This window comes from Lycium barbarum, chromosome 10 (assembly GCF_019175385.1).
Source record: "Lycium barbarum isolate Lr01 chromosome 10, ASM1917538v2, whole genome shotgun sequence".
In the NCBI taxonomy this organism is placed as follows: domain Eukaryota; kingdom Viridiplantae; phylum Streptophyta; class Magnoliopsida; order Solanales; family Solanaceae; genus Lycium; species Lycium barbarum.
This window is the reverse complement of record NC_083346.1, coordinates 15,402,069-15,474,157: the sequence shown is the minus strand read 5'-3', so window position 1 is coordinate 15,474,157 and position 72,089 is coordinate 15,402,069. Positions and strand designations below refer to the sequence as shown.

At 37.5% G+C, this 72,089-nt stretch overlaps 2 protein-coding genes across 4 annotated transcripts; one reads left to right on the top strand and one right to left on the bottom strand.

Moving 5' to 3' along the window:
- The first annotated feature begins 6,756 nt into the window (after positions 1-6,756).
- Positions 6,757-12,198, top strand: LOC132614972 (probable Histone-lysine N-methyltransferase ATXR5). 2 transcript variants are annotated; one of them, XM_060329528.1, is made up of 6 exons: positions 6,757-7,549; positions 7,836-7,916; positions 10,201-10,427; positions 10,515-10,615; positions 11,152-11,364; positions 11,564-12,198. In XM_060329528.1, exons 1-6 carry the CDS (start codon positions 7,153-7,155, stop codon positions 11,721-11,723), a joined length of 1,179 nt encoding a protein of 392 aa, XP_060185511.1. In that variant the 5' UTR covers positions 6,757-7,152; the 3' UTR covers positions 11,724-12,198. The 2 variants fall into 2 exon arrangements, with proteins under 2 accessions (XP_060185511.1, XP_060185512.1); XM_060329529.1 differs by having other exon boundaries at positions 6,759-7,549; positions 10,204-10,427.
- A 25,437-nt stretch (positions 12,199-37,635) lies between these two features.
- Positions 37,636-44,260, bottom strand: LOC132615926 (PHD finger-containing protein 1-like). Of its 2 annotated transcripts, none has more exons than XM_060330522.1 (6): positions 44,096-44,260; positions 40,876-40,961; positions 39,074-39,751; positions 38,626-38,844; positions 38,421-38,545; positions 37,636-38,320 (listed from the first exon to the last, which is right to left on the bottom strand). In XM_060330522.1, the coding sequence occupies exons 1-6, from the start codon at positions 44,129-44,131 to the stop codon at positions 38,208-38,210; spliced, it is 1,257 nt and encodes a 418-aa protein (XP_060186505.1). In that variant the 5' UTR covers positions 44,132-44,260; the 3' UTR covers positions 37,636-38,207. The 2 variants fall into 2 exon arrangements, 1 of the variants encoding a protein (XP_060186505.1); XR_009572892.1 differs by having other exon boundaries at positions 38,296-38,320; positions 38,421-38,513.
- Positions 44,261-72,089: the final 27,829 nt, after the last annotated feature.

The window sequence follows — 72,089 nt, the reverse complement described above, 5'->3', positions numbered from 1 at the left end:
TACAAAAAAATACCCTTCAAAATACAAGCAAAAAAATATATAAAGAAACACTGTATTTTACACTAAAAAATTAACGAATACACTCAAATATTAAATACAAGAAATAAAATACACCCCAAATACTGGATTGTACGCTAAAAAATTAACGAATACACTCAAATGTACACCTTCATCTCAGATACAAGAAAATAAAATACACTTCGATTTGAAATATAAAAAAATAAAAAGCTCAGATCTAAGGCGGTACGCGCGGAAAACGACCGAATCTGGAGAGTGCCAACAGTCGTTACAGTAGAAGATCTGGAGCTTCGGCGACGAAGGGAGGCATGGCGTCGCTACTAGATCTGGATAATAAAGTGTACCACCGGAGATTAGAGAGAGAGAGAGAAGGCAACGGCAGCGGAACTCGCCGAAGATTAGAGAGCGAGACCAGATGTTACAATTGAATACAGAGAGAGTTTCTCCAGTGTTTAGGGTGTTCGACGGCGGCAGAACTCGTCGGAGATTAGAAAGAGAGACGGCGACGGCGGAAGAACACAAGAGATCTTTGTGGTGACCGGTGGCGGCGGAGAGAAGAAGCATCTCAAAGCTAACCCTAAAATTCTTAGTCAAAATAAAAATAATAAAAACAGACTATTCTACTTTAAATATATAGTGTAGCTATGATAGGTAATTCAAATACAACTTTTAGTTATGAGAAGTAATTAATGCAAACTATAGCTACTAAATATAATTGCTTACTACAGTTTGTCACACCATGTAGATTTCCCTATCATTTATCATAACTAACGAATTTGCATGTACTTTTTCGTACATATGGGAGATGTAAGTCGATATTAATGAGATTCATTGTGATTGTCTTCTATTAGATGTTAATCTAGTTAAGATTGGACTGAGCAAACCCGCGTAACAATATATATAAGCAATATTTTAATATGTTAAATTCAATGAATCTTAAACATATAGAAACATGAAGCAACTAATTATTTGCCCTAGTTTAGTACTCCCTCAGTCCATTTTTATTTGTCCACTATCTTATAAATGGGTGAAAATTATTTTCACCCCCAACTTTGTTTTAAAAATCAAACTCCCCCTCAACTATGAACAATAAACATTCTCCTCCCTTTATCCTATGCAATGTCTATTTTACCCTTGAGATTTTTAATTCCTCATCTAAGTAATACCTTTTTACATTATGTACAGTAATATGTTTTTTTTTTTTTACCTAAATATCAATCATAAAAAGTAATATTAGATTTTGTTATAAATTCTAAAAGGATTGGTCTACTTATAATATGAGCTTAAATAAAACTTTATTTATGATTGATATTTAATATATTTATCATTGAGTATATAACTTAATATCGTTCTATAACAAAAAGAATTAAATCCATAAAATATACACACACACATATACATAAGTTTCACTGATATCGTATTCTTTACTGTCAATATATAAACGAGTTTTGGTTGTCATTAATGGAAGAATTTTTAAATAATAATTTAAAATTTATTTAATTATAAATAGATAACCTTTTAGGAATTTCTTATAGAATATACCTCTGTTTTAATTAATTAATTTGTATTACCTGCATTGAAACATATTTAAAGTTATTATTACCTGTTATTTTTACTTGTATAAATACAAATATTAGAGTTTTGATTATTATTAATAAAAAAAAAATCTTATTGTTCTCATTTATTTCATTATAGAACGATATTAAGTTATATACTCAATTAGAATTTCTTACTTTTCTTTTTTCGGCTTGAAAATAATATATATTTTCTTATAGGAAAATTGTTACATAGTTTAAGAAGATAAAAAATATCATCATGATTTAAAAAAAAAAAAAGACAAGTTGATAATATAAGGTTAAAATAGAAATTTAAACAAGTTAATTAGGATAAGGGGGAATAATGACTATTGTTCAAAGTTGAGGGGTGAAAATCATTTTCAACCTATTATAAATAGTTGTCCAATTTAGGAAATCAAGAGATAATTTATTATTATTATTATTTTTCTATTTTATCCTTAGTATTAATAAGTCAAATTTTCCAATTCCTTTTTCCCAACACTTTGAAATTACACTAGTCAAACTTGGATTTTTCCTGATACTTTTTCCCAAAACTATCTTTTTATGGAGAATATGTGAATTCTTGGAACTCATTACTTAATTAGTTGGTTGCACATTTTTTTTTTGTAAGCTTTAATTGATTTCAATCATTAGCTAACTAGCAATAATTATGGGTTATATGGTAAACTTACCATTCTGTTTTTGGCTCTTTAATAGGCGTGCTAAATCAATATGTCACAAGTAAAACCGGATGGAAGGAGTATGACACATTAAAATTATTTGGATAAAGTTTTCATACTGAACCTAAAGTATTGTTACAACATTTGAATAATCTAACAATGTATATGTACGACGGATTGAGTCATAATTCAATTGCATTCCTTACGGTAATTTCCATGTGATGTAAGATGTGGTTATAGTTCCTTTCTGGCTCTCCTCATTTTCTCCATATCTTCGGTCAATATTGTCATATGAAATAGGCAATTAATCAAAAACGAAAGTTCAAACACAATATACCTCTTGACCTATAATATAAAATGAAATTAGAAAATGCGACACAATTTAAACGTGAACAAGATTTCTTTTCTTCCATATTGACAAATATGAGAAAAGTAAAATTTAGATATGCTATGGGTTGTTGGTGGTTTACCAAGACCTATTTGCAGCTCAATTTTTCTAACAACTTGCACAAATACAATATATGAAGTTACTCAAATTACATCCCCCTCCAAAAAAAAAAAAAAGGTCAATATTATCACTCTTACCCCGTTTATCAGCTAAATTGTGTGTGTGAGCGCACATTGTTTAGCTTAAAATTCGTTCTAAGAAGTAGATTTTTTCCCCAAAATTAACATAAGTTAATATTGTTGTCTAAGAAGGAGGATATTAAAATATTGCGGCCATACTTATAATAACTTCTCATCACATCAATTAAATATTGGGAGGGTACAACATTTTCATTTTATTTTATTTAAAATTAATCAATTTAGAATCTTAAATTTATTTCTATACAAGGACGAAATGAAAAACAAATTTGTTACAAAAGAATAATATTACTAAATCTGAAATCAAATTTCCTTCTGCACCAAGTATATTCAAAATTCCTCCTGGATTAGGCTAATTTAACACATTGAAATTATTTGAATTAACTTAGATTAGACCAAAGCATTACATATTAAATTTCGTTATCTAACAACGTACATGTAAGGCGGATTGAGTCAAGATTCATTTGTGGCCCTTAATTACAGTAAATTAGATGTGGTTATATCTCTGCCTTGCTCCCCTCCTTTCCTCCATGTTCAGTCAATGTTATTGTACGAATTAGATCATCAACTTAAAATGAATGTTTAAAACTTAATATATTCCGACCTATAACCAAAAAAAAAAAAAATATAACATAATTTAATCTTAAGCAAAAGTATCTTTTCGTCCATACCAACAAAGGAAATTTTAGATATGAGATAAGTAAAGTTTAGATGCGTTACTGCTTGTTCTTGGTTTATCAAATTGGACCTAGTTTCAGTTCGATTTTTCTACGAACATTTAACACAAATACCCATATAAGAAGTTACTTAAATTACGTTCAGCTCCCCTAAAAATGTCAAAACTATCACTCTTACCCCGTTCTTTCCTCTAAAGCCTAAAGCTCCGTTTAACGGCTAAATAGTGTAAAACAGAAACACGCAACACTGCGCACATTGAATTCTGTGCGCTCAACGGTGCACATTAGCCTTTACTTGAAGTTATTTCTAAACAAGGATGAAATGAAAAACAAATTTGTTATCATTTGTTATCAAAAGAATAATATTACTAAATCTGAAATCAAATTTCCTGTTGCACTAAATACTCAAAAATCCTTCGGGGTTAGGTTAATTTAGCGCATTGAAATTATTTGGATTAACTTTATATTAAACCTAAAGCATTACATAATAAATTATAGCTAATATTTAAAATAATCCAACAACGTACATATAAGGTAGATTGAGTCAGTATTCATTTGCGGCCCTTAATTAGTGTAAACTTTATATATCTCTGCCTTGCTCCCCTCCTTTCCTCCATGTTCGCTCAATGTTATCGTACAAATTAGAAGATCAACTAAAATGAATGTTCAATACTTAATAAGCAAAAGTCATAGACACTCCCCTAAACTTTATCACATTTTCCTCATGACCACTTAAACCTAAGCTTGCTCCAATTGGATACCTAAACTAGTACACATTTGAACCACTTGGATACTTTTTGCTGAGGTGGCCAAAAACGCGTTCTTCCCCCTCTTGAAGCGCGTGAAAATAATATTTTTTTCCCCATCTTATACACCTAATAATAGCCAACATAACCTAAATAATTAAAAAAAAAAAAATTAAAAGATAAAGAGAGGAAGACAGTTCTCCTCAATCCTTCCCATCATCTTTCTCTCTCCCTCCAATTCTTTTCCACTTCTCTCTCCAATTATACTTTTAAACTCAACCCATTTCCCTTGTTTTCTCTCCAAGTAAAAGAAACATTAAATTTGGGTAATATAATTTTCCCTAGTAAAATTTCATTTTTTCCGGCGTGACTCCATCTTCTACTGGGTTGCAAAAGGACTTTTTAAGCAAAGTTCAGCTGGCAATGCTCAATGCAAATGTCATTTCTGATTCGTAATTATTACCCATCAAGTGCCCAAGCTAAGTTTGGCATTCAGAATTATTTGCAATGCAATGTTAGACATCTGTTTTAAGCCATCATCAATCTGGATAACCACTTGATATTTAATCTGCTTGAGAAAGACCAAAAAAAAAAAATGGAAGGAGGAAGGTTGGTTCCTACAGTGGGATTGCTACGGCTGATGGTAAAGGGAGAGGGAGGGGTTTGGGTGGGGTGGGTTTGATGGAATAGTAAGGGAAGCGTTTGGGTGGGTGGCGGCCACTGTGGCTGGTTAGGTTAGAATAAGGTATTTAATTTTTTATTTTTATTTTTTATCTCCATTATTTTTTTAATAATTTTTTGGAGTAATCTGCCACATGTCATCATTTAATTGGTCATTTAGCCATGTCATCACGAGTGTAGTACAAACATATTATATTTTTTGCTGATTGTAAAAAAGGTGTCTATGTGGTACAAATTCGGAGTAGTTTAGGTATCAAATTGGAACAAGCTTAGGTTTAGGTAGCCATGAGGAAAATGTGGTAAAGTTTAGGGAGCTATCTATGACTTTTGCCTACTTAATATATTTCCGACATATTCCGACCTATAACAAAAAAAATGAAATTAGAAACAAACAACAACAAGAACAAGCTCAGTGTAATTTCACAAGTGGGGTCTAGGAGGATAGGATCTACGCATACCTTATCCTTACTTTTATGGAATAGAGAGATTGTTTTCGATAGATTATCGGCTCAAAGAAAAAGAAGCATTCGAAGCAGGGTTGCAAGAAAATAAGACGTCAAAATAACAGGATATAAAGCAAATGAAACAATAAATATTAATAAACACAAAAGCAAAGAAAGCCCCTTGACTAATAAACAATACTACGAATAAGGAGAAACGTAGAGGAGGCTAGCCCTTGTCTCTCCCATATGAAGCGCGACAACACTCGCTACCTACTAACGTTCTACCCTAATCCTCGACCTTGATACCTTTCTATTCATGTCCTTAGTAAGTTGAACCTGTGCCATGACCTGTCGAATCACCTCCCCCAGTTCTTCTTTGGCTTACCTCTACCTCTCCTAACTCCTGTTATAGCTAACCTCTCACACTTCCTTACCGGTGCATCCACGCACCTCCTCTTCACATGCCCGAACCATCTCAGCAATGCTTCCTTCATCTTGTCCGTTATAGAAGCCACTCCCACCTTGCCCCGTATAACTTCGTTCCTAATCATATCTCTCCTAATATGTCCACACATCCATCCAAGCATTCTCATCTCTATTACATTCATCTTCTGAATGTGGATATTCTTGACTGACTAGCACTCGGCCCCATACAACAATGTTGGCTGAACCACCACACTGTAGAGTTTTCCTGAAAGCCTAGGAGACACATTCTTATCACACAGTACCACAGATGCAAGCCTTCATTTCTCCCACCCCGATGCCATACAGTGTGTGACATCCTCATCAATTTCTCGTCACCTCGGATTATGAACTCGAGATACTTGAAACTTCCCCTCTAGGATATGACTTGTATAACGATCTTCACTTCCACATCTGACTCATGCGTTACGTCACTGAACTTGCGCTTACTCTGTCTTTGTCTTTCTGAACCTGAAATGTTTAGACTCTAAGGCCTGTCTCCAAACTTCTAGCCTATTATTAACTCCATCGCGCGTTTCGTCAATCAATATTATATCATCTACAAATAATATATACCATGACCACGACCCCTCTTGAATATGTCGTATGAATTCATCCATTACTAAGGCAAATAGAAATGGATAAAATTAGTAAATATAACATAGTTTAAAAGTGAGCAAAAATCTATTTTCTTCCGTATCAACAAAGGAAACTTTAGATATGAGATAAGTAATGTCTAGATGAGCTTTATTGGTATGTTGCTAGTTTATCAAATTGGACCTATTTGCAACCCAAGAACTTGCTCAAATATCCATATAAAACGTTACTCGAACTACATTAAGCTCCCCTAAAAATGTCAAAACTATCACTCTTACCCCGTTCTTTTCTCTAAAGCCTAAAGCAGCCTAAAACCCCGTTGAACGGCTAGATAATGTGTAGAAACTAGAAACACCCAACAGTGCACACATTAAATTCCGTGCACTCAAACGGTGCACATTAGCCTTTAGCAATCATCTCTCTCCACGTCATCTAACGTAACACCTACTTTCCCGCTACCCCTAGAGGGGTTGCAGGGTAGGGTGGTTTACGTGGGTGGGTGGGTATCATCTCTTTGGGGACTTCTTTTCCGTTTTCGGGTTCTTCTTTTGTTCCAACACTCTCTGCAACAAAATATAAAAAACAAAAAAAAAAGCCTAACAGTATAGTAGTAGTACATTAAATTAAACAGAGAAGTAATAATTTATTCCCAATTCAACCTCAAAGCAACAATTTATTTCCAATTCTTGTCCTCACCACATTTCACAATGGCTCCGTCCAGCTCAGCATCATCGCCGTCGCCGGCGCAATTATCGAGGCCGGTAGCTCACCGGAAGCTCAGCTGCTGCCGCCGTCCACGGCCGGTGTCTCCGCCGCAGAAGAAATTCAGGTCTATGATTGAGATCATGAAGGTAGCGAAGCGCGTCGAGTTGTCGCCGGACAGCGACGGCGATGACGGCGGAGATGACGTCAGCGGAGGGGAGGATTACGGCGTGGTTGTGTGTGAGCAATGTGGGTCAGGTGAAAGGGCGGAGGAGTTGTTACTGTGTGATGAATGTAACAAAGGGTTTCATATGTTGTGTTTAAGGCCTATAGTAGTTCGTGTACCTATTGGAACCTGGCATTGTCCTCATTGCTCTGCTGATCAACATCGTACTATCAAAAGTATGAACAAATTAATTAAAAAAAACAAATTAATAAAAAATTTAATGTGAATTATGAAAATATAATGCATGATTGTGTTTTTTGAGGTATTTTGTATAGTGCAACTATGTGCTATGTTTGCTCGGACTCTTCAAAAATGCTGAGGGGTGCGTGTCGGATATCTAAAAATAGTGCATTTTTGAATGATCCGACATGGGTGTTTGCAACATAGACAGTGTGATCATGCAAGTGATAAAAAGGGTACTTTATTGATTATGTTTTTTTTTTTTTTTTTGTGGGTTTTTAGGTTTTTCGCAAAAGAAGATTGTTGATTTCTTTCGGATTCAGAAAGAGAGTCAAATGGTGGTAAAATGTACATCTGCACAAGGTATTTGATCAAAAGACGTGATCTTTATAGCGGATAGGTTATGTAAACACAATCAAATGTTGGTGTTTTGGTTGACGTCTATGTACTTTTTGTTATACTTCTAAATTTTGTTTCGAGTGGATTCGTTGATGTCTATGTATTTTTGTAATTCTAAGTTTTGTTTAGAGCGGAATGGAGACAGAAGGTTCTCACAACAGATCAAACTAGTTTAGTTATCTAAGCCCTCCGAACTTAAATGTTAGTTGCGGTTAATCTATTACCAAAAAGAAGCCAGCTCAAAAAGGATTGTAGGAGGAAAGCTTTCCAATATATTCCTTCAGAGTTTCAAATGGAAATATTCTCACTTGAAATAGCGCTATTCTAAGATGCCGCTGTACTTTCTTACTGGCAAGTTAAGGATGAGGGCGGAAACTGCAATCAATTCTTCCGGTGACCTACTGGCTATTAGCCTTAGACCTTTTTATATTACTATTCCATTATGGGTCGATCTATCCCTACTTAGCCCTAAGAAATCTCTATTTCCAATAAAGTAATAATATCCCTATTCTTTTGAAAGCACCTATTCCTCTCATCGACTGCCCTCACTAGGGTCAAGATTCATGCTTTTATAATGCAATTCCATTAGCTTCCTTTGATGGAAGAGGGGGTTGCTTTCGTCTCTTTCCTTCAGGCCTAGGAATGGAAGTTGTCGTTAAGCTTCTTTGATCAATCAATAGTGTACTTATGTCTCTACTTCGCTTGATTCAACTACCAGTGGACTCGTCGCTCAGCTTTAGGCGTTATTAGCTTGAAAGAAGCACAAAATCATCTCTTTATCTTGTTCAATTTATGTTTTGGTTGCCAGAGATTGCTTCCTGCTTGCTCTTTTGATATGGTTTAATGTTTTCCGATTCTTATCTTTTGTTTCTATTTTTAATTTCAAGTTTGGTGGATCGATGAGCTTAGTGTGCGACGTATAACTTCAACATTGATTATCTCAAAATTTGATGCGGAAACAGCATTCTACAATTATTTTATCATTCTGATCAAGTGAATTTTGCTAATAATTTGTCTTTCTGTCTTTTTGTCTGATGTCATTTTATAATCCAAAGTAATTTGCAAAATAAGTAACAAAAGAGTAATCACTGAATTATCTTGATGAACCATAAGCTACCGTTATCTTTGGAATTGGATAACCCATAGGTTAACAGATTACTCCATCATAACACTACTTGCCTTTTTTGAAGTCGTTTGGTTGGACATTAAGGTTGGTCAATTTTATCTTACTTAGTCATTATGTTACTTTATGAGTAAACCTGATTTTGAACACAAAAGGTTTCTGCTTTCAGAAAAAAATTCATGCAAAGTAAGGTTTAATTGACAAAAGAAAACCTTCTTGGATGTTTTAATGTCTAAAATGCGACTGTTGCCATTTTGATAGAGTTATACTTTTGCATATATTAAAAGACACTTAACAATTAATATGCTTGTCTTTAGAGTATAAATACAATATATGCTTGTCTCTAGAGCATTCTGGTTTTTCCACATCCGGCAACTAGTTTGGATTGAGGCTTAATTGGTGTTGATTAATATATGCTTTGACCAAACCACTAAGTATTATGCTTGGTGGAAGCATTCGTGCAACTACCTTACCAAATCTATCAAGGATGATATATCCTTGTTAACAAGAGGATGATTTGCATATTTCAGTTAATAATATAGTGTGATAGCACTGGTCAGCTCACAAATTGTTTGGTATAATATGAACTTATGCTTGTCAATCACTGATATGATTTTGTTGCTACACTTCAGTAAAGAGCTACTTGTCAGTGGTGCATTTTTATCTTTTTACTTAGTTGTCTTATTGCTATGTAGTGTATCCAATTATATATAAATCCTACACTAGACCATTTTCACAAACATTAGATTAGCAAATAATGTCTAAATTGCTCTTATATCACTTATCTAGGGAGGTCTATGTACCAATATTCCATTCAAAACTAAGATGAGTTACACTTGTTACTCCTTTTTTTTTTTTTTTTTTTTTCTCTTTTCCTGATACCGTGTTATAATGCTGCAATTTTCGTCATTCTGTTTCGAAGAATGTAAATTTATGACTTCTATTGAAGATATTATACAATTTATTGTGAGTAGATTCGTTTTCTAATCTCAGAGGTTTCCCTAGATATAATTTGCTAAGAGATACTTGTAATCTATTGCAAGCTAGCAAATTTTTTTCCTTTAACTTTTAAAAGAAGGTATTGTTAAGTTGTTATTTTCCATCCTTCCCTGTCGACATTGTCAGTAGATATCAGAAAACGTCGGAAGCGACCACTAGTTTTCCACAAGAGACGCAGAAGGCTAGTGCCATTTACTCCGACAGAAGATCCTCACCGGAGGCTAGTTCAAATGGCATCTCTTGCTTCTGCACTGACAGCTCTCAATATGGAATTCAGTGATGAGCTAACTTACATGCCTGGCATGGCTCCTAAATCTGCTAACAGGGCCAAGTTTGAAAGCGGTGGAATGCAGGTTTGCTCCTGGTCTATTCTATAGGTCTTTGAATGTTATAAGGTGTTAGCTCATACTTCACCATGCAGCTTTTTCCTTTTTTATCAGGTTCTCACAAAAGAAGATACTGAAACTCTGGAGCAGTGTAGAGCTATGTATAAAAGAGGGGAATGCCCTCCTCTCATGGTAGTTTTTGATTCTCGTGAAGGGTATGGCTAGTTACCTCCATTTGCTTGTGCATTTCTTGTCCAGGGGTGGCTCAAGCACATTAGTGGCCTAAAGCCAAAATTTAATAGGAGGCCTTAAACTTTTTTTTTTTTTGAAAAACAGAACTAATATATTTTTTATTTGAAGTATATTCTTCTAGGTTTTTTGAGATGCAAAGTTGTTAATAATTTCTTATAATCTTTTCTTCTAATAATTCTCTTTCAATTACCAATCCATTTAATATTTCTTGAGACGTTATTGATCTTTGATAAGATTTTATCAATTTTAATTTTGAAAAAATTATTTCTACTGAGGCCCCTCAAATATTAAGCAAGTCAAATATTACTTTATTCCCAATCTAAAAAGGTTTTCCTTTTATATGAAAAACACTGTAATCCTATTATTGCTAAAAAAATAGGGGCCCTCAAATTTTAGCGCCTAAGGTATCTGCCTTATTTTCTACCCTTTAGAGCTGGTCCTGTTCTTGTCTGTTTGAATTGTATTTGCACATGAAATTTAATGCATCTTATTAATGCAGCTATACTGTAGAAGCTGATGGGCCTATAAAGGACTTGACAATAATAGCAGAATACACAGGCGATGTTGATTATATCAGGAATCGGCAGGAGGATGATTGTGATAGCATGATGACCCTTCTTTTAGCTAGAGATCCATTAAGAAGTCTTGTTATCTGCCCTGATAAGCGTGGAAACATTTCTCGGTTTATTAATGGCATAAATAACCATTCACCGTAAGCCAGCAGCCTCATTCTTACCTTCTAAAACTATCATTATCCATCTTTTCTCCTCCATAAATCTTGGATTTTTGTGATATGCTCGACCAACTGTAGACAATCAATTTCAGAATCTCTTTCCTTTCATATCAAGAAATCTTATAGAAATTGAAAAATAACCAACCTACTGTTCTTGAGACTATTCCAATTTTTGCAGGGAGGGTAAGAAGAAGCAGAACCTGAAATGTGTGAGATACAGTGTAAATGGTGCATGTCGCGTTCTTTTGGTTGCGCTTCGTGATATAGCTAAGGGAGAGCGGCTGTACTATGATTATAATGGATATGAGCATGAATATCCAACACATCATTTTGTTTAAAATTTGTCTTATGTAGCTTTCCTAGTGAACCTAGGATCAGGAGATCTTTCTTCTTCATAACAACACAACTAGTTCAGGTTGAAGCCTTTTTTCCCTTCTTTAATTTATCAAAGTGTCGAGGTGTATGGTGGCCATTTATATGGAGATAGATACACCACAGCAGAGAAAATTCTCGGTCAAAGTCCGAAAAGTTTTGGAGATTTAAGTTTCTAGGTAACATTGTCATTTTCATTTATACATTGACATATGTAGGCCTTAATCCATCCTATGTAATTGCTTCGAGCAAAAAAATTGCATCAGTTTTATAGAGTCTAAGAGGTGACTATTATAGAATGCTTCTTTTATTGTCCATTCTTGACCATTTTTGGTTAATGTAAAGCCATCTTTGGCTGGTTACCTTTTGAATGCTGCTGATTCTACAGGCAAAGATATTATTTTGATTGACAAGTTATACAGGATTAGACTTCCTTCTGAAAATCTTAGATCAGCGAAGTCCATTGATGTGTCAAAATCATTTATATTGTGCATTTGCACCAGAAAATCAAAGTTTGTAAGCATCTATAGTTTACACTATGTTCAGTATCAGATGTTCCTTCAAAAGATTGTACTAAGTTATTTCTTTCAGTCGGTCCATGGAATGCATGAGGGTACCGTGAGTGGTGACCATATTGATTCTGGTGATTTCCTTATTCTCTGTCTCTGTCAACTTCCAGGGAACACTTAACATTCTTAGGCGTCGGCGTTGCACACCAAAAAAAGTTCAAGACCAGACACCAAAATGAACAGCTGAATGGCAATGCAGAAACTGATATCTACAGTTCATCACAGCTTCAGCTGATATAACATCTACCGCAATATTAAAATCCCTTTCTCTAAGTTGTCTTGAGTGAGGCATGCCTCTATGCAGATATCCAACTAAACCAGGTCATAATTCCTAGTCTTGTAATTCCATATTTACTCTCTACAATTGGTACATCCTAACAAGTTGCAAGACCATGATGTTGAAGTGTCTTTAATATGAGCAGGGTCCAACCAGCTATCTTCCTAAAACTTGATCTTTTTGCAATCACCACTTTTCAGCTTCACCAAATAGTAGAATTCATTATCTATGTTTCTTGGACTCTTAAAAAATGCAGCTAGGTGTGTGTCGGATCTTCCAAAAGCTATGCTTTTTGGGAGGATCTGATACGGGTGCAACAACATTTTGGGAGGGTCCTAGCTACATAGTTCATTACACTAATTCTTAGTACAACAACAACATACCCAGTGAAATCCCACAAAGTGGGCTTTGGGGAGGACAAAGTGTACTCAAGCCTTACCTCTACCTTGGGAGGTAGAGAAGTTGTTTCCGGTAGACCCTCGGTATAAGGACAAACAATTCAAAGCAGTACGACAAAATATACACAAATTCTTAGTATGTTTCCTTAAAACCATGCCATAACGTATATTTAGACGGCCGGCATACCATTCCCCTTCCATGCAATATTGGCCTTAATTAACTCATATAGTAGCTCTCTGGTTTGTCCGACACTGTAACTTCCATACAATTTGGATAGGAGACGTTCGTTTTGTGACCTTAGGTTTCTCCCGAACATTTGTTTCCACAGGAAAAGTTTTACTTGACGTCTTTGTTGGGACTCTTTTCTTTCTTTCACAGGAAAGTTGTGAGTTGTTAGACTAAGCCAGCTGAATAACACACTTAACATGGTCTGATACTGGTTGCTTTTGGTAAAGTCCGCATAGTTTTTCTCCAAAAGGCCTCGCACTATCAGAAGTACCTCTACAACTCATATCTAGCTTGTTTTCTAATCAACTTCCAATCTGAGACTTTGCTCAGATACCCAATAATCTTCCATGTTGAACTAAGTACCACATGACCTATCATCAAGATTTATGGTCTTCCTTGTCAAAAAGATTCATGGTCTTATTTGGAGATTCGCTGTATGCCACCCACGTCATCCGAGTATTGCCTACAGGATTTTTCTTGTGTGTTCGTTTCCAACCTACATATAAATGTAGTAAACCAATCAGTAGACGGGGCAACAGTATTAAATCAACTCATTCCACGCTATCACACTCTGTTGGGCTTGTTTCTTAGCTCTTCATAGGCCACAACATGAGAGCTACTTCGGAGATGGATGGGCAAAGGAATCAACCTACTTACACCATCACCCTCTGTTGGACTTGTTTCTTAGCTCTTCATGGGCGGCAAAACAAGAGCTACTCTGCGCCATCTCCCCACCTAGTTGTCCAGTTGCACCATCGGCTCTGATACTGGTTTGTTGGGTTAAACTTGCCCAAAGAAAATCTTAACATAGTTTGATACCGTCCGTATTGAGCTAATTCCACATGGTTTTCTTAGAAGGCCTTACGTCATTAGGAGCATCTCTACACGTTTTTCGTATTGATTTTCAGTGTGAGAGTTCGTTCGCACAACTAACCTAAATTACCTTGGGAACTTCAAACTAATGCAATTGGATTTTCGTCTTATCAAAATGTTGAACCTTGAGTCAATGCCCTCATTTCATCTTAAATTATTACTCTTTAGCAATACATAAGTGCCACAGCAGTGACATTACATTTGTTTCCATTAGGCTGTCTTCTTGTTTTCTGTCACTTCTCATGTTACTGCTCACTTGTGCTTGTGCGGCTCCTTTATTCCCAACTATGACCAAAGAAAAAGTTACTGTACTCTTGTACTCTCTATGTTTGTTTCTGTTTAACCAACATGCTTTGTCTCTAACCCAAATGTGCCTGTATGAGCTTGCTCACATTGTCGGTCTCAAGCCCGGATAAAGGAGAAGGGTAGGCTTGCAGCCAGCTTAAAACTTGTTAATTACTCCCTATGTGTATATTCGTAGTCCTTCTATTTTGGACTACTGATTATTACATACAGCAGTTCCCTTCTATGAAGTTGACTTTGCTGTTTAGATTTGTTTTTGTCTTTTCTGTGTACTTCTCATTCATAGCTTATCCTTTATTTGGAGGATTTGACACACACCTCGTGGTAACTTTGAAGATCCCGACCAACATTAGACACATGTGGATATCCAAGTAAAGCAGGTCATAGTTCCTAGTCATGTAATTCCATTTCAATTCTGTGCATTGATGCATCCTTACAAGTTGCAAGACCATAATGTTCACTTGAAGTGTCTTTAACATGAGCAGGTTCCAACCAGCTATCTTCCTTAAAACTAGATCTTTCTGCAATCACCACTTTTCAGCTTCGCCAAATAGTAGAATTCATTACACAAATTCTTGGTATGTTTCCTTAAAACCATGCTATAGCGCATATTTAGATGACCAGTGTACCATTCCCCTTCTATACTATATTTGGCCTTAATTAACTTCTATCACAGCTCTCCGCTTTGTCCTGCAATGAACCTCCATCCAACTTGGAAAGGAGACGTTTGTTCTGTACAGATTTTTCTGCAACATTTGTTTCCACTAGAAAAATTTTTCTTGACGTCCTCGCTGGGACTCTAATCTTTCTTTAACGGCTAACTCATGAGTTGTTGGACCAAGCCTGCCCAAAAATTAACTCTCTTAACATTGTCTCTGATACTGTTTGCTTTGGGTGAAGTCCACAAAGTTTTTATTTTCTGAAGACGTCACACCCCTAGAAGTATCTTTACACCTTTTATGCAGCTTTCTTTTCTTATCAACTTCCAATGAGATTTTGTTCACATACCCAACAATCTTTCTCAAACTATATACCACATGACCTATCACCAAGATTCACCCGAATATTTATGGCCACCAAAGCCGACAAACTTCTTCTTGTGTGTATGCTTCCAAGCTACACGTAAATGTGGTAAACCAATCAGTAGATGGGGCAGACCCATTCCACACTATCACACTATGTTGGGCTTGTTTCTTAGCCCTTCACATGCCATACTTTGGAGATGGCCGGGCAAAGGTAGTAAATTGACATGTTCACGCCATCACACTCCGTTGGACCTGTTTCTTATCTCTTCACGGGTGGCAATATGAGAGCTACTCTCTGCCATCTCCATACCTGTCCAGTCGTACTATCGTCTTTGATAGCAGTTTGTTAGTCTAAGCCAGTCCAAAGACACTTTTAACATGGTGTGATATTGCCCGCTCCGGATAAATCCCACACAGTTTCTCCAAAAGGTTTCAGAGTATCTCTACACCATATATGTGACTTCTTTTCTTATCTACTTCCAATGTGAGATTTTGTTTGCACAAACACCATGAATTATCTTGGGATCTTTAAACTGGTGCACTTGGAATTTTCTCATCAAAATATTTAACCTTGTGTCAATGCTCCCATTTCATCCAAATTATTACTTAGCAGCAATATATAAGTGCCACACTAGTGGTATTACATCTATTTCCATTAGGCTGTCTTCTTGTTATCTGTCACTTTCTATGTTATTGCTCTGCTTGTGAAGTTGTGCGGCTCCTTTCTTTCCAACTACAACCACAGAAGGAAACAGAAAAAGTTACTGTAGTCTTGTACTCTCTATGTTTTTTTCTGTTTTATTAACATTTTTTTTTTCTAACCCCAACTGCGTCAGTGTGAGCTTGCTCACATTATCGGTCTCAAACCCAAATATCGGAGGAGGGTTGCGCAGTAGGCTGGCAACTAGCATAATACTTTCCAATTCATTATCTTTTACTGACTCCCTATGTTTATAATCATAGTAGTCCTATTTTGGACTTCCTGATTATTATATACAGCATATCCCTTGGAAAGAATATCTCTCATGCTGTCTGCATGGGACTTGGTTTGTCTCTTGAGTAGTTAAAGGTTAACTTTTCTCTGTTGTTTAGATTTGTTTTAAACAAATTAAATTATATATGTATCTTCTCCGTGTACTTTCTATTCATATCTTACCCTTTTTTGGTTGGAAAGAGTAGTATATTACTATATCTTAAATAATATCAGTACTTGCTATAGAGTTTCTATAATACATGTAGCTGATTTTGGTCTGTGTCTCAAACAACTAATAAGACAAACACAGAGGAACCATAAAATGTAATAATAATATTAATAGTCTTCTGCATCTGGCTATCATAATTAGCCAATTGATTACCATTTTGTTTTTCCCCCTATAGCTATGTCCAACTCGGTAGACATCGGAAGCAAATAGTAGGTGATTTGTTTTCATTTTTCCAAGTTTTAGTGCACATATTTACCCAAAATCTCTGCTGGGGAGGTAATCCTGTGAAATTAGTTAAGGTACGTGCAAGCTAGCCGAGACAATACCGTTATTAAAAAAGAAAAAAAGTTATTAACGTACAACCGGTGGATGTCCGAACTGGCTGACAGCGAGTAGTGTAAACTAATATAATAAGAAGGTTCATATTTTATCTAAACTAATACAATAAACATCCTAGTGAGATTTGTTCCTTTTCAGCTAATAGTTCTACCTGCAGTGTAAAAGATTCTGTTCTAGATACCTTCCATAATCTGGGGCATACAGAAAAATATAAAATGTTCCATCTGGAAAAGGAGACTAGAACAGCCCACTAGTTGCACATGTATAGTGTCCCGCTTCAAATATATCAGTGTAGTCAGATGTGTATAATCAATGCATAATTTATGTATAATTAGGATACATATATTATGCACTAACGACGGCTGCAAACTCTTATGGGTAAGGGGTGAAACATTGATTTTCCATTCATCTTACCACACTCTTGTTGAAAGAGTATTAAGTTATACGGTAAAGAATTTTACACTAACATATCCTCCTTAGAATATGAGATATGTACTCTTGAAAATAAGATAAATTACCTGCTACAATAGATAGAGATGGCTTAACAGTGTAAAAGTTATTTACACTAACATTGTATAGGTAAATACTTACCAACACCAAGTATATACAAACACGTATCATGAATTTATTAGTTTGGTGTAAGTACTCGGTGAGGATAATTTTCTTCCCAGTGTATATAACTTAAACTCATTGAGATATTATTGCATACTGAAGAATCTTGTGACCACTTTATAAAACGTTGAGGTCAAAGAAAGAGAAACATCAAAGACCTAAGTGGCTAATAAGATGTGGTCATTGAATATTGAGGCTTCTCAGCTAGTCATGGTGTGTGAAGACCGGAGTTGACATTTGAATTGTGCATATTGCAGTCTATGGTTTGAAAACCTGTATATCTAGGGAAAGCCAAGATACATTAGAGTTGATCTCTAGAAGAGTAATGTGGTGCAAAGTTTGTGGAACTTTGTTCCAGTTATATATGGAAAATTTTCAGTAATGATTCTTTATACATTCTCTAATTTCATTCCAAAAACAGTCAATTGGAAAGCAAGAATCATAATATATATTTTAACCTCCCAAGCTAGTAATGTAAGGAAAATATCAGACTTTGATTCCAAATTGATAGGTTAGCGTGAGCTTTGGCTGATACGAAACTTTATGATGATAACGAATTTTTTATTCAAGTCCATCCGTCAGAAGAATAAATAGAAAGTTATTGAAATGTGTGATCATCTCATTTGAAAGCTTAAGCTATTAGAGAAAACACATTTATTTATTTAATTATATTCTCAGCATGCCCCTTTACGTGCGGGCTTGATTCCTTTTCATGGGCCAAACACGTGAAAATTTTTTGTGATAACAGGTGGCGATCTTTAATTTTTACCCCTCCTATCTCATTGTTTTAGTTTTTACCCTTCAACACTTTAAGTTAATAATAAGTAGACAAAATTACCCCTTCCATCCCATAGAGCTTAGGTTTCTTTTTCAACTCATCTTCTTTCCCAACTTCATCCTTCTCTTCTCCTTCAGATTTGAAACATAGGAGCTCCAAGTATCAATAATGGTGGATTTCAAATTTCGCCATCAACTTCCCTATAACGGTTCAAGCTTCCATTGACATTATCCAAACAATTGTTTCTTTAGTAACTACCCAACCAATTAGGTAATCTCACTAACAAATCTGAAAATACAACAAGAAAATGGAGAAAATCGAAAAAATGATATCATTAAAGCTATAGAAGTGATAGATCCAATTCAAACATTTGTACAAATGACCCAATTTGGTGTTCTGTGTTGGTCAATTTGAATCTAGGGTAGTTAAATGAACATCACTAGTTGTTCATCAATTTGATGTGAGGAATCTTTACTTCCTATCAAAGTCTTTGTAGAGCCCCCAGAGAGATAGCGATACATGGATTAATTTTTTTATTTGTAACAAAAAGGTCTTTGTGTTTTTAGCAAATGGGTTCATGTGTTTCTGTGAACAAAGACTGAATCAGCCAATGAAATTTTGTCTTTTTTTTTTTGTTACAAAAATGATAAGCTTGTGACTTGACTAACTTTGTAATATAAAGATTCTAACTTGACTAACTTTGAAATCTAAAGTTATGCCTTAAGGCCTAACTTGACTTAATTTTGGAATTTAAAATTAAGCCTTAGGACTAACTTGACCAACTTTGGAATCTAAAGTTATGTGCCTAACTTGACTTAACTTTGGAATTTAAAGTTAAGCCTTAAGACTAACTTGACCAACTTTGGAATCTAAAGTTATGAGCCTAACTTAACTAACTTTAGAATCTAAAGTTATACCTTAAGACCTAACTTGACTAACTTCGAATTCTAAAGTTATGCCTTAAGAGGCCTCACTTGACTAACTTCTGAATCTAAAGTTATGCCTTAAGAGGTCTCATTTGACTAACTTCGGAATTTAAAGTTATGCCTTAAGACCTAACTTGACTAACTTCGGAATCTAAAGTTATCCCTTAAGGCCTAAGTTGACTAACTTCGGAATCTAAAGTTATTCCTTAAGGCCTAACTTGACTAACTTCGGAATCTAAAATTATGCCTTAAGGCCTAACTTGACTAACTTTGAAACATAAAGTTATGCCTTAAGGCTTAACTTTGAAATCTAAAGTTATGCCTTAAGGCCTAACTTGACTAACTTTGGAATATAAAGTATGCCTTAAGGCCTAACTTGACTAACTTCGGAATCTAAAGTTATACCTTAAGGCTTAACTTGACTAATTTTAGAATCTAAAGATAGGCCTTTAGGCCTAACTTGACTAACTTCGGAATCTAAAATTATGCCTTAAGGCTTAACTTAATCTAAAATTATATCTTAAGGCTTAACTTGACTAACTTTGAAATATGAAGTTATGCCTTAAGGCAAAGGTTTCAACGGGGAATGGACCTATTGCATGCTTTTGCTTCTAACTGTTAAAAAATGGAACAAGACTTGTGTATGAACCCTCAAAAACTCTATTTTCACAAGAATTTTACTTGCTCATTAATTTATAGTGAAATTATCTTAAAAATTGTTGTCCCCGTGTGCAATGACTGTTAAATACTAAATAGCATCAGAAACGCATTAATTCTGTTGTACTGCATTTGATCGTTAGATATAACTGATGTAATCGAAAGAACAACCAAGTTCATGCCAATTCAAGTGTTTTAAGTGATAGTTGCTGCTATTATTCTGTCATAACTCTGGTATAAATCTACCATCGGTTTGACATGTTTACGCGTTACTGGTTTCTGGAAGAATCAATATTTCCATAGGCTAAAGCCTTTCACACACAATCAATAGAGACCTTCTTGATATATTTTGCAACCTTTCAAACAACATACTGTCTCCTGCTTCTATTGACATTCATAAACTTCAATTGATAAACAACACTCATTGTTGCTCAAAAGTAAAACTTTGTCATTTTCATTTGATAATCTATGTATGCTAATGAGCATGCAGAATTCAAAGGTGGCCCTTTTTTGCCTGGTGATGGACCAATACAGTAACATGTGACAGACCGGCTGACTCAAACAAAATGCCAACAATACCATTATAGCCAACACGGGAAGAGTTGGAACCACGAGTTTTGCTTCTCAGAAGCTAGCAGGGCTAGCTAGAGACAGGGACTTCTATCTCAATCATTAGGCGGACCCTAGTGTCTGAAGTCGATAAATACTTACACATATCAAAGTGAGAACACATATCACTTAACTATAGTTTAATTGATAAATGTGTATGTGAAACACATATGTCATGGCTTGGTGCAATTAGAGAGGCTGGTTCCAAGATACGAACCTTGGTGATCACATGTAGAAATGTAGAGCATTTCTCTATGCCGAATAAGGCATAGTTTCTATGTAACCTTGCTAAAAGTATCCCTTGTGTGACATAAGTTTTGTAGAAATGAATTTACGCCGGATAAGGCATAATTTATGTGTAACTTTGCCCGAATAGGCATAATTTCTATGAAACCTTTGACTTATCCAGCATAACTTCATTAATAATTTCATTTCTAATGAAGTTATGCCGGACTAATGAAGTTATGCCGGATAAGGCATAGTTTCTTTGTAAATTTTCCCGAATGGGCATAGTTTCTATGAAACCCTTGCCAATTGTTTTTTGTTTGTGAAAGCAATCCACCTAATACTCTTTACCAAGACGGGCAACAATCCAGCACCTGTGGTGCACTATATCTTGGAATCACTTATGGCTTAAAACATGTAAAAGATAATTAGCAAAAAAAAATCATAGGAGAATAAAGCATCCACTGTAGGATTAAAAGGATCAAGCAAGCATCTGTTAACTAACAGATCCTAAATTGCATTACAAAGCATTAATAACTGACTAATGACATCATTGTACAACTTAAACATGCCATCCAATGCCCAATACCAAAATTGTTGATACTAACAATGTATCTGCTGGAACACTTGTTCTTCAGTTTTCTTCTTCCTCTTTTCTCTTTCTTTTTACCTGTGGATTCTATTTCATCGGCAGCAGCATCCACTTGTTTTCTCCTCTTTTTCTTACTTTGTTCCGCTTCTACGCTTTCCACTTCATCATCATTAACATAGGACATGACTGCGCATGTATTGCATCGTGACTATATGTTGTTAACCAAGCCTTTCAAAGTTGGTGCGGTTTATACTCCTTTCACAATTAGGCAGATGCTGAATGTAGTTGCACCAGTATCAGAAATAAAGCCCATCTAAAGATAAAAATAACACAATACACGAGGACTTAAACGGATCAATTGGAGTATAAAGGTGATATATCGGAGATCCAGATCAATTTGCAGCTAACTTAATGTCAAGCTAGCGCAGCAACTTTGACTCTGCACATAGAAAGCCATTGAACTTAACTGAATACACAAATTGACTTCAAGATACAACAAGAACTCTTCTTTAGGACCAGACGGATTGTGATTATTGTTGAGGGGAACCCTCATTTTAAGCATCAGAATGCATTACACCAGAAATATAGTTTCTCCATCAACATCATTCTTTCTCACAGTTCCATCGTTCATTGGACTTAGCTCTGCAAAGATATATAAACAAGCATATGACTGAATTCTTCATATGAAAGCCAAGGCCCTTAGTATATTAGTCTATGCATGTATAACTGTCAAGTAGTAGTTACATACTGGAAGTGCCTTTTTAATTAGTCACAAAGATCTATACATAAATGTATTAGTAAGGAAACAAACCTCTTGAAAAAGGGCAAATACACCCCTATCTTAAACTAAGAAATTCTGCTTCAATGAAACATCACTTGCAGTAACATACACGAGGGGCATGTTCAACCGCCAATCGTACGGGTGTCAGACCGTACGGCCAACCTAATCCATTTCAGAGTTTTTTCTTTATTTTTTAGGGGCCTCATGTTGTATGAAGCCCATGGGGCAATACTATAAATAGGGGTCATTGCCCCACTTTTAGGGGGTTGGCTTTCTCATATCAAGAACATCTTGTACTAGAAAATATATACAAATCTCTCTCTCAATATCAGATTTTGGTCCAGATTCATTGTGTTCATCTCTTAGATCTGTTCAATTAAGTGATACTCATATATTAATAGATACATCGATCTATAGCGAATCTCTGATCATTATTACTCTCTTCATATCATATCCATACATACCTTTTTCCACCAAATAGATTGGAGCTTAACCACATATCCTATACCTACTCACAAATTTAATTGATTATCCAAATTTGGGGTAAACAGGTTGGCGTCCACCGTGGGGCTAGGATAATAGTGATCTTCGATCTTGATCTCTATCTTACCCATCAAAATAAAAAACATCTTGTGTTCGTCTCTGAAAAAACGGACCAAATGGCTAATAGTGGGCAATCTGGTCACGTCAACAACAACGAGATCGTGGCCAAAAATGAAGGTAGCGGGCCACGAGGATTACCAAACCCCGCTGACCCTAACCGCGTTAATTCGAGGGAAGGCCTCAACTGACAAAACACTGTGGACCAGGAGAATGCCGCCCAGCCGGCCACTGACCCTTTAAATACTCACAATTCAATTACTTTGTCCCGGACACAGGGCCGGAAAGAGCCGGATACCCCAAATGGTAATATTGACTTATGTTTAATTTTTGAAATGTTGCAGGAACAGAGAGCAGCGATTGCTGAACAGGGAATCGCAAGAGCCCAGTTGCAAAACGGAAGAGATAAAACGACCCCGGAGAAGGCGAAGGGTGTTGCTGAACCCGAAAGAGATGAGGCACGGATGGTTGAAAGCAATGGGTCCGGAGCTGGTTCATCCACCGAGGTTCTGAGAATGCTCGAAACGTTGGCGAAGCGAGTAGACTCGACCGAAAAAGGGTGGAAACATACAACTCTCGGGTAGATCAAATCCCGGGGGCTCCGCCTATTTTGAAAGGGCCGAATTCAAAGAGGTACATCCAAAGGCCCTTTCCTCCGAGTGCGGCTCCGAAATTGATCCCGAAGAGGTTTAAAATGCCGGATATCCAAAAATATGACGGCACAACGGACCCTCACGAACACGTGACCTCATACGCCTACACTATAAAAGGCAATGATATGGAGGAAGATGAAATCGAATCCGTGTTGCTGAAAAAGTTCGGGGAAACTCTATCAAAAGGAGCATTGACTTGGTACGACCATCAGCCCGAGCATTCAATCACTTCTTTCGAAATGCTCACCGATGCGTTCGTAAAAGCGCACGCCAGAGCCAAATAGGTACAGGATCGGAAGACGAATATTTTCCGTATAGCCCAAAGAGACGATGAGTTACTACGTGAATTTGTCAACCGGTTCCAAAAGGAATGAATGGAGCTCCCCCCGGTTCCGGAGGAATGGGCTGCACAAGCTTTCACAAAGGGGCTCAATGTTCGGAGCTCGACAGCTTTGTTCAAATTAAAGGAAAGCTTGCTGGAATACAAGGCAGTGTCATGGGCAGATGTCCATAACCGATACGAGTCGAAGATTCGGGTGGAGGATGACCAACTCGAGCTTCCCCCAAGGCTAGTAAACATGAACAAAAGTTTTGAGAGACCAAGGAAAAATTACGAACCGGAGGCGAGGTCATCGAGGGAAAGGTATCAGCCATATTCCCATTCGGAGAAACCAAGCTTCAGGTCGGAGAAATCCAGGGTTGGCCCGATCCATTTCTCCGGTCGGGGTGATAAACGGGTCGAGCACCCGTCGAACAGTCGAGGTCTCTCATTCAGGAGTGATGCCAGAAGCTCTGCCGGCAACAAAGATTCGCCGAGGATATCGGAGTACAACTTCAACGTCAGCACCTCGGACCTCATATCGGCCATTGGCCGTATTCCGGATGTTAGATGGCCGAGACCTCTAAGATCGGATCTGGGCCAGCGGGACCCGAACATGATGTGTGAATATCATGGAACCCATGGACACAGAACTGAGGATTATCGCCAGTTAAGAGAGGAGGTAGCCCGGTTACTGAAGAATGGCCATCTCCGAGAATTGCTGAGTGAAAGAGCCAAAGGTCACTACAAGGAAAGGGAGACCCATAAAAGGGTCGAGCCAGCGAAACCCCAGCATATAATCAACATGATAATTGGGGGCACCGATACCCCACGAGGGCCGGTGATGAAACGAACCAAGGTCTCTGCTGTGTGTGAAAAGCACGGCCGGGATTACATACCCGAGGGTTCCGTCTCTTTCAACAACGAGGACGCAGAAGGCATCATTCAACCACACAACGATGCATTGGTAATTTCTATTTTTATCTTTAAAACTCAAATTAAACGTATTTTGATTGACCCAGGTAGCTCGGCCAACATCATCCGGTGGAGAGTGGTCGAACAGATAAGGCTACTCGATTAGATTGTACCGGTAGCCCGGGTACTCAGCGGGTTCAACATGGACAGCGAAACCACAAAGGGGGAGATCTCATTGCCGGTAAACATCGATGGCACTATCCACAAACGGTGTTCTATGTAATCGAAGGAGATATGAAGTATAATGCATTACTGGGTAGACCCTAGATACATAGCATGAGGGTTGTGACGTCGATATTGCATCAGCTGCTAAAATTCCTGACTCCTGAGGGTATAAAAACCATATGAGGTGAACAACCCGCTACAAGGGAGATGTTTGCGGTCGAGGAAGCGACACCTCAGCCCAAAAAATCGGATCAAAAGGAAGAAGGTTCAACCGGGGAAAATGGCACCAAATAGCAATCAAAGCAGTCGGGGTCAGATCCGGGGTATGAAGAAGATGATTTTGGTGTACCCAGATCATTCGTCATGCCAGAAGACTCGGATGCAACCAAGTCAACAGTAAAAGAGCTGGAGCAGATCATCTTGTTCAAATATATACTGGACAGAAAGGTATACCTGGGCACGGGGTTAACCTCGGAGCTCAGGAACAAGTTAATTGAATTTCTTCGAGCTAATGCCGATTGCTTTGCATAGTCCCACATAGATATGACAGGTATACCACCGGAAGTAACAACTCACAAACTCAGTTTGGACGGGAGGTTTCCCCCGGGAAAGCGGAAGAGAAGGCCCATGGCAGAAGCAAAACACGCCTTCGTGAAAGACGAGGTAACAAAGCTTTTGAACATAGGCTCTATCCGGGAGGTAAAGTACCCGGACTGGCTAGCTAACGTAGTAGTGGTGCCGAAGAAAGGTAATAAATTTCGAATGTGTGTTGATTACAAGGATCTAAACAAAGCGTGCCCGAAGGATTCATTTCCGTTGCCTCACATCAATAGAATGATCGATGCGACGGCCGGGCATGAGATGTTAAGTTTTCTCGATGCCTACTCCGGGTATAACCAAATTCGAATGCACCCGGAGGATCAAGAGAAAACATCTTTTATTACCCGATATAGGACTTACTGTTATAATGTCATGCCTTTTGGACTAAAAAATGCCGGTGCAACTTACCAACGCCTAGTTAATGCGATGTTCGAAGAACAAATAGGGAAAACAATAGAAGTTTATATTGACGACATGGTGGTCAAGTCCCTTGGAACAGAGGACCATTTAAAACATTTGCAGGAACCCTTCGATATACTCCGCAAGTATAACACGAAGCTCAACCCGGAAAAATGTGCCTTCGGTGTCCGGTCTGGCAAATTCTTGGGTTTCATGGTGTCAAACCGGGGGATTGAAATCAACTCGGACAAGATCGAGGACATCGAGGACATCGAGGTAGTGAATAACGTCAAAGGAGTGTAGAGGCTCACCGTAAAGATAGCGGCGTTGAGTCGCTTCATATCGAGGTCCTCGGATAAGAGTCATCGTTTCTTCTCCTTACTGAGAAAGAAGAACGATTTCGTTTGGACACCGGAGTGTCAAAGAGCTTTACAAGAATTAAAGCGATACTTGTCCAGCCCACCGCTGTTGCACACACCAAAAGCGGACGAACAACTTTTTCTCTACCTTGTTGTCTCCGAGGTAGCGGTAAGTGGCGTTTTGGTTCCAGAAGAATCAGGTACGTAATTCCCAATTTATTATGTAAGTAGAACTTTGGGGGATGCGGAGATCCGTTATCCCCACTTGGAAAAATTGGCATTGGCATTGGTAAGTGCTTCTAGAAAACTCAAGTCCTACTTCCAATGCCATCTGATATGTGTAGTGACTACTTACCCCCTAAAAAACATCATGCATAAACCGGAATTATCGGGTAGACTAACTAAGTGGGCCGTAGAAATTAGCGGATATGATATCGAATACAAACCTCGAACAGCCATCAAGTCCCAGATCTTGGCCGATTTTGTGGCGGATTATACCCCGGCTATGGTCCCCGAGGTTGAGAAAGAACTTCTGCTAACCTCGGGGAAAGCCTCGGGTATTTGGTCGCTACATACAGACGGAGCCTCGAACCTCAAAAGTTCCGGGCTAGGAATCGTCCTTAGAACCCCGGCTGGGGATGCCGTTCGACAATCCATTAGACTATTAAATTGACTAACAATGAAGCCGAGTATGAGGATATGATTACAGGTTTGGAGTTAGCCTGGAGTATAGGGGCCGAGATAATCAAGGCGAAGTGTGATTTGCTCTTGGTCGTAAACCAGGTGAACGGCGTTTTCGAGGTCAAGGACGAACGAATGCAGAGGTATCTGGAAAAAATCCAAGTGATACTACACCGATTTAAAGAATGGACCATACAGTATGTATTGAGGGAGCAGAACAGTGAAACTGATGCATTGGCCAATTTGGGATCTTCGATCGAAGGGGAAGAAGTCAACCCCGGGACTACGGTACACTTGATGAATGCGGCGATAGAAAACGGACATGCCGAAATAAACACAATGGGTTTAACTTGGGATTGGCGCAACAAGTACATCGATTACTTGCGTGAGGGAAAGCTCCCGAACAACCCAAAAAAATCACGGTCATTAAGGACGAAAGCTGCGCGTTTCTGCTTGGTAGACGGCCAATTGTATCGACGGTCTTTCTTCGGACCCCTGGCCAAGTGTTTGGGTCCCGAAGAAACAGAATATGTGATGAGAGAGGTGCACGAAGGAACCTGCGACAACCACTCCGGTGCTGAAGCTCTGGTCCGGAAGATAATTAGGGTCGGTTATTATTAGAACCGGATGGAGGAAGACTCAAAGAATTTTGTCCGAAAATGTGACGGGTGTCAGAGACATGCACCGATGATTCATCAGCCCGGGGAGTTGCTGCATTCGGTGGTGTCACCGTGGCCTTTCATGAAGTGGGGAATGGACATTGTTGGTCCATTGCCATGGGCACCAGGTAAAGCCCGATTTATTTTGTTTATGACTGACTATTTCTCCAAATGGGTTGAAGCAAAGGCCTTCGAAAAAATTAGAGAAAAGGAGGTCATTGACTTCATATGGGACCACATCATCTGTCGTTTCGGCATCCCTACCGAGATAACTTGTGATAACGGTCCCCAGTTCGTGGGCGGCAAAGTCAACGATTTCCTCGAAGGGTTGAAGATCAAGAAAATTGTATCAAGTCCATATCACCCGTGTGCGAACGGACAGGCGGAATCCACGAACAACACAATAATCCAAAATCTGAGGAAAAGACTCGAAGCATCAAAGCATCACTGGAGGGAAATATTACCGGAGGTATTGCGGGCTTACAGAACCACATCGAAATCTAGCACGGGAGAAAATCCTTTCTCGTTGGTCTACGAGGCCGAAGCCCTTATTCCCGTAGAAGTTGGTGAACCGACCCTCCGGTTCAGCTATACCACCGAGGAGTCAAACGAGGAGGCCATGGCCGTAAAACTTGACCTCACGGATGAACTCCGCGAAAACGCGTTTGTTCCGTATTGCAGCCCAGAAACAGAGAATGGAAAGGTACTACAATCAGATAGCCAATTTTCGGCATTTCCAAGTTGGGGACTTGGTGCTTCGGAAAGTTACCTTGAACACCAAGAATCCCAACGAAGGAAAACTGGGTCCGAACTGGGAAGTACCGTACAAGATAACCGAGATAACGGGCAAAGGATTGTACTAGTTGGAATCCATGGACGGGCAACGGTTGCGCAATAACTGGAATGTGGCTCATCTGAAGAGATACTACTGCTAAGGTATGGACTCCCCGTGTTTTTCTTTTAACCTTTCTCTTTTGCAGGAGGTCAAGTATCGGATAAAGTTAGAATCTAGGTCTGAAAACACGTGTTGCACTCTTTTCCTTAGTACGGTTTTGTCCCAAAATGGGTTTTCCGACAAGGTTTTTAATAAGGCAACAAGTACAACGTGTTACTCTACGAAGACAAGGGTAAATGCCCAGAAACTCGAGGCCGCACCCTACGAATGGGGACTTAATAGCGCTTACCCGATCTTGCAGCTCGGATAAGCGCTGGGGGACTATTATACCCACTTCGAAGTTTACCCCGGTTAGCGGAAATCGGAGGAGCTCAACAAAACAAAACCGGACCTATAATATTAGGTTTCGATGTAAGGACCAAACGATCAGAATGAATCGTGTCCACACAATATTTGCTACGGCAAAACCAAGAACCGGACCTTCTGCATTAGGTTCCGATGTAAGGACCAAACGATCAGAATGAATCATGTCCATTTAGTATTTGCTACGGCAAAGGCAGAAGGAAAAAAATTCATTCTCATGTATATAAATACTTGCAATGCAAAAATTATCGAAAGATTAGATAACGATATCTCGGATGTCTTCCTGTTAAAACACTTTGCCCCGATGATTATCGCCGTATTTCGGCATTACTTCATTCATATACCCTATTCCGGGCACTACGATCGAAATTCGACAAAGGCAACGAGGTCATAGTGAACCGAGCCAAAATCATTAATCCCACAAACGGGGACTCTTACATCAAAATTTAGCTAAGGCTGAGATTCAGGTGTCCGAAAAATATCGGCCCGAAAAATGCCCGTCGTGATTCGGAGACGTCCGAATTCACAAAAGCATAAGATAAGTCCCACGGGCAAAAACTCCATAAAATTCCCGGACAAAATGTACCAGATGAAGAGAAATGCCGATATTCAGGCACAGCCAGAAATAATGACTCCTTAAAACGGACCGACAATTCGGGCAGAAGTCATAACGAACATTCAAACACAGTAAAGAAAAATGCATGTTCTATTTATACAAAAGATGTTACATCAGAGACTCCTACAAAGGCAAAAAATAAAAGGCTAAGTGCAGGCCCTAATCTATCCGGTATGGCTGGATCCGGAGTGTTCGGACACTGTCCGCTCGGAGTCGTCGGAGTCAGCCCCGAGGGCAGCCTTAGCCTCTTCCTCGACTCTTTTAGCCTCGAGTATTAGGGCCGAAAGATCCGCAAAGCCATGCTCGGCTTGCTTAAGGGTGATCCTCCGAGACTTCCACTTTTCATACTCAGCAGCAATAGTGGCATGAGCCTCGGCGGCCTCCATGCTCTTTAGAGCTTCTTCCAAATCGGCCTCGGCCTGGGCCAGCTTTGCCGCCAGAACATCCCGAGCCTCTTCGAGGACATTTTGCATTTGGGTGGCCGACTCGAGCTCGGCCTTGAGAGTGTCATTAGCATCAACCGTCTCTTCGAGCTCGGTTTTTAGATCAGCACATATCTGGGCCCTCTTCTCCGCCTTCTCCTCAAACACCATCATACGGTGTTTATACCGGGCACTTTCAGATTCGAGTAGCCGATGCCTCTTGGCCATGCTCATAGCTTCAGACTTGACAGAGTCCAGCTCCTCCAGGAGTTGAGAGATGGTGGTTTCGAGCTCACCAAGCTTTGAAGAAAGAAGAGTGTTATCTTGGCTAAGGCCGATCTTGTCTGCTTCGAGACTCCGGTTATATTCGACCATCTCGGCCAGCTCACCCTTTAATCGACAGTTTTCAGCCTTTTTTGCATCGAGCTCGGGTTGGAGGTTGGAAAGAGTAACTGCTCGGTTCAGCTCATCCTCCTTCACCCGCAGAAGGTGCTGAATTTCTCCCTCTCTCGGCCTTGGGCATCCAGTTGGCCCTTAAGATCGTCCACCTCTTGCTGAGCACGGACAAAGGCTTCATTGACAAGCACCACACTCTGCAAATGAAGTCAAAAACTTGAATAAACGAGATTAAAATTCTCAATGAAATTATGCGAAGATGGCTGATATACTTACTCGATTGCCCGCGTGCATACCCTCGTTAATGAGGCACTGCCAGGGGACTCCGTTCATCTTTCGTTTGTCTGAGTCCGAGACAAGGGGCCTCAGGTAGCTTGCCACACCCACCGGACAAGAAAGAAAACTGCAATCCTCGGGAACAGTGATCACATCCGATCTTGTCCTCCTCGGTTCCACACTAGGGGCCGGAAAGGTGCGGACCAAGTTATCCCTAGCACCAGACTCGGTGGTCCGACTAGCCACCCTCGTGGCTCGAGGGATCGGGAGATGTCCGAAACCGACAGCTTCGCCAGTAGCAGGAGGGGTGTCCGAAAACATGTCTTCAAACTCATCCGATCTTGAAGCCGGGGCTGGAGAACTCGGAAGGACTTCAGCAGCTTCGGCAAAGGCAGGGATCTCCGAAGTTGCAGCAGCCTCATGGTCGGGCATCGGATGAACATCAATGGGGACTTCGGTCTCCGGGACCAGCTCAGTCCTTTGACCGGCTTCAGCAGCGGGTGCCTCCCCAGGTCTTCTTGTCCTTTGCAAAGGTGTCTCTTCGGAAGAAACATTGCCTGAAATATCAATGAATTCAATCGACCTTAGAGGAGTCGGGTAATGAATCAACGAGAAATACGGAATGAAAAGTGAAATGAAGAAGAAATGAAGAACTGAAGCAGTAAGAAATGAAGTGGAGAATTGAAGTTATAAGAAGTGAAGGATTGGAGATAGAGATTGAAGGGATCGTAAAATGAAAAAATGAAGTGTTGGAAGACGTTATATAGACGTGGGATCCAGGCGGTTATAGTTCTCAGCCAACCGGGAGTGCCACGTGTCCCATAATTAATGAGGAATGACTTGAAGCGATGTGCGTTACGGCGGTTGTCAGAGTTGACCATCCGAGATGAGAACACGTGGCCAACGACAGAGGGACGTGGCACAACTGTTCCCGCCAAAATGAAAAGATAACAACGGATGAATCGATCCACCGGTTTCTTGATGCATCCACTTCCCGTTACTCCGATAAACTACGGTCCGGAAAGTGTGGGGACTATCTGTACACGGTAAAAACTGGATGAATGTTAAACCGGTAAGACCAGAGACCGAAGGAAGAGAGGGAAGAACATTATTTGGTCCGGTTTCTCCATAGCCGAGTTAATCGTGGCCGTTGGTCCGTTTGATCGTGGCCGTCAGTCCGTTTGATCGTGGTCGTTGGTCCGGGAGATCTGTTGCGCGATTGCCATATGTCGGTACCGTCCTGCCATGTTCAACTGCCAATCGTACGGGTGTCAGACCGTACGGCCAACCTAATCCATTTCAGAGTTTTTTCTTTATTTTTTAGGGGTCTCATGTTGTATGAAGCCCATGGGGTAATACTATAAATAGGGGTCATTTCCTCACTTTTAGGGGGTTGGCTTCCTCATATCAAGAACATCTTGTACTAGAAAATGTATACAAATCTCTCTCTCAATATCAGATTTTGGTCCGGATTCATTGTGTTCATCTCTTAGATCTGTTCAATTAAGTGATACTCATATATTAATAGATACATCGATCTATAGCGAATCTCTGATCATTATTACTCTCTTCATACCATATCCATACATATCTTTTTCCACCAAATAGATTGGGGTTTAACCACATATCCTATACCTACTCACAAATTTAATTGATTATTCAAATTTGGGGTAAACACTCATTAATTCCTTCTCTCATAGTTTCAATGCTTGCAAAGTCCTCCAAAGGTATTAGGGGAATCTTCACCTTCTGTGAAACAGAGAAAAAAAAATTGATCACCGAAAGTAAATATACTAAGTCATTTTCATGGTTAAAGAACAAAATGAAAAATTTGAAGTTAATCTGATTCCAGATTTAGAAAGTGGACATATTTTTTAAACATACTAAGAAAATATGGGGTCACATAAACTGGAACGGGGGAGTAATAACTAAGACAGCCATAGCAAAGTAGCTATTTCCCACTTAATTAAAGAATGCTCTGTATTATGGCATAAACAGACCATACAATTGCCCAGATACTAGATATATAACTGAGTCGAGGAGGTAACTATACCACTCTCTGTAGCTTCCGCAAGTTGGGATTTCTCCTTAAAGGTCCACAACCAAGAAGTCGTGGAATTTTCCTCTGCATAAAAGTGTATCATATGATACAATACCTAGCCATATGCTGCAGTTCTAATTAAAAACCAGAGATACCACTGAAATTTTCAGTTCGGTCAGAATATTAGTTTAAGTCAAATGCACAAGCCTAAGGAATAAACATGACGATATAGAAGCAGGGGCGGAGCCAGTAAGGGCCGAGGGGGCTTGAGCGAAAAATTACATTATATATACAAAGTGAAAATTATTTTTTATGTGTATATAGTAGATATTAAACCCCTTGATTTCTTCATTGTCTATTTCTTTATATTTTTGAACCTCTTAGTTAAAATTCTAGTTCCGTCATTATATAAAAGTTGAAAAGAGATAAGTGTCATAACATATCTGTTTCCATGTTTAAAATTATGATGAATGGAATAATAAACAGTTGAAATTATTAAAATTTGTCTAACTAGCTCAGACACCACTGTCAAAAAGGAAAGAAAAAAAAAAGGGATAAGGGAAAACAGAAAACTAATTTACTAGGAGTCTAGGACTATATAAAAGAACAAGAAAATGTGTCCACGGAGCCAAAAAAAAAAATTTAGCAACCATATATATGGAGCAAACGAAAAAAAAAGTTGAGGCCAAACCTCAATGAAAAAAGCGTCTACATATGTTGTGCCGCAGGGGCATTTATTCACTCGATCAAAGAAACATTTCGAAATTATCTATTGATAAAAAAACATGTAATTAAACAACAAAACCAACACCTTTTAAAAGATTGGAAGCATATACGTGAGGAACTAACCAACATGATATACAATAAACCTATGACGATATTAAATGTAAAATTAAGGTTGAGTACCTACACTATAACTCCATAGCAAAGAATAGATTCTTTTAACGTATGAAGTTTCTTCTGCTCCTTCAATGGAAAAAACTTGTTTATTACAGTCAAATAATATGGACTTTGTCCCAACAAAATTCATGGTTTCTCCGGTCATTTAAGAAATCTGCAATTCGAAATTCAAAATCTCAATTCATTTGTATTTGATTTTCGAGTTTTGTTATACAAATTTTAAAACTGGAGAAAAATCTTGTGGAACTTGCAGTGAATTCGCAACTTCCCTGCAAATCCGTATTGATTTTGATATTTGCTCGGACCTTTCTAATTTCAGCTTATTCTCAAAATAATTGAATGTAAAATTTAGCTGAATTTTTCAGACCATGCTTGTTTGATTCAGTCGTCTTGTAATCTATGGTAGTTGTGTTTTTAGACTGGAGGGCATTTTGGTCAGAAAACATTCATTAAATGAAAGGAAGGCCAAAATTCGTGCAATTTTTTGGTCAGGACTTCAGTCTGCTGTGATACTAAGAGCCTGTTTGTATGAGCTTATGCCGATAAGCTGCAAACAATTTATAAGCTAAAAAAAATAAGTTAGAGTAGTTTAACTTATTTTTTTTTTTTGCTTATAAGCTGTTTTCAACTTATAAGCTGCTTTAGATAAGTTAAATCAAATGGACCCAATTTTTTTGAGCTTATTTTAAGCACAAAATGACTTTAAGCCGGCCAGCTAAACACTCAAAAAAGCTGAAAACAGCTTATAAACAACTTATAAGTCAATCCAAACGGGCTCTAAATGTTTAGTTTTAAGGAGAACAAACAATAGGAAATAATAAAGAAAGAAAAAGATTGAAAGCAGAAATATAGTAAGAAAAAGTATGTAGAGAAAATAGTAGAGAAGAGAACCTTTTTATTAATGAGGTGTTTGGCTAACCTTATAAGCTGGTCAAACCAGCTTATAAGTACTTTTTGGCTTATCTCCGCGTTTGGTAAAAATAAAAAAACTTATAAGCACTTTTAATTTGACCAAGATTTTTACTATTATATTCCTAATATTATTTCGTAATCCTTGAAATATCCTTACTCTAATAGAACCCTAAACTCTTTTCATGACATCACTTCCTCACCCTACGTATTTAAAACCAGCAGCTATCCTCTATCAACGTTAAAAACATACGAAAATCTAAATCTCTTCTATTTCATTAATCATCCTTCTTCATCTTCTTCAGTTTACAAAGTTTGTTTACATTCTTATAATAAGGAAGAATGTAATTGCTTTGCTTAAAAGTTTGATGCTTTTGTTCTAATCCTTTTTCATATCTATTTTTTTTTAAGTTTTTCTGCCTTAATGTCGAGTATGTGCGCAATGTTGTTTTTAACTTTGTGTTTATACATAAGGGTAGTATTAATTCTGTCCCGTGAGTAATCAGATACCAATATCCATGTATTTGTGATGTATTTGTTTTTTTATTCAAATATCTTGTGTACTATTTGAGTATGTTATACTAACGAACTTTAGTATGATTATTAACTATTTTATTATAGCTTATGATTGTAATTTAGCTTATCATAAAACAATTTATATTCATAAGAAATAATTTTATCTAATCAATTTTGGTTTAAAATAGAATGAGGCATAAATTATTGCGTATCAATTAATTTGACATTTAAAAACTTATCAGAATAACTTTCTTGTTAGTGTAAATAACTTTAAGGGTATTTAAGTCATTTTAACAGAAAAAATGCTTATTAGCACTTTTTTTGTCAAACACTTCAACAGCTTATTAACAATTTCAGCACTTTTATCCAAACACATAACTATTTGTTTATCAAATCAGCTTAAGCACTTAAAAATGCTGATCAGCTACTTTAAATCAGCTAAGCCAAACAGGCTCTTAAAACTTAGATTTATAGCTTCAAATTACTAACTAAAATGAGAAAAGTCTGTTACTATCTCTTTGAATCACCAAATAAAAAAATAAGCTGAAACTAATTCCTAAAGACTAGGAAATAGTACTATTTATTCAAAATTCAAATCTTAAACTGAAAATGAAATTCCAATGCAGTCCTAAAAGTAACTTTAACACTCCTTACTTTAGAAATTATATGAAATCTTCACGCTTGATAATCGAAACTGACCTTGTCAATAAATCTTCAAATTCATCGTTGGACTTGTAATGAACTAAATTCACTTTACTTGATTGCAACTCTTGACTTCTAAAACTTTCTAGCATGTCTTTTTACTCCGTTTGCATCTTGACTTTAAGCTTGTCAATTTTATTTTTTCGAAGCATTGATAACTCCTCCATTGCTTCATTTATTTTTAAAACATTGAAAGCTTCTTTAAGCCTAGCAGGTTCACATCTTGCTTCTAATTTTTCAATTGGAGGATCATTTTTTAATTTTTTCAACCTTTGATTTTTTGTCTGTTCTATAGAAACATCTTCCATTGGATCAAATAATTTTTTTTTTTACCTCTTATCTTAATTTTTAAAACTTTTTTTTCCATAACATCGTTGATGAAGCAATGCTTATTCTCAAAGGATACTTTGAATCTTTTTTCTACCAACTATACTCTACAAGTTCTAATCAATATTAGGTACATCAATTACCGAGCTTATGCCGAACATACGCTAAATTCAATGTATAATAAGTATTACATCAAATATGCATGAGTATCACTGTATTTTTCATCAATTCTTCTTTGGATCTTTTTAGTTGTTGGAGGTGGACAGAATTGCTGTTGACCAAAAATCCACCATCTCGATTATATCCTCAGGTTTTGTTGATTGGTTCAGAACGTTGAAGACGATCAGTGAAAAAGAATAGGAAAAAATAATACTCCCTCCGTCCATTTTAAGTGTCTAACTTTTTTTTTTTGGTCTGTCCGAATAAGAGTCTCTCTTCCTATATTTAGTAAGTTATAATTCAAACATCCTACATGACAAGTTTATAATCACAAGATTCAAAGAACAATTTAGTACATTATATACGTCTTTAATTTAGGATCATAAGATTCAAAAATCTCTCTTTATTTCTTAAACTCCGTGTCTAGTTAAACTAAGACACTTAAATTAAATTGGGATGGAGGGAGTAGTAAGGATGGAGTATGAAGCATCGAAAGCGTCAAATATATGTTGTGTCAATATTTTGTCGCAATTTTGAGATGGCATTTTACTGTTAGGGTAGAGAAAAATAGGGGACTAGATGGCTATGTATGTTTTTTTTTTCCTTTTTCAAGATTATTCATGTAAGTTTCGAACGTCAAGAGTTATTTGGCATAATAAATTTGTCCATTTAGACTTGAAAGTATATTTTCATAGACAAACTCATTGAGGCATTTGAAAGGTCTAACTTTCAAATTCAACTCTAGGAGATGTTTACTTCGGGAAGGGAGTTTTCGTAATGGAGACTTCTTTTGGCCAACATATAAATTGGAGAATTCTTTCTTATTTTTATGTTGATGAGGAAATTCTCCATCCATACCCAATGCCTTCAAGAAAAAATGATGTAATATGTACTTTGAAGGACCATTCGTGTTTCATTTGATCAAAAGATGACCATGTATAAAATCACTACAAGTCCTTGAACTAGAAAATGATTGGAGTCCTGGTGCATCAGGTATCACATGCATATTTTCAGAATTGACTTTCTTTCTCATTTTTGTTTCTCTTATAGGTGGAGATAGAAATGAAGAGAATCAATACTTGGTAATATACAAGACCAAGTATTGATTCTCTTCATCTCCGTCTCTACCTATATATAGAAGAAACAAAAAAAATCTGACAAAGCTAGTTGTGGAAATTCATCAGTATACTTGATGCACCTAGAGGAATAGTCATACTCTAGTTCAAGGACCTGATGTGATGGTGTTTTGTCATATGTTGAGCTAATGAAACACAAATGGCTTTTAAAACTTCCTGAGCACATTACATCCCTTTTTTTTAAGGCATTGGGTGTTGATGGAGAAATTACTTGTCAACATCAAAATAAAAAAATTCCCAAATTTACATGTTGGCAGAAATTGCTCCATTTACAAAAACTCCATTCTTCAAGTGCACATCCTTTAGATTTGAATTTGAAAGTTGATCTCTCAAATGCCTCCATGAGTTCATCTCTAAAGAGAATATACTTCCATCTGAAGCTACATGAACAACTTTGAGATGAGGCAATATGGAATGAACAAAAGCTAAACTCATTTCCAGAGAACTTGTACAACATGCATGGAAAGTTTGCAATACACACTAACTACCTGAAGAAGCCAGCTATATATAGACCAAACACTTGGTATAGTCTACACCATCAAAATAAGATTCTTGCTATCTTTTCTACTATAACTCTGAAAAGGGAAATCATCAAGGCAGTGATCTCTTTTGTCCGACCATCACCAATGGAGGGCTGTACAATTATAAACAGGGTGAGAAGCCACCCCTTGGTTGAAAATGAAAGACATCTTTCCAATTTAAAAGGCTCCCAGCAGGGACCAGACTGATCACCTAGTCCATTTCATTGTGTAGATATGCAAATATCAGATGCTTGTATTCTGCATGTGTCATGCTGTTCAGCATCTTGGTTCCTTATGTCTAAATTCTCTGGATGGCAAGGAGAATCTTTTGGAGAAGTACTGTTACAACGAGAGCTCAAGGAACTTGGGAAGCGGCACTGAGGACTGCCAGACTTCACACCTTTCAATATGCTCGAGGGACTCGGGAAACTCTGGCCCTGAGAACTACCCGTTTGCACCTTCGACTTCATTTAGGGGAGAGCTCATAGCTGCTTGCAAAACAATTAGCAGTTGGTGTGCTTGAGCTTGAAGGTTTCTTATGTCTAAACACACCCCACAGGTAGTACTTCCTACGAAGCCCTGCAAGGTGAAGATTTGTTAAGTGTTTAATTGAATGCAACTGATATCTTGGTCCAGTGGGAGCAAATAAAGACTTGGGAAGCAGAAACTCAGCACTTACTCCAGTGTTTATGTGGCAGTTGAAGAGATGAAAAAATCAGGAGCTCCAAGTCGTTGATAGTGGCTTTCATTGCAAGATCATTGTCAATTACATCTTCCAACAGAGAATCATAAGAATTTTCATCCCTGTAAGACAGTATTAATAGACAAGATGCCAGAACATCTGGGTCATAATGTTCAATGAGTGCATTACCATAAGAAGTTACCTCTCAAGCTCAGGAAAAAGATACAAAGCAATACTGCAGTCTGTTGGTGGCGACCTCAGGAAACTCTTCGGCCATACATCACTCTTGGCCATAATTTTTACATCAAGTTCCACTGGAAGCCCATTTGCTGCTGTAACCACCTTTTCACAGGCTTTGTTTGACAAATGAGCTAAGATATTAATACTGGTTTCACTTTCTCCATTGAAGATAAAATATCCCCTACAGATAAAAATAAAGACAGTGAATACAGAATTCTTTTTTCCGAATTAAAAAATGATCCTACTGGTATTTTGCTTGCTTCTTTTAAAAACAAAAGAAAAGGTTGCACCAAGAAGTTGGGGGAGAGAACTAATCACCAACAAAAAGAAGAGTAAAGAGTTTACTGCTAGCGGCAATCGTTGAAAAAGCCTTTTTTGGCAACCCAAAGCAGTGGAGGTTAAAGTTTTACCTCCAAATGATATCAATAAGTGGCTGTGCAGGCAAATAATCCGCAGATTCTACTTGAGGTTCACTATACAAATTGTTGAGTGGAACATGATGCTCTACAAGGAATGAAGAAGAAAATGTTCCACCAACTGCCTCACCCTCCCCCTCAAAATCGCTGTCATCATCAAGAACTACAAACCTCCTTGGCTTTCTCATCATTCGTTGTTTTCCAATTTCAGTAAGTGACTGAGCGCTCTTTGGATCTTGCAGGGAAGAGTCATCTCTTAATTGAGCTTCAGCTTCTGGGTGTTTGCCTACTATCGGAGTGTTCCCTGCTGTTACTGATTCAATTGGCTGTTCAGAATAGCATACATCTGCACGCTCTTCTACAGTGTCTTTGTGTTTCTTAGTTTCAAAAAATGAAGGCTTCTCCTTTTGCAAAACTTGAAACGGATTATGGGTTTTAGCCGATTGGACTGCTTCGCTTGCGTCACGTTTAGCCTTATCTAACCTTCTGGCTTTTACTTTACAACTGTTAAGCTTTCTTCTCCATTCCACTCGAACATCAAAAGCACGGATTTTTCGCTCACTTATCCTTTCACTCTTTCTGAACTGGTCAACCTTAGCAACTTTGGGAGCGCAATCCCAACATATCCAATCGATATTGCCATCATCGGGGGAGAATTTCTCTAGGCAATAGCTGCAACAAAATGAAATACTCTTTCATTGGCTGAAGAATTAATAATCGTTTTTCATAGCCTGTACAGTGATATTGATGCCAATATAGGCATCTTTAGATGCGCATGTTAATAATCGAACGAAATGTACAGACCAAAGAGATCCGTGATATTGAAGCCAGTAGAGCACATGTAGATGTGCATACAATAACAGAACGGAAATATAATGACCAAACATTCATCAGTACTTTTACAGTAACAGAATGGAAATATACAGACCAGAACATTCATCAGTACTTTTTCTGTACTCTGTAAAGGGGAAAGAAAAATTGCGATCATAAGAACGTGGAGGTAAGGATTACCCTGTTCAGAGGAGAGGATGACGACTTTTAATTAGTTCTTAATTTGGGGTGACAGTATGAGTTATATTCCATAGTATCAAAGGGCTAAAAGAAAAGGAAAACCATAAACTCTACAACTGGCCTTGTCCACTCATATAATGATTCTGTTCCATCAGGCAAGTAGAATTTGACAGATAAAAAAACAAAATATACTACTCAATGAGACAGAAAACAATAAAGTAAGTCATAAAATCAGGCAACAATTGGGCTGACGATGTAAATTGCCCAGGAAAAACTATAATACCTGCAACGGACCCGTCAATTGCTCATAAACCACTAGAAATTTGTTCAGAGAGAGAACGGGGTTCAGACTTGAAGCTACGAGAGAAAACAACACTGTGATTTTCAACAAGTGGAACTTGGTAGGTATAAAGATAGAATAAACCGCCCAAATGAGAAGGAAAATAACAAGTAAATAACAAGAAACAAAAATTAGCAACTCACAAAACTAGGCAAGAATTGGGTTGATGATGTAAAATGCCCAGCAAAGACTATAATAACCGATTTAATTGGTTATACAACAAAAACAACATACCCAGTATAATCCCACTAGGTGGGGTCTGGGGGTAGAGTGTACGCAGACCTTAGCCCTACCTTGTGAAGTTAGGGAGGCTGTTTCGATAGACCCTCGGCTCAAGAAAAGATGCAAAGACAACAATAATAATAGGCAGTAATAGCAACAATTTCATTTTATGGTTATATCCACTAGAAATTCATTCTGATATAATGTATAAGATGAAACATACTGGTGTGCAGCGGAATCATGACACTTCAAGCAGTTTATGAGAAGCTTGGTATCTCCTTCATCCCCACATGTTAGACAAACAGTTCTCTGAGAAAGAAAAAGAAAACACAAGTGAGCAATAAGAGCGTACAATTGCACAAAGGGATGAACAAGTACTGATGAAGCTATCTTTTTCAGTAACCAAATTGGTGAATTCTCTTATTGACTTCAAACACAGCATTAAATTAGTGAAAGTACTCTAACTAACCCCATAAATTCCAAAAGAACAACCTCAGAAGCAGGGGCGGAACCCCCTCGGCGAAAAATTACAGTGTATTTTCAAAGTTAAAATTATTTTATTATGTATATATAGTACATGTTGAACCCCCTGACTTCTTCGTGTATTTACCTTTTAGAATTTTTGAACCCCCTAGATGAAAATCCTAGCTCCGCCACTGCTCAGAAGCTATAAGTGTTTGTACTAAATAACATTTTCTCGCAGAAACTCTGTTTTATAATCCAATATGACAAAATGAAAATGAGATCCTCTATTTATAATCATTTTAGCCCCTTTATAAAAAATCAATCAACGCTCAGGAGAGAAAAAGGAGGAAAAAGGTGGTGACTAATCCTTGAGATGAAGCATAAGTTTTTTTCTATAGCCTCATGTAGTTAGCCCAACAAACATTCAGGCCACTTTACAACCAAGAAGCCAGTTCTTCCTTGACATGAGACTTAGAATTAAGCAAAACACCCACTACGAATATCACTTATGTGAATATATCGATCAATAGAATCTTTCTCATGAATTACATTGCAAACCTGAAAATCTTTTTTTTTTTTTTTTAGATAGATCTTGGAACAGATCCATGAGACGCACGAAAAGAAAGATTGAAATTACCGAAGTTACAAGGATGAGATCTCTAAGGCTCTTTACTCGCAACCTAAAAATTTTTAGTTTTCTAGACAGGCAAAATTTTGATTGTTACATGACATTCCTTTTCCAAATAATCCTACATAAGTATCATAAGGTATGAATCGACTAAAAATACAAGAGTTTAAAATATCTTGGGAATCAAATCAACTATAACATCCCAGTAGCCCATACATTAAGAGGAAAACCATGTCATAATTTTTTGAAATTTTTTCTGTACTTCCTGTCTCATAACAAGCAAATAAATCAGATATTTTAGTACAATAAATTTTAAAAGTTCCTCTCTAAAACCTACTCTTTGCAACAACAAAAACAGCTATGCATCAATCCCAAACTAGTTGGGTCCAGCTACATGACTCATCACTATCTATTTTGTTGCCCTTGTGCCCATCCCATTCCAACATTCGATAATTTGGGACTCTCTAGCACTAGAGGTTTTCTACCGATACAAATCTCTAAACATAATGAAAGACTCATATCAAACGTAGGAACTAACATAAAGCCAGACTAAACCTTAATCACAATTGCCTGTGTAGAGCTTTTGCTTCCATTTTGTTCTATTTTTTGCTTAGTCAACATGGATTTTGAGACCAATAGATTATAGGTCTTTCGAGACTACTTATTCCGATATGATTGTAAATCTACCTTATCATTTTTAACACTTTCAATCATCATGGCTTCACATTTATCGACCATGTTGCAAGTCAGGACATGAGCGGATCATGTCCACCGATCTTCTCTTATTTTATCCTACTGCCTACACCTTGCATCAAATGTGATCATTTCTAATACTGTATAACCACAAATTTATCTTAACATCTGCATCTATATCATACTTATTTTGTGGATATGTTAGACCTTAAAACCCCAAAATTAACTTACATATAACTTTGTTGATCTGATAAACTTTCAGTAGAACAATGACTAATATTTGTGAAGTTTTAGTTTGAAATGCTACCTAATTTCAAATAGATCAAAACATGATGTTTAGTCGGGTAGATTCAATCTACAATTTCATATCACAATCTAACCTTTATTACACTTTCCAACCATTAAAGAAATCAAGAAATAGCTCATAAATGCTATAATTCATCACCGACAAAAGTAGTCATTGAAGACAATTAGTTAGAAGTCATTACTCGTTGAAACTTAACCTCTTAAATAAACAAGTCCCATCACTCATTTACACAGAATGAAGACATAAAGACTGACTACCTGTTTATAGAATGAAGTTCCAATGAAATTCATCCGCACTTTGTTCTCAGTAAAAATATGCAATATATGTGTTCATTTCGCCTTACACTCTTCTCAAACTTCTAATCTAGATCGATAAAGGGACTCTTGAGTCAAGGAGGTTAGTTAAAAAATTTTGAAGGTCACAAGGCTAATTAAGGACTTGAATAAAAGTTGTTATACGAGCCTAGGTTGTTGGGTGCTAAGCGCAACGCTTGGGGTGTACACCTCAGTAGAGAAGTGTACAGAGGATGAGGTAGACATAACATGTGGGTTCGGCAGAACCCAATAGCTTTAATCTAAACCTTGGATTTGTGCTTAAAAAAATCACTAAATATGTACAAAAATTTAATTCAAAACCCAGTTACTAGCACTTAAAGTTGTGTTCTAGAAGCTAGAACCCATAAGGTTTCAAATCTTGGCTCCGCATATGGAAGTGTAGGAAGGCTTTTTTCCCTTCGGGTGCGTACATGATAAACTCCGCTCCTGTGTAATAGCTTGCAAACCACATAGAAGAGATAACCCGCACTAAGCAAACCCTGTGCGACGAGTTCGACTTAAAAGGCAAATCCCAGGGGGTTTCGAACCTGAAACCTCCATTATGAAAGCCCCATACTCAACCAACTGAGCCACCTTTGCGGGTGTGTAGGAGGACATTTTTCAAGAGCAACTTTACCTTTTAAAACATTAATATGCAGTTTGAAGTAAAACAAATAGCAGCAGGCTCAACTATTACTCCTATAGTATTTCCTCTACTTCCTCAAATTCCCCCTTAAAAAAAAAAAGACTGAGCAATATAGTTACATGCATTTTCACAAGAGGCCCTTAACTACAACATCAAATAATGGTATTAAACAGGTGCTTTGTACAATATGAGTGACCATAAGTGTTCTCCTTCAAAACCCATCTTCATTAAACAAGTTCTGTCACTAAAATAGTGGTAAAATCAAACACATTTCCAAAAATAGCAAAAAAGGGGTTCCTTAAAAACTTCAAAAAAATCTTTTCACAAATGCCAAAGGAGTTAAACTAGTAAGCATATGATGAAAAAAAAAAAAAAAAAAGGTAATTTTACCGAAACAGACGATGACCCAAGTATAGAAGAATTCATTAGCTTGCTTTCTTTTGCTGTTTTGTAAATGAAGTAATGGCAATGAGAGAGTGGAGATAGTTGTGCAGAGAAAATGGAGCAAAATAAGAATATGCAGTACCATATAGTGGGTCCACTAAACAGAATCCACTAACCAGATTCTTTAGAAAAAATGAATAAAAATGGTCACTTATATTTGAGGGTAAGGTTTAAAATAGCCCCTTAAATATTACTGAATAATTTTGGTTTTTTCACTTTGTCAAGAAGTTAATATTTTTAGTCTCTGTCACATATTTATAATTACTCTATCATTGAATTTGACGGAAACAGTGGGAAGGATTTTTTTTATCAAATACATCAAAAAAAGTCCCATCAAATTTTAAGTATGCAACACAAAAGATGCACTCTACAGTAACAAACTCAGTGTGATTTCATAAGTGGGGTTTGGAGAGACTGATAGGATATACAGAGATCTTACTTCTACCTTTGTGAGATAGATAGGTTGTTTCCCGTAGACTCTTGGCTCAGAAAAAGTAATAGGGGCGGTAATGTCAAAAAAGAGATCGCAAAATAACGTGATACAAAATAAATGTGGCAAGAGATATAGTAATACACATCAAAGAATAATTAAGAAACGACATGCTATCAGAATACTACTACTAAAAGGAAAAGATGAGAAGAGAAGACTTGTCCCCTCCATCCCCACACAACACTTGGCTATTAGACTAAAAAAAATGCACTACACTAAAAAGATATATTAAAAAGTAATAGAAATTACACTCAAAAAGCTATATCATACTCTAGAAATAATCAAAATTAACAAAAACTACAAAACTTGTACCTCCAAATGTGAGTCCCACTAATTTTCTTTTTTTGTAGGTCCTGTCAAATTTAACAGATAGAGATCCGTAAATATTTTATGATAATTAAAATATTAATTTTTGGTAAACTTAAAGAATCAAAACTATCCGGTACATACTTGAAGGACTATTTTGAATCTACCCTCAAACATAATGTTGAGGGACCATTTTATTATTTTCTCTGATTCTTTATATAGGCTATAGAATAAGGACGGATCGCTCTAGATTCCACTTGAACTTCCTTGCTATTGACCTTATGGATTTATCTTTTTTGGATAGGGCAACCGTGTAGATATTAATTTAATTACCAAAAACGAACTGAGTCATGACATGTACTTTTTAAATAAAAAAATAACTCTCAATTTGTATAAATTTTAATGCGTAAATAACTCTCAATTTGTATAAATTTTAATGCGTACTTTTCAAACAATTACAATTTTAAACAACGATATTGTAGAAAAGCTAAAATTTCATACCTCTCTTTTTTCTCCTTTAGTTCTCTTTTATATTTCAAAATCTCAATTTTGCTTAAAGTTTTTTTTTTTTTTTTTTTTTTTTGGAAAAGGGCCAAATTTGTTAATTTACTATGCGCTAAATGATCAAGTATATCCTCTATTATACTATTCATACAATGGAAAAAGGTCAGATGTGTACTTAGGTTCAAATATTAATAATCATAATTTTAATACACATATCAAACATTTTAAATCTTAATAAAAACAAATGGTCTTTAGTAGCATAAATCGTTTAAGTCTTCATTTGTTTTTATCAAAATTAAGACTTCTAAATCTGACTCATGCATAACGAGAGCTTAGTGTACCTAACTGTCCTTTTTTTAAGACAATTCTAAATCTAAATGCACAACCAAATATTAAGATATATGTTAATATCTGAATACTAAATAACTAAGATCGTTTGTTTATTCAACATTTGCATGTATACAAATTTGACTTTATTTAAAAATTAATAAATATAAAATTCAAATAAAGTACTAATTAGAATCTAGCAGTAGATCAACAAAATATTTAATAATAATAATAATATGATAGTTGGTGGTGGTGATGACTAATTGTAATTGTTGTGAACGTCGGCAGGGGTGGTAGTCGGAGGTGGTGTTGGTTGATAGTGTGGTTGGGGTTGTGGATAATTACTAAAAGTGATGGTGACTGTATATAGTGGTCACCACCGGTGGTTGATGGTGGCAGCTAATTGTAGTTGATTGTGGTGATAACTAATGATAGTGATGACTGATAGCGGTTGTTGGCGATATATAGTAGTGGTTGAGAGTGGTGATCGTCAGTATTATGGTAATTGTGGTTGGTGGTAATGATTGTAAATGGTGGCTAGTAATGACGGCTGATTGTCGTGTTGATGTTTGTGGCTGAGGATAATGGTAGCTGACAATGGTGGGCAGCAATGTTGGTGGTTGATTATGGTGGGCAATGGGAGAGTTGGAAATGGATGGAATTGGTGAACAATCATCTTTGAATAAATATCTTAATGCTAAACAGAATTCAAGAAAACAAATTCCCAAGAATCCCCTTAAAACTCAGTGAGGATCAAAACCTTTTAGTAGTTTTGTGTCACACCCCAATCCTGATAGGGCATGATGGGCACCCGAACCTTACTTAGAGCCGAGCGAACCCGCTGATTCTCGTTATACTCCTAATCTCACTGGACTCTTAAGTCACGAAATGAAATGCATAATGAAAACTTTTCAAAAAAAAGCATTCTTTTCGTTCTTTTCAAATCAAGTAAAATCTGTAGTCATATGAAATTTGTAAAGTAATGCATAATGATACATCGGCTTAAATAGCCGCTTACAAGACTGGCATACTGTATACATGACTCTGTCTGCAAAGTCTCTAACATAAATCAATATACCATAACATAGATACTCTGACTCGGCAACACTCCAGAAAGAAATGGAGCTCGCCAATTCAGCTGGACATCTTCTAGCAATATCTTCTTCTCATCTGTATACACCTGCATGGCATGAAACGCAGCGCCCACAAGAAGGGACGTCAGTACGAATAATGTACTGAGTATGTAAGGCATGAGTAACAACATAACATAGATATGAAAAGTAACAAGGAATAAGAGAGATAACATGTACATCTGAATGCCTCGTAGGGCGGATGTCATGCATGCTTAGCCTTTAAAAATAAAAACATTTTTATACATATACATAGTAACATGCCCGACCATTAAGGCACGGTGTCATATATAATATCATGCCCGGCCATCAAGGCTCGGTGTTATCATCATTAGCCTGCGTCCAGGTCTCCCGCGTTCGGGGCAATATCATAACATGCCCACTGCAGTGATGTGCACATCTACGTGCCTGCCCGGCCGACTATAGCGCGGCGCGGTGTGAGAATATATATATATATATATATATATATATATATATATATATATATATATATATATATATATATATATATATATAAAGCATGCATGAGAGCCAAATAAAAGCTATGAGTACATCGGAGTGACATAAGGTCGGTAACCTCCGATTATATTATGGAATAATCATCGTCGCTTTGTCTCACCTTGAAGGAAAAATTATTATAAGGTGAGACCAACCACAATGAATAAAATTAAGAAAGGGGCAAAAGATAGCTCAATATTCTCATATCGTCATTGAAATCATAAACTTGGAACCTTTGAACATAAAATCGTTCTCATCATAGTCATCATAATAATGTAAAGCTCATGTACATGGAAATCTCTATGAATAAAATCATCTCATAAAAGCATTGATCTCATAACTTGAGACTTTTAGCCATAAAATCATCATCATCATAATCATCATAGAAAATGTCCTCATTTTTGACATCATCATTATCATCATAAAAACATGCTCATCGTTGTTATCATAAGAGCTCACAGAATCATAAATCTCTGATTTGGAAAATACGGCATTTTGGGAAAACAGCTATGAATTATTAGGAAAGGAATTATGCCTTGGAGTCGTAAACATTTAACTTTTGAGAATGAGGAAGATATGGAAACCTTTGTGAAGCCGTAGTATCGGAATCCTGCCTTTAGAAGCACAATAAGATTATAAGGATCACGAAATTCGTGGACTTCTAGCATTTGCGGAAACAATGATATTATGAGTACGATACAAAGATTTATAACGAAAGGATCATGCCTTTAGAAAGAAGGGGATTAGCCTTAACATACCTGGAAGATAATTTCTCGACTTCCACTCACTTCCTGTCTTACAATTCACTTAAGGTCATTCGTAGCCTCGTAATCTACATATAGAACCATTCATAATATTGTTAGGCTCGTCATCAGGCACTTGTCTCAAGACTTTAATTAAAATCTTTTTAGATTCTGTCGAAATTCGGTCTGCACCTCTCCTGTATATATGCCTAGCCCGAAATCATTATATCAACAACCAATCAACAATAACAATACCAACATCATCAATACCATTATCCATGCCAATATATCTCCTAAAACATCCCACACGATGTTTTCTAAATTTCTCAACTAACCAACTTGTGATACGACTATTTAATAACTTTATTTCCGTAAAGAAGCCGAAATTAATACCAACAACATCCTCAACATCCTACAAGATAAATATATATATATATTTTATCCAAAAATTCTCTTCAAACCTCAATCCATAATTAAACAACATCAACGCAACAAAATATAACCTTTATTCTTGCAATTATTCCTTAATTCATATTGATAAAGAAAGAAATTCAATGATTCATACCTTGTATTTACTAAATTAACAATATCTTCAATTTTTACTTGTTCCCAAGCTCCTCCAACACCAAAATGAAATCATGATCGCGTCTACGCGTTGCCCGGACTTCGATTAATACTTCGTCGCTTGAATTTCACTCACAATTCTCACTTTTGTGTTGTATTTTTGCTCCCCTAAGTTGCTGAATTTTCTGGAAATTTTTGGAAGATTTTATGACCAAAAAAGAGGGATTTTGACCCTTTTATAAGTGGCAAAGTCGGCATCACTGTAGCTACAGTACTGTAGCAGTACCGTAGCAGTTCTGTTTCAGCTTTGTCAGCTCAGTTTGTAATGTCTATAATTCTCTACTTTGATGTCCTATCGACGAGCGGTTTGTTGCATTATAAACTAGACTCGACGAACTACATTTTAGGCTTTTGTTTTACCTTAAAACTCCTAATATACTAGGAGATATGCCCCTCCAAAGTTGACTAAAAATCTACCCAACATTTCTCAAATTTTCGTCGAACTTATTTTCTTCAATTTGCTTGACCTCGAAACCTTCCGAAACTCTTCATACATGATATTTATCATTTATTATACATGATAATGGCCATATTCTTGTATTTCAAAATAGTCTTTCCCGATTACGACTTACGAGATCGTAATTCGTCCTTTACTTAAACAATATACTTAATAATACCTCGTTCCTCATACTCCAACGTTGTTTTACCTAGCCATAACTCGACATACTTACATTCAAATGTAACCAGTGCTTCTCCGAGGTACGGGGTGTAACATTTTGGTATTCAAGAAGAAAAAAAATGTGGAACCAAAAAAATATTCCAGCAGTAACATTTCACATACTCTCTGTAATACCAAATAGAAGAACTAATTTGTCTATATATATATATATATATATATATATATATATATATTCCTTTTGCTCTTCGTCGAAAGCCTTATAATTTTGAAGAAACAAAAAGTAAGATTAGGAAACAAAATAAAACAAGGATCTGATACTAATAAAGAAAAATACAAAACTCAAAGAACACATAGTCCTCACAAGATTCTTCAATATTTGTTTCACTAGCCGATAGTGTAATCACATGCTAAGAACACGAACTACACTATAAATATTTATTGACACCCAATTTTGTCCCTCCTTTATTCCAATTTATTTCCTTGAGCTTCTAAATTTATTAACGAGCTAAATACTTTATTTTCACCGCTATTTTCATTGCTACTCCTATTAATATTGTTACCTTTCTTATTACTTTCGTCTTCACTATTTTACTATCAACATTACTAGCATTACTTTATCATAATTTTTAGTGGTTTGTCACTATTTCATTTTTTGGATTTGGACTTGTTAAATTAATTATAAGTCAATATTTTATTAAGTTCTTATTTTCTACATATTAACCACTAATTGTCATCATAATATATATATACAAGTTAATCACGTAGGAGTTGTAGAAGTTAATTACTAAGAAGCGCAAGGGGAATTAAATCGAAAGAAGGAAAAGACTATGAAATTCAGCCAAATTGGCCCAAACCTGACCAAATGGCCCATCAGTTAGCAGCCCAAATGAGCAGCCCATTTTATTTTCGGTTAAACCTAAATATTTTCAACCATAATCAAATGAGCAACACGCCTCTTCTTATCTTCTTCCTCTCTTTCCTATTCCAGACAAGATCCAAATCTTTCTCAGCCATGGCAGAACTTTGCCATGCTATTTTGATACAAATTTTTCCTCTCTCTTTATCTCAACGTTCACAGACTTCGCTCTCTCTTATCTTCGACAATTAAGTCAGGGCAAGAGGACAAGTTACTTTTTCTTCGATCTGAAGAATCCACAAACAATTTTGTGCAAAATTCAAACGGCTATTCACTTTGAAATCCCGCCCAAACGAAATCCTAGAGTTTCAACTTCACCTATAAATACCTCTCTTAACCCTCAGCCGAAAGGGGGGGATTTAGAGGGATACTCACAAGAAACCCTGAAAAGCTATAGTTTTGAACACTTTCATACACGTTTTTAACCATAGTAAAGTTTATTCCATCTCTACTCGTGATTGTTTGAAATAGCGGGTTGGAGATTAGATTCGGGGCCCGAAATCCCCGTTCACTGCACCAACAAAAGGTGAGCGTATTTCTCTTTTACTTTGATTCTAACATTTTGTTGTGTTCATGTTCTGTTAGGTGGGTCAAAAATGTTGGTTTTCTTTAGAATTTTTATATGTCAAGTATCATGAAAAGAAATATGTGTTTGTTTCCTGTTTTTATGATGTTTAAACGTAACATAGAAAAATGTAAAATGGTTTTAGATGTCATGTATATAGGTTTGATATCTGACCTATTTTTGCTTGAATTATTTATTAACTTTATTGTGGGTGTCACTCGTCGATTCTATGGAAGCGTAGTTGTGATAATATAGTTTTCCTTTCATGTTCTTTTCTTATGTTTGTTTTTTTTTTAAATCTGGATTTACTAGTTTAAGACTTTAATATCCCCTGTTAGTTAGTGTAATATGGAAATATCATTCAAAGCTAAGTTGTCAACTAAATCTTGGCTGAATATTTTGTTTGAATTCGAAGATAGTTCGATGTTCTAATAGTGAATATTGATATAAGTTTGGTCTCCTCTTTCACTGCCCTTTGATAAAAAAATATATTTTAGGGAGTTGTAACGAATCTGAATGTGTTGAATGTCTAGCTGTTTTCTAACTTTATGCAATGTAATGACCATCATTTATAATATAATTTAAGTTAATATACACTGACGGTATATAGAATTTTGTACTATTAGCGGCATTTGACCCTTTTTTGTCTCAACTTAATATTCTTATTTCTAAAATTATCATATCAGACTTGACGCAGACACTTTTGCCCATCGATCTATGACTAGTTAGCCATGGTGGATGCAAGTACCTTTGTCTAGCTAGTTCAACCAAACTCAGAATTTTCGACAGTAGATTAGCTCAGCAATAAAACACTTAAGGTCGACGAACTCATCAAATTTAAATCCTACAAACAAGATATGGAGTCATATTCCCAACTACAGAAATACATCAAACTCGCAAACTTAGGTCTGCGTTCTTTTTTCTTTCGAAACATCAGAAAAACAAGAGTAGACAACAATTAGGAAGAGATAATGTCTCACAGTTTATTGAAATAGAGTAAGTTGAAATTCAGTTTTTTGGTGTCATGTTCTTATTGACATTATCTTAAACACCTCTATGGACTCTTGAGCCTTTTCCTCCACTGTGTCTTTCATTTTCTGGGTGTTTTCCTTAACTGAATCCCATGTTTCTCCTGCTGGGTCTGTTGCTTTGCCGGCCATGTCTTGTGTCGTGTCCTCTGCCTTTCTGGCCATGTCTTGTGCTGCGTCCGCCACCTTACCTCCAGCTGCTTTCATTTTTTGGATTGCCTTTCAAAATACACATTATATTGTCACCATATATAGTCAATTAGACAGGAGTCGAAGTTTTAAACAGTCTAACAAGTATTGTTTGATATGTAAGTATGTAACATTATAACATGTAAAGTTACAAGACAAGAAACCTGTCACGACCCAATTCGCAAGTCGTGGTGGCACCTACAATATCCCTCCGAGTAGGCGAACCACATTACTAATAACAAGTTAAAGAAGTGAAAAATTAAATAAGAATAAGTTATCAAGTCTTAAATACTTATCATAACTAGAAATGTAACGACAACCCCAAAATCTGATCAAAGGGTACAAGAGCGCTAACATAGTATGAAATATAAGTCTGAAAATACCCGAAGGCTACATATTGTCTGTCGAATACAAAACAGAAATATATAGAGGAGGTCCTTCAGGGGCCACAGATGATCAAGTAGCTCACCCTGAATGACTGAAAGATGTCACCCTCGCGTATCAGCCACGGGGTGTAGAACTGGAACCTGGGTCGTACTCTGCACTCAACAAAAAGTACAGCAAGAGTAGTATCAGTACAACACTAGTACCGGTAAGCATCATAGGCCGACAATGATTAGATAACGCATGAAGAAGTGGAAAATAACAAATAGCACATAGAGCAAACAGGTATGGTCACGTATCATATATAAGTAAAGTGTAAAGGAATCATGAAATCAACCAAGACAAATATAGTTTACCAGATGATCAGTCAAATATATGAGTGAATGAATGCAATGCAATGCAACAGTCACCTCTCTCACTCCACCCTCGTACACACATGCTAAGGGCAGTGCCTCGAAGTCATGACCCATGGGGGACCCGCGAAGTCCATGTACCACTCGTGCTCTCCAGCAGAAATCTCGGAGGCTATCAATCACCCTCAATCTCTGGCAAAGACCTCGGAGTCTTTCTCTCACTCTCAATCCCCGGCAAAGACCTCGGAGTCTCTCAATCTCCCACCTCACCAATCATCACAACAATAATATGGAAAGCATATCATGCATGATATCAGTCTCATCAATATCACCAATAAAAAATCAACAAGTACAAATCATATTACTGCCCACTGTTCAATTATTAATATTACCATTCCTTTTTATGTGATGAGTGAGCTAGTATGTGACGAGGATACAAACGGGTGATAATCACATAAAATAACCCATATGGAGACAAGCCCACATAACAGCTGACAGAACCAACTTAATTGGAATTCGCCTCCACTTCATGCCCGAAGGCCTATCATGCTATCCCCGTCACTTTCTACAACTACATACGATTATCTAATCAGAGTCTAACTAAAGTAGACCGTAACCTACCTCAATGCCGAACAGGTGCCACGAACTCTCACGTCAAAGCTTTTCCCTTCTGAAGTGCTTCCGAACGGACAAAGTCTATCAAATATATAATCTACATTAGAATACGAATCTAAGAACACCCATACTGCTATACTTAAATTCGAAACCCCAAAACGCACCCTGAAAAGTGATCTTGGCTCACAAAGGCAAAATTGGAATTTTATTGAAAAATCATTCCACCCATAACCTAAGGGTCATATATCCAGAAAATTAAATTTCATCCACAATGGACTCTCAAATCATTAATTCTCCCTTCTTAAGGCTAGGGCTCAAAACCTTCAATTCCCAAAAAATTTAGAATTACAATACCATTTTTCATACCTCAAATACCAAGAACTTGAAGGTGTTCATATAATCTAATACACCTATATGCAATTATATATATCCAATATATTAAAATTTAACGCTGCAACCTAATGCACTAAGTGAAGGACGAAACGAGAAGCAATTCTTTTGGACACAGTGATCGACGAAAACAATAGTTTTTATTATTTAAAGAAACAGCGGGCAACCCTTAAGTCAATATAAAGGAACCATAAATCCTTAACTTTAACAAAAACACTACCATATGAAATTATTTGGGAGTTAGTAATAATGCTTTATTTTGTATAACTTCTCCTAGTTGATATTTTCCGTATTGTATAATGTTCCTATCCTTTTTTTTAAAAAAAAAAAATTCCTGCTTAGCTGAAGGTCCTGTTTGAAAGTATTTAAAAGTAAATTTGAGCATGTTTTAATTATAAAGAAGAGAATAATAGTCAAATACATGAAATATAAAGAAAATGTATCAGATCACTTTGTCATAGTGCACACAATCTCCATAAAAAAATATGCAGATCCAAAAGCCATACGTTACCCTAATATATTTTGCTCAATCATTACTCCTATCATAATGGTAAGTTTGAACACCTATTTTAAGTCTTTAAAGAAAATATTGAAGTTTCCCTACCGCACATGGCGTAATTAAAACATGGAAAATTATACCCAGGCTTCATACTATATTAATCATAAAGGTACTTTCACAATTTTGCCAAATAACATTACTCCTTTTTCGTTGCTACAGTGGTCCAACAATCCTAATAGCTATATATCTATACCACGTTAGAAAATACACTTTTAGAAGTAACACTATATACTTGAAATCTAAACTTCATCTTTCAAGATAAATGAGGTTAAGAAGTTTGTACCTGAGGCCAAAATCACCACTGTAAAGGGAAAAAAGAAAAATAATTGCAACTCTTAAAGTCTGCCTGCACTATCCTTTTTCAAGCCGCCACCTAGATGTTTTAGGGATTGTACTTGGTTTGAGTGAATGAAAGAATGATGCCCTTCTAGTCAATTTACGTGCTGTGTTCTTTTCTTTGAGAGTGCGCATTGCTTGGGGCCCACTAAACATTCACCTAGTCTAAAGTAAAAGTCCACACCTAATTATTAGGAAAAGTGGGGTAATGCCCAATGTAAAGTTACTGCTAGTGCACCTTTTTGTAGGATATAATTAATTCATACTTCTACATAAATTTTCTACAAGCATTCAGGTATTACACCTATAACTATTATCAAGGCATACGTAAATGAACCCATAAAATAGTTAAACTCTAAAATTTAGAAATTACTCAAGATCCACCATAAGAAATTATCGTTTGTTACATTCTCAGTCACTTATTCACTTAACCACTTTGTGTACTTATAAAAATTTATCACTCCATCAAATACTTTATTTACCAACTTATACCTTATATGGGTACAAATAATATTCCTTTGAATAAACTATTCATACTCATTAAATAAATATATTTCAAAAGTATCCGCTAATTAAATTACCGTGCCACCAATCCCCGCAAGTCAAGAATACCCTTTAAACTACGAAAAGGGTATTTTAGCGAAAACGATTTCACAGGTGCTAAACAACCAAACGGGTCGTTACAAAACCTTGGTAAACCATTCCCTTAGCTGTGAACGACTAGGGCAGCGAAGGCTTGTTTCCGCAATTCCAAAATGAACTATATGAGAATTATTGGGTCACATTCTAATGACTTTGTTTTGTGTATTTATTATCATATTAAAGTCTGCTTCTTGATTCTAATCTTTTTTTTTCTTTTTACTTTGTTTCGCATGACAATGCCGGAGTTGAAAAGTTTCCCTGGGACTCGACGGCATCTTAGGACCCAACGAAGCCACTACACCGGGCCGACTATCAGCATATCCTCATTCTTCCTCACTTCGTCTTGTTCAAACAGCGAGATACATAAGAGATTTGTTGCTCGTGTTGAACCCGAACATGCCCCCTTGATCGTTGAATTTATTTTGCTTGTTTGCTTACTTATGTCGGTGACCGACCATTATTTTTATGCTTACTGTTAGAAGGGTTAGATCTGTTATGTAACGCCTCATCCGTAGTTAGTCATTTGGACTCTTTGTTTTATGACACCTATTTTAGGACCCATAACCTAATAATCCCTCACCTCTCATTAGTTTTTTTTAGGATAATGCATTCTTATAATTCGTGCTACTTTGAACATTATTTTGGTTTCAAGCTCAGGTTTGTTAACATTTTCTTTCAAAGATTACAAGAATAATTAATGAACCCATTTTTTATCTTTAAAAAAAAAAACAACGTTTTGGCTTTAGCTTACTTTTAACATTAATTGTTTTCTCACACAAAAATGTATTTGGATTCTTTAGTTCACTTAAATATGAAGCACTTTTTTTTTTCACTTTTCAACCCGTCATTAGAAGTCATTTTGTGAAAGTATTAGTTACTTTAATTAATTTAAACAATACAAATTAACACTTTTTTTCCCAAATTATTTTAGTTAATCACTTTCTTTCGATACTTGGCTTTAAACACACTTTAGATTTTTTTTATTTATTTATACTCAGCCTAGTTAATTTAAGTTCGGTCGGTTAACCATTTTTAATGGATCTTAAAGGGTGCCCAGTACCTTCCCTTTAGATTAATTGAACTCTTACCTAGCTCTTTGGTTTCATGGACCTTAAACGGAGTTAACTTTAGAAAATGATTTTAATAAACTTTAGGTGTCCTAATTCACCATAAATAATTAGGTGGCGACTCCCTAACTTTAATTAACCCCAGAATTACCGGAATGTTATAAACCATTTTGACTCCGGTTAAAATAAGGTATAACAGCTTGGCGACTCTGCTGGGGACTACTTAGGTTCTAACCATAACGGACTTAGTTTTTTAATTAGGCTTTATGTGCTAACTTTACTTGCTATAAACTGTTTCACATGCTATAAATTGCTTGCATGATATACTATTTTGTTTGACGTAAATTGTTTATGTGTTACTTGCTTTGATAAATTGTCATTCCGTTCACACTTCCTCCACTCCTGGAAAATTCACACAAATTCACACACTTAAAGCGGTTTCGCGGTTCGTGGCCGTGCACTATTAAATCACCCTCTAGTTGGATCGATCTTGTGGATTTAGTCGATCGGCGGTGCAATCGACAGCCACGGACTTTTCACTCCCAAGTTGTCCACTTGGGAGAGCCTTGTGTCATAGGAAACTAACTCTTAGTCAACCTAGAGTAGAGCCAAACCAACACCCTTTATTAGGAGCATACATTTCATGACCTAGGAGGTTTAAAACCCTTGGTGTATTAAGCACATTAGATGACTTTACCCAAACGTCCAAGTGGGTTCACGACCCCAAGTGACACTAATTATACTTTATGTGCATGTTTGAAGGATAATTGCGCCTAAATATTGACTATTTGCTCTAACTAATTAAACTTTAGGAGGGAAGGAATGACTAACGTTTTGATATGTAATAAATATTACACTACTTTTGTTCTTTATTTCGGGAAATAGAATTTGTTTAATTAGCCAAAAGCAATGGGATGACGTATTATGGCACATTTTTACCCTTCAAACAAGCGTTAGGCTTACCTCTGGCACAAAGAGGTCACATGCATATTAGGACGCGTTATTTTTTATTTTTGATAAACTTGTTTACATTTTTTTCTAGACAACTTATTTGCCTTTATTTGATTAATTATTTGCTACATGACTTATTTTACTCTACATGATCATGACTTCACTTAGATATCTTAACATGAGACTAATGTCATTTGCATTTTATGTTTCTTCTTTTATTTTTATTCCCAAAAGAGTTGATTCGTGTTGACATTCGAGCTGGCCGACCATCCTTACCTCACAAGGTCAAAGACGTCATCATTACCTCGACGTAGTTGGGTTGTTCAAGGAAGGAAAACTACTATGTCTGATCCAGCCGCACCTATTTCAACTGGTTTGAAAAACAACGTGATCTCTAGTGATCCTCCCGAGACTTCCGAACATAGAACTACTATTCAACATGATGAACATATCGCCCACTTGACTCAAGAGATTGAGGACCTACGCGGAGAACTGAATCGGGTTAGGGACTTGACCAATTTGTCCGTCACACTCCAAAGTCCACCTCCTGAACCTAGAAATGTCGCACCAAACCCACATCGTTTTCCATCACTTGAATCTCCAGTTCCTGAACATTTCCCTCCACAAAATAATGCACCTTCCAACAACAACTTTCCTCCAATCACTCTCGCGAATCCACCAAATCCATCATCCTTCTATACTCCTCCACAAAATCAACCACCCACCTACACTACCTATGCTACTCCTAATCCACCACCCGTCAACCCACCAAGTCAATTGCTAGTTCACACTTCTTATGTTCTTTTATCCACCAACACTAATCCACCACCTACAACTACTCATCTAAACCCACCAAACCAACTACCTACCACTTATAACACACCACCTCCAGTCCAAAACACTCCCACCATCCAAACTTATCCAACCTAGCATATACAAGGGGCACATTTTGTCACTCCTAATGCGCAATATGTTCCTCCGGTATATGCAGCGGAAACACAAGCCTTTACCAACCCAGTAACGGTCAGGTTCCAACCCGAGGTGGATCAATACGAGGAAATGGAAAAGGATGCAAAAGCAAAGGCATATGATCTATTGTTAAAAGAGATCCACAGTCTCAAAGAGGCAATGAGAAACCTTCAAGTTGCTAGAGGAAGCAAGAGTGTTGAATATGAAGATCTGCGTGTTCAGCCTGACGTGGACTTACCCGTAGGCTACAAGCCGCCGAAATTTGATACATTTAATGGAACAGGTAACCCTCATACGCATTTAAGGGCCTATTGTGACAAACTGGTGGGAGTAGGAAGAGATCAGAATATAAGGATGAAGCTATTCCTAAGAAGCTTATCTGGTGAGGCTATTACTTGGTATACACAACAAAATGTCTGTAAATGGCGTGGTTGGAGTGATATGGCACAAGACTTTATGGACCGATTCAGTTTCAACACCGATATCACACCAAATAGAGTCTACATGACTAAGGTAACTAAGAAGTCAACCGAGTCATTCCGTGAGTATGCACAGCGTTGGAGGTTAGAAGCAGCCGGGGTTCAACCCCCGATGAGTGATAGAGAAATGACTACCACTTTCATTGAATGCCAAGCTGGCATATATTATGATAAAATGATAGGCATGATGGGGCAGAAATTGACAGAAGTTGTCAGAATGGTAGAAGCCTTAGAAGAAGGAATCAAATCCGGAAAAATTCAGGATCTTACTGCTTTGCAAGCTGTAAGCAAAGCTATTCAATCTGGTTCTATCAGCGGGACCAAAAAGAAAAAAGAAGATGTAGCTGCAGTCATGAATATCCAAGGGCATAAGCCGAGCCGAGCCATTACATACCTTAACCATCCACAATAACCTTTCTACCCTTATCAATATGTTGAACCCTACCAAGCTGCACTAACTCCTTACCCTGTCTACAACGCCCAAGCAAACTACTACCAACCCCGAGCACCTCCCTATCAAAACCCACGTCCATATCAATCCGTTCAAGCTCCAACATACCAAAATCGATCACATGCTACACCTAAAGCCCGTTCAAACCCTGAAATAAAAAATAACCATAATTACACTCGATTCGCTGAACCCTTGGCTCAATTATTTGAAAGGCTGAAAGCAACAAGCGTGATACAACCAATTGAAGGGAAAATTCCCGATCCTATTCCAAGATGGTTTGATGGTTCCAAGCGTTATGCATATCATTCTGGAGTTGCTGGGCATGACACTGAGGACTGTTATGGTCTCAAAAACAAAATAGAATCCTTAATTAAGAAAGGAGTGATCCAACTTACTGGAGCTCGACCCAATGTGGACAACAACCCTTTACCTACTCATGAAATGCCAACGTGAACATGATAACTGTTGAGGAAGATAGAGATTTTAAAGGAGCCATCATGCCATCAAATTTTGTCGCTCCCGTGGAAACAGTCCAAAAACAAGAACCAATGCAGGTTACTACTCGCAACACCGAGACACCGACCATCTGGGGTGTCGAACCAGGAGAGACTTTGAAGAATTGGACTCTTACTCCGTCCTTGGTTCGCCGGGAGTCTTGGTAGATTGAACATGTAGTGAAATTTTGAAATAGCACGATTTTAAAAATTGAGGCTTGAATCGTGCCCCAAAACTTTTCTTGCTTTGCCTCATCTTTTGGAAGCTTAATTGCAAAATCTATTAATGCATTTTTGATTTCCCTTAACTGTCTATTATCTGTTATTTTCTATTTTATTTAGTATATAAATTATCAAATCTGCCAATTTTATGATTGTGACACGAATGAATAAAGTTTATGTGCTGAACACGATTATGAAGAACGGGAAGACAACATATATCTCGAGAGAGTAACAAAGAAATTAGAGAACAAGACAAGATTCCACTTGGAAGAAAATGAAATAGCCGATAGATAATGACACAAGCATGAAGGCTATCAAGTCGAGAAAATATCAAAAGACAACATAAGATTAGATTGCCTAGTTTGCAACCTTTCCTTTAATGTACCTTACGAACTACGCTGACCTGATTCCCGTGGTGGGATACGTAGGCAGCCCACATAGGGTTCGGTTGCATTATAGCAGAAAACCCAAAAAGCCTTATTATTTGTATGTAAGGAGAACTACGCATGGCCTGATTCCCTCGGCGGGATACGTAGGCTATCGGCATACGGTTCAGTCATATTTAGGTAGAAATCCAACAAACCTTTTGCCATTTATATAACGGAACTACGTCGAGCTGATTCCCTTGGTGGGATACGTAGGCAATCCACATCGGGTTCGGTCCCTTTATTAGAAAAAAAAATTCTTCAAACTATTTTTCTGTACCCTATGAACTACGTTCTGACCTAATTCCCTCGGCGGGATACGTAGACAACCTATATAAGGTTCGGTCACACCATAACATAAGTTTCGTGTACCCTCCCGAAGTCAAAACTGGGGCAGATTTTGAAAGATATAGACGAGAGAATAGTTGGACATCGACAAGATTAAGGCTACCAAATAGGAAGTATTAAAGGCAAATGACGTTTCAATTGTTTCAGAAGTGTCACAATCTAAAAGTTGGCAGAAATATTTACAACTTATATACATATATTTACATATATATCTTTCCTTATATACATATACTTACATGTATATCTTTCAAATGAAACACTCTCTTCAATTGTTTTCACTACTATTCATCTACCGAGGCTTGAACGGAGATCACAAGATCCGAACAAACAAGACGAATGGAGTGCCGACAATGTCAAGCTTCGAGTCAACACGAATCAACTTCCATTCCCAAACTAAGAATTTTTCTTTGAGTGCAGGAATTGAAAGACCGCGATACCAACAGTCAAATCTATCAATCATGGTCAAAAAACATCATTTGGCTCATTATGGCCTCGCCTTAAAACCCAAACGGCTTTATTTCTAACTTTATCTTTAATTTTATTTTTATCACAATAACTTTATGACTTATTGACAGAAACACCTATTTTTGTAGGTTGTCGAAACCGAAGGCGAATTAAATCAGGATTACATGTCGAAACCAAAGACGTCATTAATTTGGCTTGTCACGATCTCATCAACGAATTATCATTAAGTCTCCGAAGACAACCAGAGGCATCATTTGGCTATACATCCTCTTCTGCATAAGACAAAAGGCTACACCATTATTTTACTCTCTACTTTATCATTTACCCTACCAACTTTAACGACTTTATCCTGAACTTTATACGAATCTTCATCAAGTCTCCGAAGATAACCGGAGACATCATCCACTTTACCTACTTTAACGACTTTACCCTGAACTTTACAGGAATCTTCATCAAGTCTCCGAAGACAACTGGAGACATCATTTACTTTACCTACTTTAACAACTTTACCCTGAACTTTACAGGAATCTTCATCAAGTCTCTGAAGACAACCGGAGATATCATATGGCTATACAGCCTCATTTTCATGAGCCAGACGGCTGCACTCTTACTTCACTCTCTACTTCATCAACTACCTTATCATTCACTTTAATGACTTTACCTTTAATTTCACAGATATCATTTACCATCGAGTCCCTGAAACAACCGGAGACATCAGTTGGCTGTACGGCCTCATCGGCATATCATTTACCATCAAGTCCTCGAAAACAATCGGAGATATTATTTTGCTATACAGCCTCATCTGCATAAACATCACGCGTTCATTCAAGTCCCTGAAGACAACCAGAGATAACATTTGGCCACACGGCCTCATTATAAGTCACACGGCTTCATCCTCATTCTTACACTTATATTTATTATCATTTTACACTTTATAAATTTTACACTTTCAAATTTACCCCAGACTTTATTAATGATTTTGACATGAATTTCAGTTTTGACAGAAAATACAATCTACATACAGAGACACAGCACAACGTGGAACTTTATCTTATGCAGTGAACTGGGGCAAATATGCTAAAGAGGAATATCAAACTCACAAGCAAAGGTCACGGATCTACTCTCGAACTCAACTCTGCCTACGTCCACAAACATGTGATATGTAGGTTATTCAAATTTTTCTTTCATATCCACCAATAAAACTCTACTCAATCAATCCTTCTCACAATCTTGTATCCTTTCTATATCCCAATGTCCCCATAACTTGACACTGGGGAAACTTTTGAGAATTCGCATAGTGGCTAGTAGAGTCCTACTTATAGGTGTTTTGCGCGCCACATTTATAATTAGGAGGCTATAAACATACGTTCCATTCTCAAACGTTCTGGTCACATATCTTCAAACCCTTCGAGGCTACAAATCCTATAGTAGTACTCTTTTCAAATTCGAACTACATTCCCCCTACGCTCAAAGTTTAGTCATACTTATATACAAATCACAACTCATTTAACGTATCAACACTCCATCAATCTTCACTTCACAACACCCTAGTCTCATCATAATTCAGCACTGGGGCAAAAAGTGTAGCGTCGGTGTCGACCCGTTTCTTTCGAACTACATTTTCACGACCCGACTAGGGGGCCGCGATGAGCACCCGGAACTGCCCCACCCGGGCACCCCCTTGACATACTTCCACATAACATCTAGGTGAGTGATGTGGCGTGAATTTACACCATAATCGATGCTTTTTAACTATAAGTTTTACTTGTTTTTAAGCAAGTCTGTATTATTTTACGTGGTTTTTGTCATGTTTCAGGTTATACGAGGTCCCTAGAGCCTAAGTGTGGAAAACAAGCAAAAAAGTTGCAAAACTGGGGATAACTGGAAGTTCTGGAAATTTTCGCGAAATATTGCTCTTCGCGATCGCGCGGCAAGATCACGCGCTCGCGGTGACGCGCGTCCGTGACACTGCGCGAACGCGCAGTTAGTTCACGCGGTCGCGGTCACGCGCGTCCGTGACCCTGCGCGATCGCGGTTCCTCTTCGCGCGTTCGCGATTCGTAAACGAAGCAATTACACGCGATCGCGCAGTGACGTGACGCGATCGCATTGAAGGATTTTTCAGCGTTTTCGACCAGAACTCGGATTTTGACGATGCCTTCCATCCCAGTTCATATAAATAGAAAACTAGGGCAAAATATCAGATTATCTTTGGCAGCTCCCACAAGTTGGAGTCTAGGGTTCCTACAAAAATGTTCTCTCTTCTTTTTAATCCTTGTTGATGGAAATCTCTTGGTGACAATTAAGATTCATACTCTTGTTGTGCTTATTTATTCATTTGCATTGTTCTTAATCAAGTAAGTTTTTGCTATTTTAATTATTCTTGTTCTTGAATGTTTTCATTGGATTAGCTAACCTTTGAACTCGCCCATTTACTTTGTTTGAAACTCGGAAGAGGAAGAACGGAGTTGGGATAGAATAATTAACATGAATTTGGGGCGTTAACCCTCATCTAATGGAAGTTGACCTAGGAATAGGCAATACCACTTGTAGCCATATTCGGGTGTTCTTAATGCTCCTAATTGCTTGAGGGATCTTCAATTGGGTAGTCTAGTTAATCTTCGGAATAAGTTAATTTAGAGTCATTATCCGAGGCTAAATAACATAAACTTGCTATTATTTACAATTCGTGAAATAGATTGGATCGTTACTTGAGAAGTAGTTTCCCTTCTTCCATTCTTGTTGCCATTGATCAATTTACTTGCTTTGTAGATTAGAATTTATATTTCCATATTTTATAAAAACCTTATCAAAAACCACCATTAATGCGTTCGGGCATAGCTATTGTTAGTGATAATTCCTAATCTGCTTAAATCACCTACATATTGTTCTCTGTGGGATTCGACCCCGACTCATAGTTGGGTAAATTATATTTGCATACGACCGTGCCCATTCTAATTAATAGGGTGGATTTGGACGTTATCAAAAATGGCGCCGTTGCCGGGGAACAATTGGTGTATTTTGGCTAATCTAGGAAATAAGCTAACTTGCTTTGATCCGAACCCGTAAATATTTGTGTAGTTGTTTTCTGTGTTTTATTTTATATATAAAAAAAATGGCATCTTTCCATGAAAACTTGTTTAGTAATGACTTTTATTGTGAGCATGGCCAAATTGGTGAGTTCAAATTCATGATGGAGTGTCTACTAGGTGAGGGTAATGAAAACCAAAAAGCTTTTGAAGAGTACTTGGAAACTAGTCTCCAACTTGGTTTGATGAAAGAAGAAGAAAATCCTCCACGGGCAAATCATTATGAACTACCCAATGCTCAAGATAAAAGGGTAAATCATGAAGATGAGTTTATTGGGAATGCCAAAGAAAAAAATGAACGGGAGTCAACCATTGTTCTGTACAATATGGTTGGTGTTGACCCCAATCCGGGGGAAAAAGAGGATGTCATAGTTCAAAAAGTTCAAGAGCCTTATATTCTGCAATTTGAAAATTCAACAAGGCAAAATGACATTCCTCACTTGAAAGCCAAGAAGTGTAGAATGAACAATATTTTACTTGGCGTGATCAGATATTTACCACCCCCCACTGCTCGTGGTCACAAACTTGATTCCAAGTTAGGTGCCCAATTCAAAAGCTCCAAATGGCGAGAAAAGCGGTAAAGTTGGTAGCCGTCGTGCCGCGACGTTAACTTAAGCGCTTGGTGGGAGGCAACCCATCGTTTTTAAATTTCTTTTTTTTAATCATTTTTGAAATTTGATTTTTTAGAATTGTTTAGTTTATGATTTGTGACTAATCTGCAAAATTTCAGAATTTTTGGAGTTGTTTTGAATAGGTGGAGTTTTCAGAATAGCCACAAATCAGTAGCTGCTGGTTTCTGCTTATTTTCTGAACTGCTGGTTTTTGCCGAAATTTACTCTACGCGATCGCGCAACAACCTCACGCGATCGCGGTATAAAAAAAAAAAAAATTAACTCAGCGCGATTGCGACCGCAGGTCACGCGAACGCGCAGAGGCGCGTTTTCAGTTTTCAAAACAGAGTAAAGAAAGGCAAAACGGTAGAAACCCATCATTTCCTTCACTTTTTCTCAAAAATTCTCTCAATTTTCTCTCAAATTCAACTTCAATTTTTAAGAAGAATTCTTCAACTTGCAACCACAAGGTATGTGATTCTTTCATTGTCTTGATCCTAGGGTTGTTTTTATCATCTTTCCATGTTAGAAATTGTGAAAGAAAAATTTTCTTCCACTTGTTTAAGCATGAATATATGATAAAATTGTTGAATTTCTTGTTATATAAATGGTTGTTTGTTGTTGAGTGATGTGAGTTGAGAGATGGGTGCTGATATATATAAAAAAAAATGGGGCAAAATACGTGCTTAAAATCATTGAATTGAAGCCCCAAAAATGATGCCCATAACCTGTTTGTGAAAATGTTTCTGAAAATCTGAAATGACTCAGCGCCATCGCGCTGATAATAGACGCGATCGCGCTGAATAAATGGCTCAAATTTGCGCGATCGCGCCAGTTCCTTGCGCGATCGCGCTAAAGGAATATCTCAAATTGGCGCGATCGCGCCTGGTTGCCACGCGATCGCGCTGAAGGAAAAATGGCAGTGCCCAAACAGAATGCTCGCGCAGAGCTGCTCAAAACTTGGGGGACCAATTTCCTTAATCCAACTCCTCATTATACATCATTGTAGGTGTTCATATGCATTGTGTTTGTTTTGTAGGTACTTAAACTTTAAAAAATGGCTTCATCATCCAGTGCTGCCCAAGTACCCTTGATCGAATATTATGACACCACCACCTTCCAGTCAGCAAAATGTTCGAAGCTGTATGATAGGCTGCTGGGAAAGAGCTTCATTGAAGAGAGGGGCTTTGTAACAGAAAATCTGGAAGAAAAGATGCCCGAGTTCTATGGAAGGTTGGTAACAAGTGGCTGGATACGCTTTGCAGATGAACCAATCAGGGCAAACCATACCCTTGTGCGGGAATTCTACGCAAATGCTGCAGAGACTGACATTACACATAGGGCAATTGTCAAAGTCAGAGGTGTGGATGTCCTGTGCAATGCCTCAAGAATAAATGCCTATTACAATCTGCAGGATGGTGACAACAGCGAGATGACACAGATGTATGAACAACTGCGGCAACAATGGTTTGTGACCCACCTCCACGGTGGGGAGCAACCAAAGTGGCTGACAACAATGCAGAGAAAGATTGACTCTGCAGAGTTCACTGCTGAGGCCAAAACTTGGCTTGATATTGTCGCATCCAGGGTGTTGCCTTCCAAACATGAGTCAGACGTGCCCATTGAGAGGGCCAAATTAATTTGTGCTGTGATGGAAGGGTTGCCTGTCGACGTGGGGAGGCTCATTATGCAAGAAATCCGGGAGGTGGTGCTTGAACGGACTAAGAGTCTATTCTTCCCGTCATTGATCACTTACCTATGCTCCACTGATGGAGTGCCCACAAGGCCAGGTGACAAAGAAAAGGGGCCTGGGGGACCAATTCATCCTTTGAAAAAGAAAGGGTCTGTTGCTATACAAAAGAAAAGGAAGATTGATATAGCAGGCTCGTCATTTGGGCAGTTTACATCTACTGCATCAGATTCTATTGGTGGGGCATCTGCTCCTCCTATGGCTATACCAATCCTGCCACCAATACAAGAAGCAGCCAGGCCTTTTCAATATATCTCCACCCAGGTCCATGGGATGGACAATCGGCTTCAGCAGCTAGTGGCTAGTCTCCCTGCGGGCCCACATGGAGAAGGCACATCTACAGCTCCCTCTGTTCCTATTGGTCCAACATTAGCAGGTATTGTGGAGGACATGAAACATATCAAAGAAAAGCAGGGAAAAATAGAGAGGAGGCAGAAAAAGGCAAGGGAGCACGCCAAGAAGCAAAGCAAATTCCTGAACAAAATGATGAGCATTCTAAGGAGTGTATGCGGCGCACAACATGAAGAGGAGGAAAATGAGGACGATTTTGTCCTGCCAGAGCCCAACAGCTCCAGTTCAGAGGGTGAGCAGAGATGACCATAGCACGCAGTGCTAGGAGGTATGAAAAAAAAAATTCTGTGTTGATGTACTGCAGTGAGGACACTGCAAGTTTTTTAGTTAGGGGTAGGAACCTCCTCGGCTTTTCTTTGCCAGAGTTCTTTTCCTGAGGGGGGTTTTATTTTGTTGAAACTGGCATGTTTAGGATGTTACTTAGGTTGAATAGAGTAATTTTGTTTTATTTGGTACTACTTGGCAACTAATGGCATGTATTGTGTTTTGTTGAAATTTTTGGACCCCTCGAAATTTTCAAAAATGCATACTTAGAACAGTTATTGTCTGACATGATTGATTCTTTATATGACATTGTGATTATTGGGGTGTTGTGTGTGATGCATTACTACTTAGGAAGTCACAAGTGTAAAAATTATTGTCCTTATGCCGATGTGTGTGTGAAGTGTTAGTTTGATTCTGTTTATGCATGTATAATCTAGAACTTGCCCGGTTGGTCTTGTTTGAAATGCGAAAGTTAGTTTGGTTGTGTAATGATCTTAGGCTTTCTTTGTTGAAATAGTCACTTTGCCTAAATAAGCCTTACCAAAAGTGTTAAATACCCTTAGTTTCCCTTTTGAGCCTTTTTGACCTTTTTCTTGGCTAGCAAATTATGAAACCTTACCCTTTGTGAAATTAATCCATCTTCGCACCCGTTCCCTCCTTGATGCTACTAGTTAGATGAGGCAAAATGCCTAAGTTGGGGGTGAATTAAATGTGGAGTACATGTTAAAAACATAAGTTGGGGGGTGGTGGAGTTTGCTAGTGGAGATTCGATGTGGTAGTTGCGTATAAATATATATATATATATATATATATATATATATATATATAATAAAAAATAAAATAAAAAATAAAAACAAAATCAGAAAATTGTAACGCAAAAAGAATTGTAAGTTGGTTAGAAGTAAAACCACATCGAGGTCGAAAACTGAAAGAAAATAAAGGGGTGGAAAGAAAAGAGGCGAATTAAGGTGACAAGATGTTGTAGTGTTCAAGGAGGGTGAGTCACTAATTTCCAAAAAGTATCCGACCTGTCCCTAAACCTACATTACAAGCCGAAACAAGTCCTAATGTGATCACAACCGAACGAGCCTAGGATGAAAACATAGAAAATAAGGGCAAGCATATGGTATTTGCATGTGTAGTTATGAATCTCTTTGTGAGTGTGAGTGTTTTTCTCTTCTCTTTCGTCTTCGTCCCATTCTTGTCGTATATATGTGTGTTGGGACATTCTTTGATCTATGTGAGGGCATAAGGATGAGAATTGAACAAAATAAAGTGACCACCTAAAGTAGTGTTTGTGTGCACCATAATATGTTCGATAATGTAATGTCATTCATTGAAGCTTCATTGTTAGTCGTAGTGTTCTTGAGTTATGCATATTGTTTTAAAGTAGAGAGTTGGGGGTGGTCGTTTAAAGGAAAACATGCATGCCGGTAGTTCAGAGTCAAAACCAATGTAGACATTGTTATTCTATAATATCTAGGTGTTAGATTGAGTCATGGTTTTGTATGGCTTGCTTGAGGACAAGCAAATACTTTAAGTTGGGGGTGTTGATGTGGCGTGAATTTACACCATAATCGATGCTTTTTAACTATAAGTTTTACTTGTTTTTAAGCAAGTCTGTATTATTTTACGTGGTTTTTGTCATGTTTCAGGTTATACGAGGTCCCTAGAGCCTAAGTGTGGAAAACAAGCAAAAAAATTGCAAAACTGGGGATAACTGGAAGTTCTGGAAATTTTCGCGAAATATTGCTCTTCGCGATCGCGCGGCAAGATCACGCGCTCGCGGTGACGCGCGTCCGTGACACTGCGCGAACGCGCAGTTAGTTCACGCGGTCGCGGTCACGCGTGTCTGATAACGTCCAAATCCACCCTATGAATTAGAATGGGCACGGTCGTATGCAAATATAATTTACCCAACTATGAGTCGGGGTCGAATCCCACAGAGAACAATATGTAGGTGATTTAAGCAGATTAGGAATTATCACTAACAATAGCTATGCCCGAACGCATCAATGGTGGTTTTTGATAAGGTTTTTATAAAATATGAAAATATAAATTCTAATCTACAAAGCAAGTAAATTGATCAATGGCAACAAGAATGGAAGAAGGGAAACTACTTCTCAAGTAACGATCCAATCTATTTCACGAATTGTAAATAATAGCAAGTTTATGTTATTTAGCCTCGGATAATGACTCTAAATTAACTTCTTCCGAAGATTAACTAGACTACCCAATTGAAGATCGCTCAAGCAATTAGGAGCATTAAGAACACCCGAATATGGCTACAAGTGGTATTGCCTATTCCTAGGTCAACTTCCATTAGATGAGGGTTAACGCCCCAAATTCATGTTAATTATTCTATCCCAACTCCGTTCTTCCTCTTCCGAGTTTCAAACAAAGTAAATGGGCGAGTTCAAAGGTTAGCTAATCCAATGAAAACATTCAAGAACAAGAATAATTAAAATAGCAAAAACTTACTTGATTAAGAACAATGCAAATGAATAAATAAGCACAACAAGAGTATCAATCTTAATTGTCACCAAGAGATTTCCATCAACAAGGATTAAAAAGAAGAGAGAACATTTTTGTAGGAACCCTAGCCTCCAACTTGTGGGAGCTGCCAAAGATAATCTGATATTTTGCCCTAGTTTTCTATTTATATGAACTGGGATGCAAGGCATCGTCAAAATCCGAGTTCTGGTCGAAAACGCTGAAAAATCCTTCAATGCGATCGCGCCACGTCACTGCGCGATCGCGTGTAATTGCTTCGTTTACGAATCGCGAACGCGCGAAGAGGAACCGCGATCGCGCAGGGTCACAGACGCGCGTGACCGCGACCGCGTGAACTAACTGCGCGTTCGCGCAGTGTCACGGACGCGCGTCACCGCGAGCGCGTGATCTTGCCGCGCGATCACGAAGAGCAATATTTCGCGAAAATTTCCAGAACTTCCAGTTATCTCCAGTTTTGCAACTTTTTTGCTTGTTTTCCACACTTAGGCTCTAGGGACCTCGTATAACCTGAAACATGACAAAAACCACGTAAAATAATACAGACTTGCTTAAAAACAAGTAAAACTTATAGTTAAAAAGCATCGATTATGGTGTAAATTCACGCCACATCAACACCCCCAACTTAAAGTATTTGCTTGTCCTCAAGCAAGCCATACAAACCACGACTCAATCTAATACCTAGATATCATAGAATAACAATGTCTATATTGGTTTTGACTCTGAACTACCGGCATGGATGTTTTTCTTCCAAGGACCACCCTAATTTCTGTTTTAAAGCAACATACACAACTCAAGAACACTACGACTAACCATGAAGCTTCAATGAATGACATCATATTATCGAACATATTATGGTGCACACAAACGCTACTTTAGGCGGTCACTTTATTTTGTTCAATTTTCATCCTTAAGCCCTCAAATAGACCAAAGAATGTCCCAACACACATATATACGACAAGAATGGGACGAAGACGAAAGAGAAGAGAAAAACACTCACACTCACAAAGAAAATTCATATTTACACATGCAAATACCATAGGCTTGCCCTTATTTTCTATGTTCTCATCCTAGGATTGTTCGGTTGTGATCTCATTAGGACTTGTTTCGGCTTGTAATGTAGGTTTAGGGACGGGTCGGATACTTTTTGGATATTAGTGACTCACCCTCCTTGAACACTACAACATCTTTTCACCTTAGTTCGCCTCTTTTCTTTCCACCCCTTTATTTTCTTTCAGTTTTCAACCTCGATGTGGTTTTACTTCTAACCAACCTAGAATTCTTTTTGCGTTACAGTTTTCTGATTTTTTTATTTTTTTTTTATATTTATATATATATATATATATATGCAGCTACCACATCGAATCTTCACTAGCAAACTCCACCACCCCCAACTTATGTTTTGAACATGTACTCCACATTTAATTCACCTCCAACTTAGACATTTTGCCTCATCTAATTAATAGCATCAAGGAGGGAACGGGTGTGAAGATGAATTAATTTCACAAAGGGTAAGGCTTCATAATTGGCTAGCCAAGAAAAAGGTCAAAAAGGCTCAAAAGGGGAAACTAGGGGTATTTTCAGCTTTTGGAGAGGCTTATTTAGGCACAGTGACTTATTTACCCAAAGAAAGCCTAAGATCATTTCACAACCAAACTAACTTTCGTATTTCAAACAAGACCAACCGGGCAAGTTCTAGATTATACATGCATAAACAGAATCAAACTAACACTTCACACACACATCGACATAAGGACAATAATTTTTACACTTGTGACCTCCTAAGTAGTAATTCATCACACACAACACCCCAATAATCACAATGTCATATAAAGAATCAATCATGTCAGACAATAACTGTTCTAAGTATGCATTTTTCAATTTTTCGAGGGGTCCAAAAATTTCAACAAACACAATACATGCCATTAGTTATCAAGTAGTACCAAATAAAACAAAATTATTCTATTCAACCTAAGCAACATCCTAAACATGCCAGTTTCAACAAAATAAAACTCCCCTCAGGAAAAGAACTCTGGCAAAGAAAAGCCGAGGAGGTTCCTACCCCTAACCAAAAAACTTGCAGTGTCCTCACTGCAGTACATCAACACAGAAAAAACTTTTTTTTTTCATACCTCCTAGCACTGCGTGCTATGGTCATCTCTGCTCACTCTCTGAACTGGAGCTGCTGGGCTCTGGCAGGACAAAATCGTCCTCATTTTCCTCCTCGTCGTGCTGTGCTCCGCATACACTCCTCAGAATGCTCATCATTTTGTTCA

What these genes read in the sequence shown, in the direction of transcription:
- LOC132614972 (XM_060329528.1), top strand. Translation starts at nt 7,153, where the DNA reads ATGGCTCCGTCCAGCTCAGCATCATCGCCGTCGCCGGCGCAATTATCG. An exon ending in TCAACATCGTACTATCAAAA is followed by an intron (nt 7,550 to 7,835) that starts GTATGAACAAAT and finishes GTGGGTTTTTAG; the next exon opens with GTTTTTCGCAAAAGAAGATT. An exon ending in GGCATAAATAACCATTCACC is followed by an intron (nt 11,365 to 11,563) that starts GTAAGCCAGCAG and finishes CAATTTTTGCAG; the next exon opens with GGAGGGTAAGAAGAAGCAGA.
- LOC132615926 (XM_060330522.1), bottom strand. Translation starts at nt 44,131, where the DNA reads ATGAATTCTTCTATACTTGGGTCATCGTCTGTTTCG. An exon ending in CATGATTCCGCTGCACACCA is followed by an intron (nt 39,752 to 40,875) that starts GTATGTTTCATC and finishes ATTTTGTTGCAG; the next exon opens with CTATTGCCTAGAGAAATTCT. An exon ending in CTTATTGATATCATTTGGAG is followed by an intron (nt 38,845 to 39,073) that starts GTAAAACTTTAA and finishes TTTTATCTGTAG; the next exon opens with GGGATATTTTATCTTCAATG.